At 39.4% G+C, this 72,089-nt stretch overlaps 1 protein-coding gene and 1 long non-coding RNA gene across 2 annotated transcripts in view; both read right to left on the bottom strand.

Annotated features, from left to right (window-relative positions):
• Positions 1-3,850, bottom strand: part of LOC104100654 (uncharacterized) — a 10,987-nt gene extending 7,137 nt beyond the window's left edge. Inside the window, exons 1-2 of the mRNA XM_009607931.4 lie at positions 3,689-3,850; positions 3,506-3,610 (exon numbers count right to left, since the gene is read on the bottom strand). Coding sequence (XP_009606226.1) covers positions 3,506-3,610; positions 3,689-3,712 — 129 coding nt within the window. The 5' untranslated portion in view covers positions 3,713-3,850. The remainder of the gene's footprint in view (positions 1-3,505; positions 3,611-3,688) is intronic.
• A 30,182-nt stretch (positions 3,851-34,032) lies between these two features.
• LOC138891785 (uncharacterized) lies at positions 34,033-45,553 on the bottom strand. Its single transcript, XR_011408107.1, has 2 exons — positions 45,416-45,553; positions 34,033-34,130 (listed from the first exon to the last, which is right to left on the bottom strand). It is a non-coding gene; the product is annotated as an uncharacterized lncRNA (long non-coding RNA).
• Between the last annotated feature and the right edge of the window lie 26,536 nt (positions 45,554-72,089).

The raw sequence follows: 72,089 nt of genomic DNA on the forward strand, positions 1-72,089 counted from the left end.
TACGATCTCCGAAATTTCAGTAAAATCATGGAATATTCATTAAGAGATCAAAGGCATGTCAAATATGTTTTGCTTAAAGTTCTAGCAACATTCAAGATCCAAATGGAGTGTTGCTACATACTTCTTGATCATCAAATACATCAAGGAGATGCATATCATGCATCCTACGTTCGAGAAATATGCCACTTAAGCCCTCGAATTACGGATAAAAAATCGGAGAGAAGAATCAAGCAGTGTTTAAAAAAGCGCACGCTTCCTCGCTTTAAGCGAGAAGCTGCACGCTTCACCCTGCTGAAGCGACTCAGGTGTAGAAAAGCGACCGCTTCCCACTAAAAAGCGAGAAGCGGGAAAGCGATGCGATGCGAAGAAGCGACCGCTTCTGTGTTTTAAAACAGATCCAGCCCTATTTTATTAAAAACGAGGTCTGGTCCTTCATTAAACGAACAAATGCAATGAGACTAGGGTTTTAAAGACACTGGTCCACTTCTTCTTCTTCATCGACTGAAAGCATCAACTTCAAGTTCAAACAATAGGTATGTTCTAATTTTTCTCCTCCTTCTTCTTCTCCTTCTTCTTCTTCTTTTTCTTTTTCTTTCACTGTTTAAACGTCCAAAAAGCAGCGAAATGCTGGTGAATTTTTTTTTTTACCTTCAGTTCTTTCTCAGAATCGATGCAAATTTTTAACAGTGAAAGAAAAAATTGCCCAGTTTACTGTCCATGCTTAAGCCCTCGAATTACAGATAACAAATCGGAGAGAAGAATCAAGGGATAAACACAATTGTGACCCGCAATGTTTATCAATAAAATCCTTTTTTTCTTTATAGTTGTTTGTGATTGCAGTTTTATTTTTCTGCATAAAATTTATTGCAAACAAATTGGCACGCCCAGTGGGACCAGCTCTACCCTTCATCTCTTCCTCCTGCAAATCGAAAACTACAAGTTTCAAAATTATCTATTGTGATGGTCGGGTACTTCAAGTTTCAGCAAGCCTACACCTCGACAAACCTTGAAGTAGGGGGCATTTGTAAACACTGAAATTTTAACAGATCAAGATAAACTTAAATTTAAGACACTACAAGACGACTCTTGAAATATTAGGAGTCTATTACGGTTACTTGGTGGCTACTCCACCCAAACCCTAATTCATGCCTATAAATAAGGCTACATATGTACTTCAAAGACGATCTCGGCAATTCCATAAACTCCCGAAATATGCATAAAGAGATCAAATATACGATCTCCGAAATTTCAATAAAATCATAGAATATTCATTAAGAGATCAAAGGCATGTCAAATATGTCTTGCTTAAAGTTCTAGCAACATTCAAGATCCAAATGGAGTGTTGCTACATGCTTCTTGATCATCAAATACATCAAGGAGATGCATATCATGCATCATACGTTCGAGATATATGCCTCTTAAGCCCTCGAATTACGGATAACAAATCGGAGAGAAGAATCAAGGGATAAACACAATTGTGACCCGCAATGTTTATCAATAAAATCCTTTTTTTCTTTATAGTTGTTTGTGATTGCAGTTTTATTTTTCTGCATAAAATTTATTGCAAACACACCAATCAATTATACTTTTCATTAGAAAATCCTTTTTAGACAATATGGAGGACTAAAATGATTTGGAGATATATATCGTCCCTATAGAACAAAGTATACTACACAACCAAAAGAAAAAGTGAAACTCCACAAATCTTGGGAACAATTAACATTTTTCCGGAAGTTTTATAATTTTATTCTAGTTTAGGGAAAAGAAACTTTTAGGATTTTTGGAACTAACTCATCACACTTTAAGCAAATAAACATTAGGAAGTAGAGGTGGACTTTCTAAATTTTAGCATGTATATACTTCTTTAATGTCATGTGCTAATATTATATTTATAGCATGATAGTTTTTTGTTGAAAAGTCAACAATTTCATTGAGGACACACCAATCAGTATATAATGTGAGTTCACATGACACCTCCAAAAGATTCATCCAATGATCTAAAAACTATAGGATATCTTGTTGTCCCACAAAATAATGAAAGAAAAAGCTCTTAATTCTCTACGACAAACTTTTAACCGCTTCAAAAAGTTTTCTATTTCTTTTTTCTATAAATCAGCTAGAAGGTGCATCTAGGCAAATTTCCATAACTCTATCTTCCTAGCATCTCGTTTTCTCAATGTCTGACCAGGCAGTGCTTCCTCCACAGTCATATCCTTATATGTAACGTCCATTCCACATCAAACATGGAATAAATTAGAGATCATATTTCTACTAGAAGCAGCAGATGGTCCACATCCTTATCCAAAAACAAACCCAATTAACTACTATCCGCTCCTCATCAAATTGTCTATTATGAGTATAGTGTTCCTATCTATACACCAAGTAAAGAAAGCCACTTTCTTTTTCTTAGGAGAATTCATCTTCCATATAGATCTTCATATGAGCCTTGAGTCATTGTTGTTATTTAGATGAACAAAATATGATTCCCTTGAAACTCTTCATAGACAATCCCCTTCATAACACAATCTTCTTCTCCAAATTTTTTGTAATTGTAGATCATTCACCATATTCATCACATCATCCAATTCCTACTCTTGAATGGATCTTCTATACATGTCCAAAGACACTTGGCTTCTATCTCTTTTAAGGACATCAACTATTTATCTTTTCAAAAACAAACGAGAACATCAACCATAGTAGCATCCTTATTTGTTCTGGTCATAAATATAAATGTATGAACTCATCTTTCATAGTTGAAATCCCATTCGCACCGTCTAAGTAGCATCGATTAGATTTTCCATTCTCAGAGTGTAATGCCAATGTATCTTGAGAACTCATTCCATTCCTTCATAGTTCCAAACTTCCAATACATAAGCTAGTCTTGTACGAGGTTATTGCTCTCCAGGAAGCATCCATGTTTTACTAGTATCACCTTAACCTTCCTAATAGCTCCTCACAAACAAATCTTAATAACAATTTCTTTAATGAAGATATACAAAAGGTGCTTAAAGTGTTGCAATCAAGCATGTTGCAACACTTTCCAGAAAACACTTGCCGAAAAATATAAAGAATACATTTTTAATCACATTTAATAACGCCTAACTTGCAATTACAAAATCTTCATCAAAATACCATCATGGACTTACTTTTTAAAATTAAATTACACGAAAGGCTGATTTTGTGGTCGAGGAATCAGCTCACTAGTCACTATAATCTTTCCTCAACACAGTCCAATTGGCAAACTCTTTTAAGTTATGCATTAGTGTTCCAGCATAACTGAGCAGTTCATAACCAGTATCGGAATTAAAAGAAAATTCAGATTACGCCATTGACCCACATGATCTGAATCTTGTAAATCACACATTAAACAACATAAAAAAGGTTAAATGATACCAAATACAAATTTCCTCTATATCCCTTTTGCTCTATCAATGATTTACCTTTTAAGACAAATTACCAATACTTAGAAGAGGGGGAAAAAAAAGGACAAATGATTATGGCTTACAGTCTCAGATCGTTTGAGAAGTGGGCCCTGTAGTAAATTCCGGCCAGAACCAGAAGCCAATTGCCGTTTGATCTTCTCTAAACTTGTCTTTGTATCTGCATCTCCCTTTTATGAAAAACCCCATTTTAGGAAAGTGATTTGTATGGGTATTAAATTAGGGTATACGAAAAATTGGGCACTTACCAGAGGAGCTCCATTAGAAGCCATGGGTGGAAGATTGGTAGAGAAATCGCAGTGATTGTTGAGAAAGGGTTTAGTTATTAAGAAGAAAAGGCCGAGCTGGAGCTGGTAGGTTTCATTTGGACCTGTTGGTGAATGTTGTTATTTCGCGACTTCATCCAATAGTATACGTGGTTAAAATATGCTTTTAAAGTTTATATATAAACTGAAAATGTAATGATTTTTATACCATTAGCGGTCATTTGGTTAACGGAGCCTCATTTGTTTTTTTTAAGATTAACAACTTGAATCTGAATACAAAATTTTTAACATATGAATGTGTAAGATTTATTTTTATTTGAAAATTAATAAATATAAAATTTAAATAAAATATTAATTAATCTAATATTCTATTAATAAAATATATAATTTTTTAAAATATGATAGTTGTTGGTGGTGATGGCTAATGGGTGAATGCCGACTAGAGGCGGTGGTTGGTGGTAGTTTTAGTTGATGATGGTGGTTCAGGGTAATAGCTAGTGGTGATTGGTAATGATGGCGATTATGATTGAAGATGGTGGTGGTGGGTGGTGATAGTTAACAATGGCGGGTGGTGATGGTAGTTGTGATTGAGGAAGATGGTGGTGGCGGTGGTGGTAGGTTATAATGATGGGTAGTGCCGGCTCTGGTTGTTGATGTTGATGGGGTAGTTAGTTGTGGTAGTTGAGGTGAATGAGTATTAATTGTGGTTGAGAATGATGGTGGCGGACAGTGGTGGAGATGGTGGATAGTGATAGTCGATAATGGTGGCGGCTATGTAATGATTATGTTGGTGGTGTGGTGGTGGTGGTGGCGGTATGGTGGTAGTTGATAATGGTAGGGTAGCGGCAGTTAATAATAAATATGGATGATAGCATCTTAATAAAATTAAGTATCTCTTATAGATCTTAATCATACAGACCTATTCATACCCATTAATTGGTTGTGGAGTAAAAAAAAAATATTTAATGATTAAGATCTGAATAATTAAGATTCAGACTTTAAAAACAAACACACTTAACGTCTGAGATCTGAATGATTAAGATTCAGGCCTCCATTAAGTGCAAACAAATGAGGCCACGATACTAATCTCGAAACAAAATATAAGATTATATTTAATTATCTATGCCATATTTGATTATGGGTATAAGTTTTGTACCAAATTATTCATATTAGCAATCCCGCATTGGATGTGGGATAAAGATCACATTATTATAATTTCGAAACTATTGATCCCCGGATATCGAGTTTGGAACCAAACGCCCCTTAGAGTTATTATATCATGTAATTTCTGAATTAAATACATAAGAACTTCTTATTTGTAATTTTAATTTGCCTTTTAGTAATTTTAGTTAAAATATATCTCACATTCTCAAAACGGTATCCTTTGTCCCAATTTGTATCGTATATTTTTTCTTTTAGTTCGTCCCAAAAAGAATATCATATTTCTATATTTAGAAAAAATTTAACTTTAAAATTTTTCTTTTACTTTTAATGAGATAATTTACAGTCACACAAACATCTAAGATTTATTTTAGACTACAAGTTCTAAATTTTTTTATCATTGCCCGGTCAAATGGTGTCACATAAATTGGGACGGGGGAGTAAAAATATAACACCCTAGTAAAATAAAAATATTATTCAAGCTAATATTTGTGTAGGATTCTCATGGTATATAGGGTGTAACTGATTTTGAAATACATGGGATATATTTGCAATTGAGTTATATATAGATGTTTAGTATAATGTATCCTTTATTCTATTGATGGTATGCTAGAAATAGGGGCTTTTGGTTGATTTAGCTTTTAATTACTACACTTAAATTGTGTTTGAATTAAAATATGAGTATTTTATAAGTTTATGTATTTTATTATGTAAGACTGATTCCGAGCAAAAAAATAATTTTGGAGCTAGAACGGATAATTTTGAGCTTCCAAGTTTGAGCAGAAGTCTAAAAAATTCGATCGAGATGAGTTTGAGGTTCAATGACCAAGTTCCCATGGGAAAATTGAAGAAAAAAAAGCTTAAGGTTGAAAATTGGCCTATCGTGATGCGGTAAGGCAACTAGGCAGCAAAAGTTAAAACCAAGTTCTCTAAAAATTTGGCTTACCACGAGGCGGAGCCCGTAGCGGCATGCTAATTTCGGGCCTAAATTCCGATTTCACCTCATCAAGGATAGTTTTTTCTAGGTTATTTCTACACAGTATAAATACATGAGAAATACTATTTTAAAAGAACTTTTGACCTACAGAGCATTGGGAGAACGAAAAAGGGTTGAAGACACATTCATCGATATTACAACCATCAATCGATTTAATACATAAGTTTGGGTTGGAAGTTGGTTGTCTTATTTTCATACCTTTATGACAATGTATTTTTATCCATATAGGGAATAGTTCATTCGAGTTTTTGATACACATGGTATTTTAAGCATCATTTGAGGATTTAACTTATGTTTATTTATATAATGACCCAATCGGTTATTTTGAGTCCTAACATCCTATTCTTTGATTTGAGACTTCCTATAGGTTTATCTTGTGATTTATGACTAACGGTGTAATGATCCGGCCGATCATTTCGTGTATTTGAGCCTCAGTTCCCTATTTGATGCTTCCTATATATTTGTTTGTTATTTGGTGATTTACAGGGGTGGTTGGTTGAGTTTCGGTAAGGCCTGTGAGTGAATTGAAATATTTAGTTCCAATGTTGGAAGCTTAAGTTGTAGTTGACCAAGGTTTGACTTTTGTATAAACGATCTTGGATTGGTGATTTGATGGCTCCAATAGGTTTGTATGGTGATTTTGAACTTAGGCGTATGCCCAGATTTAGATTTGGAGGTTCCTAGGATATTTTGGCTCTATTTGCTGAAAGTTAGCAATTTGAAGATTTGGAGAGTTCATTGGTTCGATCGGGAATTGACGTTAATGATATCGGATTCAGATTGTTGTTCTGGAACTTGGAATATGTTCATTATGTCATTTGGGACTTGTGTGCAAAGTTTGGTGGTGATTCAAAGTGGTTAGGCATGAATCAGACGCGTTGTTGGAAGTTTATAAGCTTATGAGCTTAAGAGAAGTTCAATTTATGGTTTGATCGTTGATTGGTGGATGTGATGATCCTGTATATGTTTGGACGCTATGGATAGGTCCTGAAGTATTTGAGGACTTGTCGGTATGATTGGACGAGGTCTCTAGTGGCTTGGCTGAGTTTTGTACCACCCGAAGTGTCACGCCCCAAAAACCGAGGAGCGCGACCGGCGCTCAACCGAGTGAACCCGACCGAGCAAGCCTATTAGATTCCTTCTACCCAAACTCATTCATGAATAAAGAGAATATATGTTTTCCTTAATTAAATAATTAAGTGGTCATGTCTGCAATTACCAATTTCTTACCAATAGTTTCATCATTTTTTTAAAGTCTCAAATGGACAAGTAATACAACCACAACATAACATAGTTTGTCTTTCCCCAACACTAATACACAACCCACACTATGTCTACGGAGCCTCTATAGATAAAGATGAATACAATGATAATGCCGGCAACAAGGCCCTGGCTATACCTCAAACGGAATACACAAAGAACAAAAGATACATGACCCCGGGATGAAGTGGGGCTCACCAAGTCAGCTGGGAAGAAGGTGTACTGCAATCACTGATCAATATCTCCTACTGTGAAACCACCTGCATCCATTTAAAGATGTAGCGCCCCCGGCAAAAGGGACGTTAGTACTGTCGAATAGTACTAGTATGAAAACTAAACACCAATTTAAGAATTTAAAAATATAAGATAATTATGATGAACCAGTGCGGCAATAGAATAATATAGATAACTGTCTCAACCATAGCAAGCTTATTAAAAGCTATCAACAACATTTATAGGATTTAAGATGAGATCCTATGTAACAATGTTCACACAAAGCGGCCCCGCCGCCTCACCCGATGAATGCAGATGGATGTGTACGTACAATACCATAACTCTAATCAAGCGGTCATGCCGCCTCACCCCAATGTATGTGGGTGGATATATATAACCACAGTACTAAGAACTTACATAAAGCGGCTATGTCGCCTCACTCCAATGTATGCGGGTGGTGGTGCCACAACAATACCAAAACTATACACAAAGCAGTCATGCCGCCTCACCCCAATGTAAGCGGGTGGAGGTGCAGTCCCACAATATCATAATTCTTACACAAAGCGGTCATGCCGCCTCACCCCAATATATATGCGGGTGGAGGTGTATCACAATCACGGTCTCTCTACCATAATTCCCACATAAAGATGTCATGCCGCCTTACCCCAATGTATGCGGGTGGAGGTGTATCACAATCACAATCTCTACACAATTTGGCATAATACCTTTCACATAAATCACGACTAGAAATTATAACATGTGGATACGTAATCCATAGTTTGGGACACATCCTCAATTTATAATGCAATATGATAAGAGCATTTGAAATACGAGTTGAACATATATCTTCATCACAAAGCTGATTGGAATACTCGATTTATAATCAACATCTCGGAACTCACAAGGGTAATGAGAATTCCAACTCTTAAAGAAGAGTTTAGCCAACATACCTCACTTGAGCTTCCTTACACTCTAAATATTCCGAAATTCTTAGCAACTTCAATCTATTTTAGAAATATAACAAATTAAACCAAAATTAGGAAGATGATCATGGTTCTAGCTCATTTGAGCATTTTATCAAACACTAGATGTGCATTAAGGTTTTAATATCCTTTTATGGAGGATTCCATCATCCCACAACCCAACCTTTACCATTTTTAGCTCAACAATCTTTCTACACCCCTTGATAACACATGCATGTACAATAACCAATCCTCTTGCCCAGAAATTATCTTGCTTATTATCCATTTCTACACAAAATTTAAAATTGAGGGTTATGGTGTAGAATCTTACTTCTAGGATGAAGACCTAGTGAGTTTCCCTTCTCAATCTTCCAAAACTTGGGCAAGAATTGAAGAACAATTATTAGAGAACACCTTCTCACTCTAGGGCACCCTTCTCACTCTAAAATGTCAGATTATCTCTCAAAAATGGCCCAAAATGTGTATTTAACGAAGTAGGGTCGGGTTTTAAAAACCTAAAAATGAAGCTCCGGAACAGGTTATACGGTCACATATGCGACCGCATAATGGTTATGCGGACTGCATATCGGTCGCATATTGGTGTCCAAAGTTGGCCAAAATCTGTCTGTGTATGCGGTCCGCATAACTGTTATGCGATCGCATAATGCACTGCAAAACAGTTATGCGGTCGCATAATCGACCGCATAATTTCCCCGGACTGGCCCTTCTCCTGCTCACTTCTGCGGCCATTATGCGGCCCGCAGAGTGATTCTGCGATCGCATAATGGACCCCAGAATTATATTTTTCTGCCAAAAATTTTCCTTTTCATTCTCGTGCATTGTTCAACCCAATAACCCTTAAACACGTAAGCCTAGTCTGGCACCATAAAATATTATTTTCTTTACAAATTTTACCAGGCCTTACACTTAAGTACTTTAATTTTTTTTTCCGGGGTGTTACACGAAGCTTGTTGAGGTTGCCAATTTTCTGCTAGTATTCGGTGTGCTCCGCAATCGCAGAGCAGGTCTCGCGGTCGTGGAGGGTAATTTAGAGGCGTCTAATTTTTGTTCTTCGCGTTCGTGAATAGGAGGTCATGTTTGCGTTAGTTATGGCATTTGGTCTTCGCGTTCGCGCCTTGTGGGTCACGTTCACATAGAGGTAAAACCTGCTGGGAGTTGGCTGGAGGTTAGACTGTGGGTGGGGGCCTCACGTTCGCGTAGTTCTGGGGCATTTGTGCATCGTGTTTACGAGGTCAATGTCGTGTTCAGGAAGGAGGTTTTAAGGCAGCAACATATTTGTGCTTCGCGAACGCAAGGCTTGGGCCGTGTTTTCAAAGAGTAGTGCTGGGCAAACTATATTAAGTTCCTATTTCAGGATTTTAGCCTATTCTTTCATATTCTGAACCCTAGACTTGGAAAGAGGCTTTTTACACAAGGCAAGAGGGCAAGTGATTTCTACTGATTTTGATATTATATAATGTTTCCCCATGGATTATTACACATAAATTATGGAATTTGAAAAAGAAATTTGGGTTTTTTTGTGCTAGATTTTGAAAAGTGAATAATTAAAATTTGAACCCCGATTTGGAGTCAATTTGGATGAAACTTGTATGTCTGGACTCGTATTTGATTAGGTAGTCGAGTTTTGTGAGTTTTGTCATGTTCCGAGGCGCGGGCTCGGGTTAAAATTTTGGTTAACTTTGTATAATTGAATAAATATTGAAGCTTTATTATTTGGAATCGGTTCCTATAGCCTTGTTTGGTGCTATTAAGTTGTTTTTGGCTAGATTTGACTCATTTAGAGGCCGATTCAAGAGGTAAGAAATTTTTGGAGTATTGATTCTCACGCATTGAGGTAAGTATCTTGCCTAGGCTTGGCTCGAAGGTATTTCCCCATTAGATATGATGTTTGTTATATGTTGGAGGTGACGCATATGCGAGGTGACGAACACACATGCATGCACCATGATTATTCATGATTCGGGCAGATTTTAGGCAACTACATGCCTTTTTTTGCTATCATGCTTTCTTTGATGTCGTGTTTTCTACACTTGTTGACTACATGAGCTATTATGCATGCTAGAAATCATGTCTAGGTTATTTACATATCTGTCGAGACATGAAGGAGCTATTTTTGCTATGTTGAGCTATTTGCCTTTACCGTAGTCATATTTTTCAGTCATGATATTATATCTGTGTATTGTATCTCTGTCTTTATGCACTTTTTATATGTTATCTTACATGTTGATAGTGTCCTTGTGTGTGTAACACTGGTTTGAGCTGAGGTGTAACACATCGGTATATTTCGTACGGTATTTTAATTATGGTACTGTGAGATGTTGGCATATTGAGACTTGAGGGGATTGATAAATGAACTTGGACCATAGAGCCGTATTGATATAGGTTGTAAGGTGACGCTTGTGTCAAGCCCTCATAGTGGACTGAGTGATATAGATTATTGACTTTTGATCCGATCAGCACTTGGACTAGGATCTGCCCCTCCGAAGTCGGGTATAATCGTGTGAGTACATGCACTTGATATGTACTTAGTGAGGCGCTTATGCCCGACACTATATAGTGTTGATTGTGTGTGTGTGATTATTTAGGGGCTTTGATCCAAGCACCGTGAATGTGCCGAGAGTATGATTGAAGGGTATTTGTGCTAGGCACTATGTATGTGTTAAGATTGTGTTTAGTTGATGATTAAACTGTGATGTTGTTAATTTTGGCATGAATACTTGTCATGAAGGCATAAAGTTGTATTTTTCTCATGCTATTTGATACTTGATGTCTTTAAAGTCGATGCTTTGACTGATATATTTGGAAAGCATGATTATTTTCCTCTTAATATGATAGAGTTGAACCTGCTATTATTGAGCTTCTTTTCCTTTTGCTTTATTATGATGTTATTGTTGTCGTTGGCTATTAAAAGTGATTATTGGACCTTGCTAACCTCGTCACTACTTTCGGACCGAGGTTAGGCTTGCTACTTACTGAGTAAATAGGGTCGGTTGTGCTCATACTACACTCTGCACTTTATGTGCAAATTCAAGTGTTACTGGTAGTGGTGATTACTAGAGAGTTGTTACCCATACCGGCATGGAGATTTCGAGATAGCATTGTTGTTCTGTTTGCAGACCATAAAATCCCTTTCCTTATTTCATGTTATTATTGTTTAGTCTTTCGAATAGTATTATATTTTGTTCAGACCTTATATTTACTTATTCTATAGAGCTCATGTACTCTATGACACCAGATTTTGGGATGATTTTCAGTTGTATTGTTATTTCTTATCATTGTTGAAGTTTAATATTGCATATTTATTGTTGGCTCGGCTCCGGTGGGATTTTGGATCTCGATAAGTTGGTATAAGAGCAGTAGGCTTCAAGGTCTCACAAGTTATGAGCAAGTCTATTAGAGTCTTGCAGATTGGTTCGGAGACATCTGTACTTATTTTTGAGAGGCTACAGGGATGTTAGGAAAAATTCGCTTTCTTTCAATCTCTATCGTGCATATTTGTTTATCCAAGTCTGAATCTTTGCTCATATATTTTCCCACATATGATGAGGAAACATTCTTCTGGCATAGCTGAGCAGGCGCTAGTGCCTAGGCTAGGGCCGCGAGAGGTCGGGGCCAAGGTAGAGGCGTGGGTAGAGCACGCACCTCCATTAGGGTCCTTGCTCGAGCAACTATAGTGGAGCCACCAGTAGCTCCCGTTGAGGGGCAGATTCCTTACTATGTTGAGCCGGTGGGACCAGCTTAGTGTCCCAGGGCTTATTTGATATACCAGTTGTTTAGGACACTTTGGTCTATATGGTTGGTTTGTTCGAGAGTATGGTTCAGGATGGGGTGTTTCATACTGCACCAGCTACTTCTCAAGCAGGGGGCGAAGCGCAGACTCTAGCTACTCGTACCCCCGAGTAGATTAATCCGGGTTTTTAGACGTCGGGAGTGGTTCCAGTTATTGCACTGCAACTAATAGTTGCCGTCAGACCAATTATTAAGCATGCTTTGTCCGTGGATGAGCACAAGAGGTTGGAGAGGTTCTGGAGGATGTATCCTTCGTATTTTGATGGTTCTCCTACAGTAAATCCCAGGATTTTCTTGATGGTTGCTAGAAATCTCGGGCTCGTGGAATCCAATAGAGTGTATTTCATCGTGTTTCAACTTAGAGATCCAGCCAAGAGGTGGTGGCAGTCATACGATCAAGGTAGAGCAGTTAGTTCCCCTCCACTTACTTGGGCTCAGTCTACCAGGGTCTTTTTGGAGAAGTTTGTGCCCCGCACCAGGAGAGAAGAGTTGAGGAGGCAGTTTGTGCATCTTCAGTAGGGTCAGATGTTAATAACTAATTATGAGATGAGGTTTACAGAGTTGTAACCTCATGTTATTGTTTTGATTCCCTCTGAGGAGGATAGACTAAGGAGATTCATTGATGGTCTTCACCATAGTATTCGCCTTGCTATGGTTAGAGAGGTAGAGACTGAGACTTTATTTTACCATGTTGTGGAGATTGCGCATCCTATTGAGCGCATCCGCAGTGAGACTAGAGAGATGATGCAGGGTAGGAACAAGAGGTCCCAACATTTAAGTAGCTTTAATGGTGCCTCATCCGAAGGTCGAGGTTGATTTGGGAGAGGCCATTCTAGCAGGCCAGTTTATCATACACCACCACCTAGTCGAGGAACTTCTATGTAGTCTTTATTCAGTGCACTTCCAACGCAATGTTCTCATCGCGCTTCATCTATTAAGGGTTCATCAGTACCAGGTTCTTCTGGTGGATATTCTAGCTCATGGGGTCCAATTCAGCCCCCCGCCCCAATCAGTTCCGGTGTGGAGACTTGGGGCATGTCAGGAAATAGTGCCCCCGTCTTCACAGAGGTTCAGAGCAACATGGATGTCAGACTATGATTCCTGTGCAGGTTGCTACATCACCCATTCATCCAGCTCGGGGTGGAGGTCATCTAGGACGTGCTCGTCCTAGAGGGGGAGCTCAGCCTAGTAGATGCTAGGCTAGATGCTATGTGTTCCCAAGGAGGACCGAGGTTGTCGCTTATGATATAGTGATAACATGTACTGTTTCTATGTGTCATAGAGATGCTTTGATATTATTTGATCCTGGCTCTACTTATTCATATGTATCATCATACTATACTTCTTTTCTGGATATGCCACGTGACTTGCTTATTACTCCTATTTATATATCTATACTGGCTGGGGATTCAATTATGGTGGATCAAGTTTATCGGGCCTGTGTGGTCACTATATGTGGTTCTGAGGCGAGGGCAAACTTTCTATTGCTAAATATGGTAGACTTTGATGTGATCTTGGGTATAAATTGGTTCTCTTTGTACCATGTTATTCTTGATTGTCACGCTAAACCATGACGTTGTCTATGTCGGGGTTACCGAGGTTGGAATGGAGGGGTTCTGCCGGTCATGCTTCTAGTAGAGTGATCTTATCTTTGAAGGCTCAACGAATGGTTGAGAGGGATGTTTGGCGTATCTAGCTCTTGTCAGAGATGTTAGTATTGATACTCCTACTGTTGAGTCAGTTTTAGTACTGAGGGAGTATCCAGATGTGTTTCCTATAGACCTACCGGGCATGCCACCCGATAGGGATATTGATTTGGCGCCGGACACTCAACCCATATCTATTCCACCATATCACATGGCTCCTGCCGAGTTGAAATAATTGAAGGAGTAGTGGCAAAAATTGTTGGATAAGGGTTTCATGAAGCCTAGTCTTTCACCTTGGGGTGTGTTGGTGTTGTATTGACTACCGGTAGTTAAACATGATTATCATCAAGAATAAGTATCCACTGCCATGCATTGATGATTTATATGATCAGCTTCAGGGTTCTAGGGTGTTCTCAAAGATTAACTTAAGGTCGGGGTATTGCCAGTTGAATATTAGATCTTCAGACATCCCTAAGATGGCTTTCAGGACTCGTTATGGGCATTATGTGTTTTTTATGATGCTGTTTGGGTTGACTAATTCCCCAGCAACTTTTATGCATTTGATGAATAATGTGTTCTAGCCTTATTTGGATTCCTTTGTCATTGTGCTCATTAATTATATATTGGTGTATTCCTGTAGTAGGGAGGAGCACAAGTAGCATTTGAGGATTGTGCTCCAGACTTTGAGGGAGAAGAAGTTGTATGCTAAGTTCTCCAAGTGTGAGTTTTGGTTGGACTCGGTGGAATTCTTGGGCCACGCTGCGTCGATGATGAGATCAAAGTGGATCCGAAGAAGATTGAGGCAGTTCAGAGTTAGCCCAGACCTTCTACCGCTACAGAGATAAGGAGTTTCCTAAGTTTGGTTGGTTACTATTGTCACTTTGTGGAAGGGTTTTCATCTATAATAGCTCTATTTACCAAGTTGAGTCAGAATGGTGCTTTATTCAGATGGTCTGATGAGTGTGAGGAGAGCTTTTAGAAGCTCAAGATTGCTTCGACCACAACTCCAATTTGGGTATTGCCCTCAGGATCGAGGATGTACACTATTTGTCTTGGTTGCGTGTTGATGCGGGACGGTAGGATGATTGCCTATGTGCCGTGCCAGTTGAATCCCCATGAGAAGAACTATCCAGTAAATAATTTAGAGTTATCACCTATTATACACGCGCTCAAGATGTGGAGGCATTATTTATATGGCATGTCTTGTGAAGTGCATAAGGATCATCAGAGTCTTCAGCTTCTATTCAAGAAAAAAGATTTGAACTTGAGTCAGTGGATGTGCTTGGAGTTATTGAAGGATTATGATATCACTATCTTGTGTCACCCGGGGAAGGTGAAGATGGTAGCAGATGCCTTGAGTAGAAAAAGCGGAGAGTGTGGGGAGTTTGGCAATTATTCCAGCCATAGAGTGACCTTTGGCTATGGATGTTCAGGCTTTGGCTAACAAATTTGTGAGATTGAATATTTCTGAGCCTAGCAGGGTTCTCGCTTGTGTTGTATCATGACCCGAAATCCCAACAGCGGGGTCGTGATGGCGTCTAATGTCCACTTGCTAAGCAAGACAACATTAGTACAAAGCTAATCATTTTTAGACATTTGAAAGCAATATAATAAGAATTAAAGTTGTACAAAAAAGATATAATAACTCCAACACTGACTAGCCAAAACCTAAAATCTGGTGTCATAAGTACATGAGCATACTAAAAGTGCTACAACCAATGTATGAATAAAAATTCAACCATTCGGAACAAAATAAACATTAAAACTAGATAAGGAAGGGGACTTCAGGTACTGCGATCATAATGCAGGTCTACCTCAAGTCTCCAGATATAGATATGATCCGAGCAGAAACTTTTCTAGACACCGCTGTGATAACCACCAGAATCTGCATAAGAAGTGCATAAGTGTAGTATTAGTACAACCAACCCAATGCACTTTGTAAATGCCGAGCCTAACCTTGACGAGGTAGTGACGAGGCTATGATAAGACACCTACTAAAAATCATGTGCAAATATATACATAAAGCAACATAAATAACAAGTAAAGCATTTAGGATAATGGAGGGAAGGTGTAAAAAGGGAGTAAGGTCATAACAGTAAGTACAAAATCACCAAGTAGACTTTTTTCGAAATAAACAACCATGCAGGCAAGTAAATTCACAAATCCGTAAATCAAGTAAAGCATTGAAATCATCAAATGGCACGACATCACCCTTCATGCTTTTACTATCATCCTCACCATGTAATATGATGAATGAAATGGCATGACATCACCCTTCGTGCTTTTACCATCATTCTCACCATATGATATGATAAACGAAATGGCACGATATCACCCTTCGTGCTTTTACTTCCATCCTCACATGATATAATAAATGATAATAAAGCAATCATGTGCACGACATCACCTTCGTGCTTCAATACTCACATTCGCTTGTTCAATGATAACAATATACAAATATAGCACAACAACACCCTTCGTACTTTTCACTCTTCCTCACCAAGCAACAATAATATTCCAAAGTACCAAGCAAGGTGGGAACCCAATTTCAACTTCAAGCGTGGTGTTATGATAAGCAAATTCAAATTTCGACATCCCAACAACTTCAAATTAATCAATAAACACGAAGTGAACAATATAAGAATAACAATCTAACTAAAGCATAGAAGACATGGTAAAAGAAGCAACATGGCACAATATTTCAATTTGCACCCGCATGCTTTAACCTATGATGATGCATATATACTCGTCATCTTGTATATACGTCGTCCCCACACATAATTCACATAGCAAATAAACCACCAATTTCTAATTCACTCAAGTCAAAGTTAAACACGCCACTTACCTCACTCCACAACCAAATCAATCAATCAACCACGACTTTGCCTTTCGAACAAGCCTCTGAACCAAACGAATCTAGCAAACTATCGATCAAACAATTCAAAATAAGCTTTAGAAATTACCCACAAATGAAAAAGGTTCAATTTTGATCATTTTTGAAAATGTCAACCCCGCGCCTGCTTGGTAAAAATTCGAGATTCGGACCAAAACCCCGATTACCCATTCACCTCTGAGCCGGATACGTGATTTGTTTCGAAATCCGACCTCAATTCGAGGTCTAAATCTCAATTTTATAAAATCTCTAAATTCTACCCAAAACTCCTAAGTTCTACCATAAAATCCAAAGATTTGAAGTTAAAAACTCATGAAACGTAATGGGGAATTGATATAAAATAAATTAAAATTGCTTACCAATGAATTTGGGAAGAACGAGTTCTTCAAAAATTGCCTCTAGAATGTTTAGGGTTGAGAAATGGTGTAAAATGAGCAAAGTCCCATTTTTTCACTCTTTTACCCAGTTGTAGACGTCACATTTGTGAAAACTTGTTTGCATTTGCAATGTATGCAATTGTGAGACATTGATTGCAAAAGAGATCACTACATCAGACCACCAAACGTCACAAATGCGAAAATTCCTTGCAAATGCGATTTGCCCGCCAATCACAAATGGGAGTTGAGCTTCGCATTTGCGAAGCTGTGAAAAATAACCAATGTCGCAAAAGCGGATAAATGTATGCAAATGCGAACCTCACCAGTGCACAAATGCGAAGTTTCCTTCACAAATGCGATGCCCAGCCCCTAGTGCCTATTTCGCAAATGCGGTCTAGTGATCGCAAAAGCGGGCTCGCATTTGCAAGCCAGACCTTGCAAATTCGAGATCTACAGACCTGAAGTACCAACAGATTTGAACCGGCAATCTAAAACCAACCAAACTAATCTGATACTTACCTGAAACTCACCCTAGACTCTTGGGATCCAAACCGAATATGCACATGACAAGCACAAAACACAACATGAAATTAATACTCGCTCACCAAAGGTAGTATAGTTTAATTATCGTCTCCACATGGATTGAATTTAAACAATATTCAAGTAATTTCTAGCTTAAACGCTATTAAGGATGATTAACACTTTGATTGGGATGATTATGAACTAAAATTAACTATTAAAACAAAAGTAATTAATAATTGATCACTTAAAGACAAGAGTTGAGCAACACAAAAATAATCAATGGGAGAAATAAGAGTCTTGACAGGATAGGTGTAAGATAGCTAATCGGGGTCTAACTCTGGTTCAATTAACTCTAATGTTCTAATAATTTTCACGAATTCATTCGATGATTAGTTCAATCGTATAGCCAAGACTCCTCTCTTAATTAAATCTGAACTCTATGAGGTGAACTGATAAAAAAAAATAGCGAAGGTATGCAAGAGCACGTTAATGGACTAGTCTTTTAGGAAAACATCTCTTGAATATTCTCCTAACATGATTTAATCAACAATTCAACAAGATCTTTTGATTACTTAAAAGAATCACTGAATTAAACCAAACGAAATAATGCAAAGATACACCCAAAATATTCCTCTTTCGATTAAATAGTTCGGTGAATAAAATTGCAATCAATTCAAATATCCATAAATGAATTCATGAAAAATAACTAGAGTTAGAATCCACAAATATCAATAAAAATACCATATCCGTTAAATCCTAAAGTAAACTACTCCATAATCATGGAGAAAGTTATCATAATTAGAGTTAAAGAATAAGAAAATATGAATTCAGTCAAAACTTGGGTGTTGTGTTGAGGAAAGAATGATGAATCCTTGTGCCTTAGAGTCTCCAATGCTCTCCAAATCTTTAATAGGTCAAAAGTCCTCTCAAAAACGTGTTTCTAGTATATTTATACCAAGTCGAAATGTGCCTGGACCAAACTACCCTCTTTGAGCCGAAGTGGAAAAAACTGAATTTTTTTACACTTCCTGCGTTGCATAGTGCTATGCATGGCGCGTCGCATTAGTGTATTTTTCTCGGTTGTAAACTCTCTGAACTTAGCTTGGCTGACAAACTTTTGTACTAATGCGTCGCACACTGCTATGCCACCCTGCGTCGCATTAGTGTATTTTCCTGTCAGACCCAAACACTCCAAGTCTCTGAACTTCTCAAATTTCTGACGAACATATGTACTAATGTGATGCTGAATGCCACGCCTTATGCGACACACTAGTACATTTTGATCTAGCCCATTCGCTTTCTTCCAACGTTCGTATGTAACACCAATCCACGAACCCCGGATATGGTCCCAGATGAACAATTGAAGCTTTTACTCAAACTTTGAAGCTCTATGATTCATTATGGCTTTGATTTAAGTCCTAAACACACAAACCACGTCATAAGTACAAATTACTCATAAGTAATCTCAAAACACGATTGAAATGCAATCAACAATAGGTGAAATTGAGACTACAATCCATGCTTCTAGCCTACCATCAACACCCCACACCTAAACCATTGCTCGTCCTCGAGAAATAAAATGACACTCATATAGAGACGACTTTATCATCGAATAAATTCCCTAACTCATCATACCAAGAATAATTAAAGCAGACTAAGCACCATACCGTAACCCATCAGCCTCAAGACTCAACTCACAAGCACCATGTATATTTTTCAAAACCTAGTCACTTACTCTGACAAAGAGGACAAATACTTTACCTTTCCTTTGCAAATCATGTGCCCTCACACAAAATATAGAGAGTAGTTCCACACACAATAAAATTCAAGAACAATTAGGAACTCAAGACAAAAAGAATTCACTCACTCTCAGAAATAAAATTCATGTGCCACAAAAGACGTACCATAAGCTTGCCCGTAGTGTAGTACTCTACTAATTTGAGATGGCGAAGTCTGTAAGTTGAGGAGACCACATGGAGGGGCAAAAGTGTTAAGGAAATAAAATGTTCCCACTTGAGTGTATAGTTAAATGATTGTGATTTGCAAGGTACTTCTGTGCGTTATGATTTAAATATGTGCAGCTCACGTCTAGATACCACTCTTGATAGTATAATGCCTGTAATGATGAGATTAGTGACGTTGTTATACATGGTGATGTTTTGTCAAGTTGTGGATGTGTTGTTAGGAATAGTTTTGGTGTTACTCTGACAGGTGAATAGGCCTAAATACAAAGGAAACTCTGGCTAAATTTTCAGAAAGTTAGGAATTTAGGCAAATCTGCGGCTGATGTTATGTGGTACAAATGAAACTGTGTTAAGCAAACCTTGATCCTCATTCGAGGATGAATGATCTTAAGTGGGGGAAGATGTAAGGACCCGTAAAAAATTAAACCAAAAACTCGGGGTTTCATGGTGCCGAGATAGATCCATGTGTTATATTAGTAGAAATTCTTCGTGGCGAGCTTGCGAGCCGCTGTTCGGACTTTTTGGATTGAACAGTACCCTACGGACTGAGAGGAAAATGTTTCGTAGAAGAACACATTTTTGCGGCCCATTATGCGGCCGCATAATCACTCTGCGGGCCGCATAATGGCCGCAGAGTGAAGCAGTAATTTTGGCCAACTTGAGGTCAGTTTTGCCATCGATTATGCGACCGCATAATCGATATATGGACCGCATATCGATCTCATAATCCCTCTTGAGTTTTTGCGGAGGGAGTTCTGCAGTGCATTATGCGACCGCAGAACGAGTATGCGGACCGTATACTGGTTGCATACCTGGGCCGCAAGTTCAGGCCCCTGAGGGCCATTTTTTCGGTCACTTTGCGGACCGCATAACCATTATGCAGTCGCATATGCGACCGCAGACCTGTGTCGGGGCACCATTTTTCTTAATTTAAAACCCGACCCCCATTCCGTTAAAACACACATTTAGCCCATTTTGAAGCTCATTTCTCATATTTCTAGTGAGAGAGAGAGAGAGAGAGTTCTAGAGGGAGGGCCTAATTCCCACCAATTAATCTTCAACCATCATCCAAAGCTTGGAAATATTCAAGTAGAGTACCAAATTCTTCATCCAAAAAGGTAAGACTTCATCACCCCAGCTCTTAATTTCAAACATAACTATAATGGGGTATTAATAAGATGGTCCATGGGTGTGAGGGTTGTTTATCTTGCATGCATGGGATAAAGAGTGCGGGAAAAATAAGAAGTGAACTAGAACCATGAACGTTTTCCTACTTTTAGGTTCAATTTGTATATTGCTAAAATAGATTGAGGTTGCTAAGGGTTCCGGAAAATTGTAGAGTCTAAAGAAGCGCAATTGAGGTATGTTGGGTAAAATTTCTCTCTTGGAATTGAATTCCATAATGTTTTTGTAAGTTTCAAAGTGTGGGTTACGTATTAAAAGGTTATGGCTTTGAGTAGTGTTTCAATGAAAGATAGAATTGTCTAAAAGCTTTTGTACTAAATTCATGCCCATTAGTGGTTGCTTTAACTAATGCTTTGATTTATAAATATATCCAGTGTGATTTGAGTTCTATATACTCATGTGTTGAAATTGTACATTGTCATTTCTGGGGGAGAGTATCGCAAGAATAAATGGTGTATTGAATGTTTATGATTTTTCATGTGTGTTTCTATTGTTGATTGGTATGCTTTCTTCTTTGGGAAGAAACTATTTGTGTTTGAAGTTTCCATTTTAAATGCATTTGAAGTATATAATTTTTAAAATATCCTATATGTTGATACTTGATGGTGATCTTTGAAATTGAAAGAGGTGAAAGTGTGAAATATGAAATATAGCCATTGTGCCAGGAATAAAGAATCTTGTGAATGGCCTAACGAGCCAAGGAAATATTGTCGTTGTGAATGACTAGAAATACTAATGAGAATTCATACAATGTGAAAGATTTTGAGGTAAGCACAATTCTTTTTATGATATTTCAGTTTGCAAATCAAATCAAAACTATTTTTGGGAGCATCATTGGCAATACCGAGGAAGGGTGGGTCATAAGGCCCACACCTGAAACTACACGTGCCGGTGTAGGGGTGGATTGTGATTTTATTCCCCTTAATTGGGATGAAACTGGAACCTTTGTGGATTGGAAAAGTCAACCTGCACGGCATATGTGGGAAGGCGGCCTAGCTGATCGGGTGGAGATCAGACGCCATATTGCGCATATGGTGGTACTACTCTTGGTAACAACTTTCTTTCGCATCACATGTCAAACCACATTGTTCGTGGGGAGATGGCCTAGCCGATCGGGCGTGATCGGACTCCGTGCTAACAAAGACGGTGGTATATCGGTGCTAATGATCTCCCAACCAAAATTATATATGAAGTTTGTATTTTGGAAATTATTATGTTTTAACTGGACGTTTGGATATTGTTGATTGTGACTTGCTGTTTCTATGTTTTGCCTTTTCTTATATGGGCGTTCTATTTTGAAAGAGGATTTTTAGCTATACATACTAGTGCTATTCGACAGTACTAACGTCCTTTTTGCCGGGGGCGCTGCATCTTTAATGGATGCAGGTGGTTCATTAGCAGGCGACATTGATCAGTGATAGTAGTATACTTTTTTCAACTGATTTGGTGTGCCCCACTTCATTTCGGGATCATGTATCTTTTGTTTCTCATGTACAATGTTTTGAGGTATAGCCGGGGCCTTGTTGTCGGCATTTCCATATTACTCTTCTATTGTATTTAGAGGCTCCGTAGACAGGTTATGGGTTATGGTTGATGTTGGGAATTGAACTAGAAATGTTGGTACTTGGAAATTATGTTTTTCATTAACTCTATAAACTCGTAATGTTTTGGAAATTATGAATGAAGCTACTAATGGAAATGAAAAGGAAGTTGTTAATAAAATCTTTTCAATGATTGATTAATGGAGTGCATCTCCTCTTTATTCATGGATGAGTTTGGGTAGAAGTGAGTCTAATAGGCTTGCTCGGCCGGGTTCTCTCGGTTGAGCGCCAGTCGCGCTCCCTGAGTTTGGGGCGTGACATTGATATAGACATCCAAGACCAGAATAAAAATTAAGTGGCATACCACTTGTCTCGTTTGGAGGAGGAGGGGAGGTCACATGATGGTCTTTAAATCAATGACTCTTTCCCCGATGAGCAACTCTTGGCTATTTCAATGAAAGAGGTGCCATGGTTCGCGGATCTAGCAAATTTTCTTATAAGAGGAATCATCCCGAATGAGTTCTCTTCAAACCAAAGGAAGAAGCTCAAACGGGATTGTCAAGACTATTATTGGGACGAACCTTACCTCTTCCGGATTTGCACAGATGGGGTAATTAGAAGATGTGTACCGGATGATGAGCAAAATGTTATTCTTAAGGCTTGTCACTCTTTGCCTTATGGTGGTTACCATGGCGGAGCAAGAGCTGCGGCTAAAGTACTAAGTTGAGGTATCTTTTGGCCCACTCTCTACAAACATGCAAGTGATATGGTGAAAAGATGTGATGAATGCCAACGGGCCGGTGGAATCTCGAAGAAGAATGAAATGCCTCTCACTACCATTTTGGAGATTGATATCTTTGATGTGTGGGGTATTGATTTCCTGGGTTCCTTCGTGAGTTCTTGTGGAAACACCTACATTTTGGTTGCGGTTGATTATGTGTCTAAATGGGTTGAGGCCATTGCTCTACCCAACAATGAAGCGAGAAGTATGGTGACATTTTTGAAGAAGAATATATTCACAAGATTTGGTACTCCGCGAGCTATCATAAGCGATGGAGGGTCGCATTTTTGCAACAAATCTTTCGATACCTTACTCACCAAGTATGGTTTCACTCATAAAGTCATGACTCCCTATCATCCACAAGCAAGTGGTCAAGTAGAAGTCTCCAACCGGGAGATAAAGAGTATCTTGTCCAAAACAGTGAATGATAACAGAACGGATTGGTCAAAGAAGCTTGATGATGCACTATAGGCTTATCAGACTACTTTCAAAACTCTATCGGGATGTCTCTATACCGGTTGGTGTTTGGCAAAGCTTGTCATCTTAGTGGAACTCGAGCACAAAGCCATGTGGGCTTTAAAGAAGTTAAATCTTGATTGGGATGCAGCCGCTAACTTGCACGTTGCACAATTGAATGAATTAGATGAGTTCCGGTTGTACAAAGAGAGAATGAAGTACTTTCATGACAAATACATTCGAAACAGGGAGTTCAAGTTGGGCGATCTTGTTTTGTTGTTCAACTCACGATTGAAGATATTTCCCGGAAAACTAAAATCCAAATGGAGTGGTCCCTTTGAAATTGTGGGTGTGACACCTTTTGGTGCATTGGACTTGAAGAACAAAAATGATGAGGTATTCCGAGTCAATGGTCACCAGGTGAAGCATTATTTGGTACAAGCTAATGATGGCCATGTGGTGGCAGTGATTCATTTGAAGTGATGGTAATCTGCGTCGTGCCGCGACGTTAAATCAGGCGCTTCTTGGGAGGCAACCCATGTTGCTTTTTCTTTTATTTTATATTCTTCTTCTTTAAATAGGTCTTATTTTGAGCTAACTGGATTTGAAGTGTGTTGCAGGAATGAATGTGCTTTACAGGAACTGTGCTCAAAAGAGTTGGCATGTGCAGATTGCACAATTTTGAATGCTACAGCAGAAAGCAATTGGGGCTGCTTAATTCTTGTGCGGACCGCACAAATTGTGATGGAAAGATGCAAACTCTCTGAAGTTTGTTTGTCAGAGAAACAACCAAAGTGCGGTCGCACAGCTAAATCAGCTGACCGGAGATCATTAAAGGAAAGTGAACCTCCAGGTAGCAAAGTGCGGACTGTAGAAGGAATTTTGTGGCCGCACTCGTCTCGTTGTTCATTAGCCAGATCCTTTTTGTATAAATAGTAATGCTAAGGCTACTGTACAAACTTTTCATTCTCTGAGCACTCAAAAAAGGGCCAAAACTTTGCACACATCTGTTCACTCATCTACCGTCTAGATACGCATCTGTGATCATTTCTTAGCACTGCTTCATCACTGGTATGTTCAAATAATTTCTAGGATTCTTTAATTTTCTTAGTTTGGTTTACAATTTGTTAGTTATTTTGGACCATTTGTCATTAGAAGTCAATTTTCTATCCATGTGGGGTTTAAATTGTGTGGGATAACTCCTAATTGCTATTTGGGGGAATGGGTATCATGATTATCATGTTTAATTGCTATTACCATGTCCAATTTGTGCATAAATCGAAACCCTTAAGGAATCTGCCCGACCTAATTTTGAAATCTCCGGCCACACAAGAAATTGTGCAATCCGCAGAAGTGTTGACTAGGGCAGTTGGTAAGGCAATAATGTGCGGACCGCAGTAATCTCATCGCGGCCGCAGATAAGACCAATCTCTATCTTTAGAGAGTTGTCATTTTGAGGTACTCATAGTGCGGCCGCACTAACAATTGTGTGCTCGCACTCAAAATTGTGCGGACCACAGTTTCATATCTGCGGTCGCAAGTCCAAATTGTGCGGTCCACATAACCCAGGTTGCGGCCGCACTTGCAATTGTGCGTACCGCACTTTCCTTCCCTGCAAATGTATTTTGTTATGTGAATGTCTGTTTATCTGCACATGAAGTAGAACTGACTCCTGCTACTATTTGTTACAGAAAATGGTTACATCACGAAGTCGTGGTGATACATCAAAGGGGAGGGGTAAACCTTCTAGAGGCATAGGCAAAATCAATTTACCCCTCTCCCCCAAAGGGTAATCAGTAAGAAAGACACAGTAGGCCAAGGAAGATAGCCCGAGCCTTCCGAGTCTAGTTCATATGTGCCATGTCGGGAAGCGTCGAAGGGTGACCCAATGCAAGAGCAGCCCGCTGTTCAATCATAGCCACAACAGCCACAGGGCAGATACCAACTTAGAGACGAGCCTTCCTCCTTTGAGAGCACTTCTGAGGGTTCGGAAAGTGAAAGTCAGGCTTGAGAGCCCTCATCCACACATGCCCCCGACATAGCTTCTACTACAGTAGATGTTGATGATATTCTGTATGATGGTCGAGGGGGTGATACCAGAGTTTCCGGCCTTGAGAGGTCGAAGAAGAAAGAGATTTGGGAAGATAGGTTTGTTAGTCTAGATGCTTTCACAAGCTTCCGAGAGTGGTGGCCAATGAGATAGCTCACTTTTGAGTATTAGTTCATGATAATAGACCTTGAAAAATACAACCCAACAGTGTTGAGACAGTTCTGGGAGCGGAAGGGGTTTATGTGGTTCACCAAAAGTGTGGTAGAAGCCAAGGAATACCTGGTCCGGGAATTTTATGCCAATGTGGCGTATATAAAGAAAGGGACCAAGGTAACAAAAGTGAGAAATCTAAAGGTGAGATTCGATCAGAGCACCCTGAACACGTATTTAAGGTTTGAGGATGTGGAGCCTGTGCAATACCTGGAAAAGTTATCAATGGGAGATGCAGTTCGACCACGGCTAGTTGAGATTCTTGCAACTCTGGGGCCGCCTCCAGCATGGATCACAACAGGGGTTCCCATTCAACGAAACACCCTAAATTTTGAGGCAAAGGGAAGGCAAACATTCGTGTGTAGCAGACTAGACCCGTGCCAAAATAAAACAAATCTTCCAATTCAGCGGGCAGTACTAGTCGCTTCTATCATGACCGAGTACCCAATCAACATGGGTGCGGTGATGTCGGCCAACATGTCTGTGGTCGCCAGGCAAGGTGACACCTCTTATCTATATCCCAACACTATCACTGAGTACCTTACGGATGTGGGTGTGGAGCTGAGGGATTTTGATACCAAGGTGCGGGCCAGTCTGATGAGCCCGCCGGGGTAGCTGTTGAGATAGTTGACATGCCATTTACTTCAGTAGAGCCTTCTGATGGTGCAACAGCTATTCCTCCACCTCCTTTTTCAGGTCCTTCAACATCAGTGACTTCCACATCGGCTTTAAAGCCGATGCCCATGCCCGCTCAACCACTATCTGCATTACGAGTCTCCTAAACACTGGCGAGCCTCAACAACTGGATACAGACAACCACTGCAAAGCTGTCTGACATATCCAGTGTTGTTGCAGCACAGTCATCCACTCTGGCACCCCACATTCCTCCGACAATGGAGGATACATTGAATAAGATCTTGGAGAACCATACCACCATCATGGACACCTTGGTAGCACATGGAGCAGTGATTGAGGAGCTGGGGAAGCAAGTAAAGAAAATGAAGAAATCCCAGGCATCTACGAAATCAGTTGACAGGCTGAGGAGAGAGGTGACCAAGATAGCATAAGCTGGTGATCTTTCATTTGATATGCTCATAGGGTCAGACCCACCAGCACCAGCAGATCCAACAGCACCATCCTCTCTAGTGGCACCGGCTGGCCAGTCTAAGGAGCCAGACCTGTCTACCGACACTGCTGAGGCAGTGCGCTAGATGTTCACCAACCCAGTTACTCCCAGAGCCTATGATGATGAGATCTAGTTAGAGGAGACTGAGAGCGGTGACGCTGCTATGGACACGGAGGTGTCATGCCACATAGGGAATCTTTTTCACTCTTACCCTTCTTTAGTCTTGTTTTGATTAAGCATTGGGGACAATGCTTATTTTTATTCGGGGAGTGGAGTTATTTGCTATTTGGATGACTTTTAGACATTTGGTTTGTAATAACTGATAATATTTTCTTTTTTCTCTTTATTCTGTATATATATATTCTCTCAATTCTCTCTTGATGTATATATTCTCTCTTTTCCTCTCTCATTATGTATATTCATTATGCTTTCAGTAGTTTGCTTTTTAACTTCTTTATTCTGTTTTCTTATTAGTGTATGTTTAATCTAGTAGCTTCTTTTTAATTTTGTAGCTTCTTTTTATGTTTTAGTGAACAATAAGCCTTTGGTTTTCTTAATGTCACGGTTCTTTCCAAAGGTAATTTTTGTGTGAACCGGGCGACTCTTCCCAACGATGGATGGCGTGACAACCTTCTTAAGGGATTGAGTCCGTTTTTGGTATTTAGCTAAGAATAGTAGTAATAATGAATAAAAATACCTAATTGAGTTAGGCTCGAAGAGTCAAACATGCTTCACTTGGTACCAACACACTTAACTACGTGCTTATGGTTAGAACCAAGTTTTTTGGAAAGAAATATCTCTAGTTAGTGACCTTGTGTTGACTTAGGCAATCATCGAGTGGTTTAGTCGAACCATAGTAATTTTCAATCTTGAATATGGTCGTTGTGGGCCCTCAACTCTATCCTCTTTAACAATCCAACTGCGTGAGAGGTGGGATGTTGTTAGTGCAAGTCCAAGTACTCATGCAAATGGTCTAGAACTTATTTGCTTGGATTGAGAAGTGATTGCAGGCTCTCCTTGACCCGTTTGAAATTTTCCATGGCCTACCAAAGTTGTTATCCCTAGTCAACCCAATTGAGCCTAAAACCGTTCTCATTTGATCACCACATTACAACCTGTACCCGTTTTGTTGTGACCCTCTCTTGGCACCCGAGCTTTCCTTAACACTCTTATAAAATAATTGGCTAAAAACGTATATTTAGGGTAGAGATGAGGATTTTGAAAAAAACATATCACGGCAAAAGAAAAAGAAATGAAGAGAAGGAAAAGCAAGAAAAAGAAAGAACAAAAAGAAAAATGCAAAAAAAGTGAATAAGTTGAAGGGATTCAAAGAAAAGTAATGATGCAAAGCATGGAAAAAGTGAAGAAGAAGAAAATGAATAACATGGCCAAGAAAGAGTGATGTTAAGTCTCTCTAGTTCCCCTAAGAAAAAGAAAATGCTTTAAAGAGTTGGCAAAAGCATGAGCCGATAAAAGAAAATGGAGTGCTTAAGGAAAGATGAACATGTTCTATCATAGCTTATCTAACCTTATTCCAAAAGCCTTCATTTCATTTCGAAAAAGCCCTACGTGATTTCAAGCAGAGTAAGCTTACATCAATGGTGATTCACATGAGGGGCAAGCCTATGGTATTTAAAGCCGTACTTGCGACATTCTTTTGAGAGAAATGAGTGAACCTTTCACAAACCTATGAATTGAGTGCTATATTCTTAAGTGAGATAGGCAAAAGGAGACTAGAGGAAGAGGAGTTTGGGATCCACAATGACCTACATGAAAGAGAGAGTTTCCTTAATGAATAAAGTCAACTCTTGATGCTCAAGTGTCACATTAGAACTATTCGTGCTTAAACGTTTAACTTGTTGCCTTGTTGATAATTCATAAGTGTTGTGGGTAATTGTTGGTTCCAATTGATGTGTGATTGATTCACCTTTGACTAGCTGGAATGACTCTTAACTTGTGGAGGTAGGAATTACCTTATTTACTTGAGGACAAGTAAAAGCTTAAGTTTGGGGAAGTTGATAAGTGGGGATTTTGACTACTTATTAGCGCCTTTTCGCTTTCGTTTTATTCCAAAAGCGCTTAATTGTGTTACCGAAAACTGATAAAATATGCTTAATTGCAGGAATATTGGAAGATGAGCTCCAAAAATGAAATCCACTTCAAGGAGTAATCTGAACTTAAGGACAAAAAACAACACAAAAGCTCTAAGTGCGGTCCGCATAATACCATCTGCGGTCTTAGGTCATGAAGCAATTCCATCAGAGAGGGTTGCAAGATGCGGACCGCACATGAAATTGTGCGGTCACAGAAACTGGGTAAAAGCCAAAGTTCAGAGAACCTGCATCTCAAGTTCAATAAGAGTGCGGACCGCACAATTATTGTGCGGCCGCAGCAGAGCATGATGCAGACGCAACCACATTTATGTGGACCGCAGAAGAGCATGGTGCGGCCCCAGACATATTTGTGCTATCCGCAGAAAGAGAGAAGTGCGGCCGCAGTTCAGAATTATGCGGCCACAGGTTTCCAATCCTGTCAGGCTGAAGCAAAGTGCGGACCGCACATGGAATTGTGCGGCTGCAGAACCTCCGAAAGGGCATTTTTGTCTGAAAATTCCAGCACTGTATAAATAGAAGAGTTTCACTTTTTTAGGTTAACGTTTGACATCAGCAACCACACTAGACGGTTGCTTTTGTGCTTTTTAGTAGTTTTTGCTATTTTGAGTTTTTTGAATATCTATTTCATCACTTTAATTATTAATATGGGTTTAATTATCACTTCTTCTTCTTTTTCTTCCAATTTGAGCATGAGTAGCTAGATTTTCACTAGGGTTGTGACGCAACCCTAGTGTGTAAACTTAATGGGTGTTTGATTTCTTGCTTGTTTATGGTTGGGTGTTGATAATCTAGCCTAGTTCTTGCTTTTATGTGAAGAATTAATGGTTGCAAATATTATTTCATGTCTATTTGACTTGGTCTCTACTTGAGAAAGAGAGACTTAGTCTAGGAAAACTTGGCTATCAAGAAATTGGTTCAATCGAGAGATTGATAAGCCCAATTAAAGGGTTGAACATAGAGATAGTAAAAACCGACTTGAGCTTATTATCAACTGTTTTGTTCAATACCCATTTGGACTTGAGAAAGCCAAATTGGGCAAAATCACTCTCTGCCCGAGAGGTAGTGAGTGGTTACTTGAGTGTTGATAGCTATAATACACCCCGACCAATAAAATAAGCTTTAAAGTTTACAACCCATTAGGCAAACACCTAGGTGAAGGTCATAGCCCTAGGCCTTTTATATCATTTGAAAAACAACCAAAAACAATTTCCTAGTTTCACTTTTTTAAATCGCAATCGTAGTTTAATTTAGATTTTCAAACAAAACCAATTATTGCGGAAGTGCAAATTTAGATATACAAACTCACGTGCTAAGATATATACCACTAGCACCCATTCACATAGCTCCCTGCGGAATTCGACCTCGACTCTTGCTGGGTATTACTATTTCATCGACCGTTTTCATATTCTCAAATAGAGGAGTGAAATGGGACGAGACCAACGAGCTCGGAAGATGGTCAATGTTCAACTCCAATAGCCAATAACAACTCGTAGTAATATAATGAGGACAATAAAGGTAAATAACTCACGAGATATATGCTCAACTCATTCACGGTTACGGGAAAATAGACATACTTTTCAAGTGTAACAGTCAAAGTCCAAGTCTTACCACAGAAAATCAACTAAACATGAGTTTTTCAAAAGAACTGTGTTATTCCAATTTCCCATCCTCAGATAAGAGTTTTCATTTACCAGTTAGCATGAGGAAAGTACATCTCTATGCCTACATGTCATATATACATGTCAAAAAAATGGTTTTCACAGTGATATGATCAAGTACCCTCACTCTTAGCCCACTCAAGATGCCTGGCTTAATGTCCTCACTCCATCACGCACACAAAATTACTCAGCACCATACGTGTGCCTGGCTCAAAAGCCCCTTACTAAAGCACGTGTATATATCACTGTGCCTGCGCCCACTGCTGGTATGTCAGAATCTAGAGGGGCGGATCCTGCCCAAGCACTAATCAAAATCCAATAAGGCCTGTTGCAGCATGCAGCCCGATCCAAATATCAATAAAGCCATTACGTCCTGCTGCGACGTGCAGCCTGATCCAAATAACACTCTCTCAACATGGCTCTAAGACCCAACTCAGTCACCAACCTCTCAAGTCTCAAGGGCTAGCAATCTCATATCACTCAGCCAAACAGTGCCATATATGGAAAGTAACAACAACATGTGATGTAATAATGAGTAATGAACTGGGACTGAGATATGATATACAAATAAAGAATCATGACTGAGTATATAATTACAGTTAAATCAGATATCCCAAAATAATAGAAATAGTCTCATTAGGTATGAACCAAATAATCACATAGACATAACATGATTTCTAATATGAACCATATCTCAAACAATCATACAAGTAGGGAAAATACGGATATAACAAGGAATGATAGCAAACAAGTCCGGTTCCCAAAAATACTTACCCCAATCCATGTGGTGAAAATCCTCTCCAAAATCGCCCAAATCCGAGCTCCATAACTCAAAATGTGATAAAATAACACAAAGGTCTGAAATAGAGTACTTATAGATCTACTCCAGTTATACCTTTCGCGAACGCGGAAGAATCCTGGCGTTTGCAGTTAATAAAAATGCACTGCCACAAATAACCCTACGCATTCGTTTCCCAGACCTCACGAACGCGATGCACAACTTAGACTACTCTTCGCGAATGCGAACGCCCTACAACGAACACGATGCACAAAGCACCTGGACCATCAATTGCCTATGCAAACGCGATAACACACTGCGACCACGATGCCCAACCTCACAAAGCTATGCAAACGTGTACCACACGTCACAAACACGAAGCAGCAAAATGCTCAACTCCATTATACTCTACGCGATTGTAGTCAGTCCTTCGCAATCGCGGTCAGTCCTTTGCGATCGTGAAGGACACCAGTAACAGCAGAAAACCAACATTATCATGGAGAAAAATGGTCCGAAAACAATTTGAAACACGCTCGAGCCCCTAGGGACCCCGTGAAAACATACCAACAAGTTTCAAAACACAACACGAACCTACTCGAGGCCTCAAATCAAATATAACAACATCAAAACCACGAATTGCACCTCAAATCAAACTTAATGAACTTTTGAACTTTCAACTTCCAAATTAGTGCCAAATCATATCAAATCACCTCGGAATGACCTCAAATTTTACACACAAGTTCCAAATGACATAAAAATCCTATTACAATTCCCGGAATAACAATCCGAATCCGATATCATCAAAATCAACTCCCAGTCAAACTTATGAACCTTCCAAACCTTCAAATTGCCAACTTTTGCCAGATAGTGCTGAAACCTTTTAGAAATATCCAAATACAAATTTGGGCATATGCCTAAGTCCAAAATCACCATCCGGACTTAACGGAACCATCAAAAATTCCGATCCAAGTTCAAATACACAAAAGTCAAACTTGGTTCCAATCTTAAAGCTTTCTAGTTGAGAATCATTCTTCCAAATCAATCTCGAATAACCTGAAAACCAAAACCGACGATGTCACACCCCTTTTTCTACCCCCCAAAAAGATAATGTATGTTATTTTATGGATTGTGGGTTAAAGAGTTTTTCCAATTGAAGTGACAAATTTGAATAAGGATTATTTTATTTACAGAGTCACTACTTGGCATTGATTTTTTGGTGTTCCAAGTCACCTTTTATTTGAATCCCTAATCAAAGGAAGGTTTGACTCTATTATTAATTGGTCTGCAAAAATAAAGTCCGAGTAAGAAATTTTGTTGACCGGGGAGAAGGTGTAAGTCATTCCCCGAGTCCCGTGGTTCTAGCACGGTCGCTTTATTGACTTAAACTTGGCTTGAAATTATTTTGGATAAACTGTGTTTTATTTGGACTTTCATGTTTTACCTATCCACTTTTAATTATTAAAATTATTAAAGAAAAGATTTGAATAAAATTTTCCTAACCGCACAACGCAAACGAATGTGTGACCTAGATGAATTTTATTGATTTTTGTTATAACCGCGCTACGCAAGCGAATCCGCAGTCATGACGAGGATTATTAGTACGTTATTACTTTTGAAGAAAATTACTACATTCGAAGAAAATAATTTTGAAATTTATTAAAGGTTAACTATCGCGCTACGCAAACGAATCCGCGAGTTTAGCAATGGATTTATTAAATTAAAAATTAACTAAAACTAACGAGTATGGTATAACATTATTGAATTAAATTATTGAATGTTAAACATTACGTTACGCAAGCGATTTCATGAAGTTAAAGCACGCCTACTAATTACCTAGCGTCTAAATTAATTAAAAAGCGCTTCTTTTTTATTTATTACTTGTTCGACCGAAAAAAATAATATTATTATTAAAAACAATTTCTACCTAATGCAAGACATTAAACCCGGGTAAGCTTATGTTAAACTTCCATGGTATTGGGCCACTTATTTTATTTAACAAAAGATAATTTATTAATTTTAAAGAAAATGCCCATCTTACTTTCTATTGCCATTGGGCCTATAGATTTTACCTTATTTGGCCCATGTTGCTTAAGAGCCTCGATGACCAAGACAACACAAAATAACAAGTATTCTTCTAAGCCCAAATTGCTTCTTATATTGATGTCCAAACTAAAATTATTTTTCATAAAAGAAACTTACATGCTAATTATTATCTTTTATCTTCTTAACCAACTATTTCTAAAGGACTACCATAATAATTTACTCATCTACACCAACATGGCACTAATCAAACTACACCCAATAGCAACATAAAAAACCAGGACTAAATATAAAAACTACCAAAAACGGTAATACTTTAATGCTAAAGAGAAGAACTATATTATAACATTATGTTGACTATAATTCAAAGTATCAAAACATTTGAAGCTAGAAGTCTTTCTTACATAATTATACATGAACCATGAAAGTAACTCACACAAAAGATCCCAAACTAAACAAACATGGTTAAAGGTGGGGTCTTTATCTTTTTCTTAAACTAATTAAACTTAACAGAATACAATTTCAATCACATATATAAAGAAGAAAATGATAATTTAACTAATTTTCAATAGATTTACATGATGATAACACTAATATAACATTCATCTTGAAACAAAATCATATCTAACATGTTCCATCAACCAAACCGGGATCAAATCCTTCTTATTATCATCAAGAATCTACAATATAAGAATTTGAAAGTTACCTGGTTTGTAGAATAATAAAATACAACAGTGCAACAACAAAAAATTTAGCAGCAAATACAGTAGAAACAACAGCAAATCAAGTGTTAAGACAACCCAGAAAACTCCACAAATATGCTTGAAACTGGTAGCTATCAATTTCACAAATTGCCTAAGGGATCTTTCTATTTTTCTCAAACTTTTTGTACTCAAATAATACTCACAAAGCTCTGAAATTTCAGCTTGCTATATGTATTAAGCTACTAATTTTTTTCTCAAAGATATGTCTTTAAGCAACTCTCCAAGATGTGTGTAAGATAGAGTGTCTGCCCCTTTTTATAGGAGAAGAGCAACCCTTTAAATAGGCAAATAAAGTCAGATTTTTTGGACAGATTTTAGTTCACCAAAAGTCTGACTTTGTGTGCTAAACACTGTTCAAAACCTGTCAAAAAGTATTGTATTTGTCACCATACAATAACTTTTGAGTTTTATACTCTAAAGTCTTTGCACAGTAAAAACAACCAAACTTGTACTATTCCTTCTTTAATTTTAGCTTTTATCAACACAAAATTCAAATACTCAAATCCAATAAAAACAAATTCACTAAGCACTTGAAACTTTTATCATAAACTATCATGACTAAGAGAATAGCTATTTCAAAAATAATGAATAACTAATTATCAGTGATTAATAACTATGAACGACTAAGCTAACATAGATTAAATACAACTAATAATAAAAATATAAATAATATAAATAATAATAATAAAAAAAATCATAAATTATGCTAGACATAAACTAAATACAATACAATTAGAAAAAATAAACAAAAGAAATGAGAATAGGGGTATACCAAACGAGGGCGTTCGGGGTGGTCGCCAAAATTTAGCCGGATTTTTAGTTGCCTTCGGGATGGAATTGACATCAATAGGTAGGTCTTGATGAGCTCTATCTGTTGATGCAGGTATTGTGGGGGTGGTAGTGGCCGGAACTTCAAGGTTTTGGGCAAAAAAGTGGAGGCTAAAGTTTCCTAGATCTAAAATTGAAGGAGTTTGAGGGGTTTTTGAAGGATTTGGTTTGGAGATATGGAAAGAGGAGGTTGTGAAGATTACATGGTGTGAATTTGGGGGTGTTTGGAGGTTGGCCGCCGTCGGTGGGCGATTTCCGGCGGCGGTGGCGGCGGCAGAGAGAAGAGAGAGAGAGAAGAGAGAAAGAGTTATGGGGAAATGAGGGAATTTTTCAGATTTTTGAGGCTTTAAATACCTCTTGAGAGATCAAATATAGACCATTAGATCAAAGGGTGATCAATGGGTGAGATTTGATCTTGGGTCACTTAATGAAACGACGCAGTTTTGAGGCAAAACTACGTCGTTTCAGACCCTTTCAAGGGCAACCCCTTATCTTGAACTTTTGGCCACTTTCACTTTCAAATTTGACCCAATTTCTTCCTTAATCGTACTTATTAAACTAAATTTACACAAAATAAATAAATAAATTAAGTAACTTATTCAAATGATCAATTAACTAGATTAATTCACCAATTGAAATAGTTAGTTAATTCCTAAAATGCACAAATAAAGAAAGAACCACTTTTTGGTATTTTTATGATAGGAGATATGAAATCAAAGACACAAAAATTGGAAAAAATAATTAAAGTAACAAAACACTAATGACTTTAGGAGGTGTTAAAATAGTGCAAAAATTAGTTATTCATAGCTGCCCCTCTTTGCTCGAGAACATGAAGAGTTTTCGAGCAAAGAAAAGTGAATGCCATGGCTAATTTTTGCTTACATATCACTCCAATGAAAGCATTTTTTGAAAAATGGTGACCGAACCCTCCTTCCGAGGTTGCCTACATATCCTTGTTTAGAGGAATCAGGTCAGTGTAGTTCTGGAAAAATTTGGTAGCTGGGACTACCGGACACTAGATTTAAGACTGATGTTGCTACTGTTGTTATTGTTGTTACTGTTACTTGCTGCTTACATCAAAAGGAAAAGAGAAGAGAACTACATATGTCTACAAACTAAGAGTTACAAAATTCCTAATCTATGTGTCTTGTGGAGTCAAATCTTGATTCTTGACTCGCTCACTTGTGTTGGCCTTAGACTAGATCTTGATACTCTTTGAAGAAAATATTATGGCTTATTCTCGGTCACTCGCCTTCCTGATTCGAAATTGAGAAGATGAATCTTGAGATGCCGGGTCGGTGACACATTATCAAAATTAACTCCAACTATCTTGTGATCGAAAGATTTCTTTCTTCTGATAAGAAAAATTGAAACTTCAAGATTTAATCGTCACAACATGTGCTCGACGACAGGGCCTGTAAAGCCATCAAAGACAAACAAAACGAACAAAATTTTCTGTCCCAGTTTGGTACTGAGAAAATTTTGCGAGTTATTGGGTAAAGCTGCAGATCAGCTTATTTTATTTGAAAGATGCAAAAATTAAACTAAAGGCTCCGAAAATTATGTTCTTATCTTAGGTATAAAATTGATATAACTTGGACTTAGGAGGTGCGTGGCCCATGGGTAGCATTGGAATGACTCTGAGATTGAAGGACTCGGATTAGGAATTGCGTCTCCTTGGAATAATGACTCATATTAGGGAGTGCATCTCCTATTAGAATGAACACAGTTGACTCAAGCTAGGAAGTGCGTCTCCTATGAGTGAGGTTGAAGGACTTGGACTCGGAAGTGCATCTCCTAGGATTGGTGGTTGGATTATGAAGTGCGTCTCCTATTGGAATGACTCAAAACTAGGAAGTGTATCTCCTACAAATGAGGTTGAAAGACTCGGACTAGGAAGTGCGTCTCCTAGGATTAATGGTTCAGATTAGGAAGTGTGTCTCCTATTGGAATGACTCAAACTAGGAAGTGCGTCTCCTACGAGTGAGGTTGAAAGACTTGGACTAGGAAGTGCGTCTCCTACGAGTGAGGTTGAAAGACTTGGACTAGGAAGTGCGTCTCCTAGGATTGGTGGTACAGATTAGGAAGTGAGTCTCCTATTGGAAAGGCTCAAACTAGGAAGTGTGTCTCCTACGAGTGAGGTTAAAAGACTCGGACTAGGAAATACGTCTCCTAGGATAGATAGTTCAGAGTAGGAAGTGCGTCTCCTACTGGAATGACTCAAACTAGGAAATGCGTCTCCTACGAGTAAGGTTACAAAACTTGGAGGGATTGTAACCAGGGGTTGGAGCCCTACATCACTGAGAAAGAATGTAACCAGGGGTTGGCACCCTGTATCGCTAAGGGGGAATATTATCAAGGGTAGGCGCCCAAACTAGGAAGTGCGTCTCCTACGAATGAGGTGGAATGGCTTGGAGGGAATGTAACCAGGGGTTGGTACCCTGTATCACTGAGAATGAATGTAACCAGGGGTTGGTGCCCTGTATCACTAACAAAGAATATAACCAGGGGTTGGTGCCCTATATCACTAAGGGGGAATATAATCAAGGGTTTGCACTCAAACTAAGAAGTGCGTCTCCTACGAGTGAGGTTGAAATACTTAGAGGGAATGTAACCAGGGATTGGTGCCCTGTATCACTAAGAACGAATGTAACCAGGGGTTGGCGCCCTGTATCACTAACAAAGAATGTAACCAGGGGTTGGCGCCCTGTATCACTGAGAAAGAATGTAACCAGGGGTTGGTGCCCTGTATCACTAAGAAAGAATGTAACCAGGGGTTGGCGCCCTGTATCACTAAGGGGGAATATAATCAAGGGTTGGTGCCCAAACTAGGAAGTGCATCTCCTACGAGTGAGGTTGAATGGCTTGGACTAGGAAGTGCGTCTCCTAGGATTGATAGTCCTGATCAGGAAGTGCGTCTCCTATTGGAATAACTCAAACTAGGAAGTGTGTCTCCTACGGATGAGGTTGAAGTACTTGGAGGGAGTGTAACCAGGGGTTGGCGCCCTGTATCATTGAGAAAGAATGTAACCAGGGGTTGGCGCCCTGTATCACTAAGGGAGAATATTATCAAGGGTTGGCGCCCAAACTAGGAAGTGCGTCTCCTACGAGTGAGGTTGAAAGACTTGGAGGGAATGTAACCAAGGGTTGACGCCCTGTATCACTGATAATGAATGTAACCAGGGGTTGGCTCCCTGTATCACTAACAAAGAATGTAACCAGGGGTTGGCGCCCTGTATCACTAAGGGGGAATATAATTAAGGGTTGGCACCCTGTATCAGTGAGAAAGAATATAACCAGGGGTTGGCACCCTGTATTACTAAGAGAGAATATGGCCAGGGATTGGCACCCTGTATCGCTGAGAGAATATAACCAAGGGATGGCGCTTTGTATCACTTAGAGAGAAAGTAACCAGGGATAGGATACCTTGTATTAAAGTGGAACCTCACTAAGGATTAGTGTACCTTAGGTTGGAAAATACAGCTAGGAATTGGTGTACCCTATACTGAACATGCGAATAGGGTGTGGTGTGCCCTATATCAAAATGGGATCTCAACTAAGGACTGATGTACCTTATGCTGGAAAATGCAGTGGTTGATGATGTAATTATGGGCATGCCTAGAAAGAAGAAGTAGAGTCTTTGAAGAACTTACCTTTGGTGACATTCGTACTTTGAGAACTGCATTTATACGCTACTGTGTTTCTTGCTTCAAACAAAGAAAGATTTGTGAGTTTAACAGTGGTGGTCAGTTTGTGGCCTTGATGCCCTGATTAGTTTGAATTTGCGACCACCTTGCTGAAAAAGAACTGATTCTTTCAGGCTCCCGACTACTTTCGTACCCGAATGTCTAAGGTGATGTTGAACCTTGTCTATAAATTAAGTCTTTAGTTTGGCAGTTTTTTCCTTTAAAAATCAAACTTGATTAACTTGCACCCGATATCAGTTTGTGTCTGTGGTGCTATAAGCTTTGCCCATGAAGCAAGTCTTGCTTAGTGACCTTTTCGGTTTCTTTGAAACACTTTGTCCGGCTTATCAGAGGAAATCACAGTTGGATTTATTCCTTTGTCAATGACGTGTATTCCCCACATGATTTATTTTGCATTTCCGAGAAATGGTGACCAATTTTGTGGCCCTTTCTTTGTTGGATTTCTAAGCAAATAGAGACCAGCAAAGTCTTCTCTTTGGAACTTCCGTTTGCATGAACCCTCAGATCATGTTTAACTTCAACAATTTATTGTGCATGTTGCTCCCTCGGTATGTCCTTTTTGATGTGCTAGGATAGACAGTTAGAAAGCTGGTAACAGATTTTGAAATCATTTCTTGTTTGTTTTAACAAAGACTCACTCAAAATAATAATGGAAATGGACACAATGACACAATTTAAAAGTGAGAAGGAATAGTATTTAACTGAAAATGCCACTTTAGGGGGGAAAGGAAGAAAGAAAAAGGAATTAAGAAAAATAATAAAATAAAAGGGGCTCCTTTGATTATGGTAGCCAACTTTAATGATCATGACATGCATTTTGGACTGAGCGGCCGAATCTATCCAAAAAATCTACCCTTTTATCTTGTTGTTCCTTTTCGTCTTTTGAAGCTTGCCTCTTTGTGCCAATCATTTGCATAAAATCATAGGTCATGTTCTACCAGTAGTGCCCCGAAAGGTTTTCATCAACCAACCTCTCTCATTTATTTATCTTTACTTACCATCACCTTACAGTGCCCATGAGGGTTTTTACTAGTAAGACTCTCATTTTTTAAATTATTTTTATTTATTTGTTTTTTGCTTTCTTGTGTGAGCAACTTGACATTGTTCTATGTCGTGTGACAACTGTTGCTTATTACGTGCTTCGCTTTGCATTCTTAGAGATTAATTGGGAAGTTTTTATTTGGATGGCTTTTGGATAGGATTAGAAAGAAAAGGTTGTATGAAGGCTCAAAATAGACCCAAGATGATGGGGTTGTATACTTACAACTCTTGGAATCGACTTTTTATAAAAACATTAAAAAACAAAAAAACTCTTGCCCTAGTTTCAGATACTGAAAATTTTTTATTTTTGATTTGGTTGGACTGAACCCTAGTATAGAGCTGCCTACATATCCTTTAAAGGAATCAAGTCAAATGTAGTTCAAACTAACATGAAAGATTTCTTTGTTGTTTTTCTTTTCATTTTTCATTTTTTTTCTTTTCCTTTTCTTCTCTTTTTTTAATCAAATTGTCCTAGCTCCTATTTTCTGGTGGCATGGATATTTAATTTTTTTTTGACTCTATGCTTGATTCCAAAAGAGGGAGGTTAAAGAAAAAGAAAACAAGCTCAAAAGGGGTGACGAAGGATATAAAGTGTTTGGGTAGCAGAAAAAAGGGCCTCCCAGCCTCAAGCATGTCAAACATTCTATCTCTTCTCAGGTTCGGCATTGATGGACATGACTGTCTTCCTGGTTTTGTCAGTTGTATAGCCCCATTGTCAATATCTTGTTTGCAACAAATGACCTTTTGACAATTTGGAGCCACCTTTTCTTAATCTTTGCCTTGATGTGAAATGATACATTTCAGTACCAACTAATCCATTTTAAATTCCCTGGAATGCACCTTCTTTGGAGATTTGGTTCATCTTCCATGATATGATTAGATTATGGCAGGACGTGGCAAAGATCTTTTTCATTGATTAGTCCAATAAAACTTCAACCCATTCAAATATCCTTAAGCCGGATTTTCATGATAGATTGAGATGAAGATCTTTAACCTCTATGAATATAACTATTTTGGTTCCTCGTGAACTTGACACAGGCTTTTCATCAAAGTGTTTTAGCCTTTTCCTTATCTTCATAGTGTTTTTCCTCGATTTAATTCAAGACCGGACAGACTTTCTAAAATCTAGCCGAAAACTCCGCATGCATGTCATGTCACTGAAATTGACGAGAAAAGAACTATATATACAAGAAGAATTAAACATAATGGATAAAATAACACAAAGCGAAAAGTTGCATTTTATTGATTAAAGGATAGAGAGGTTTGATGGCGTGACAAACAAACAACATCTGGATCACAACCTCGAAGCAATCCAGATGATAGAAATTATGACAAAATAAGTTACCAAGACTCCTTTCCGGCAAGGAGAGGAGTGGATTTCCAATTACCAAGCTTCATATCTTAGCTACACATTTGTACATCAACATTACTACTGAATTCAATAAGATTTCTTCGGAATCAACATTCAAATTTTGACTTTTTGGTCAAACCGTTCCCCAATATTGGCTATCGGATTTTAGGACTGGCGGCATGAGAAATTTCATAGCAACCAATTTGCCAAAAGACTTGGAAGTATTCTCATGTTCCTAACATCACAGATCGTCTCACACAAAACATGCCCAATTGCTCAAACTTGGTAAAAGTTAACCAACATTTTCCTCTTCTTTTCACCACCAAACTGTATACTTGCCTTTTCGTGATCTTAGTTGAATCAATAATAGCGATTCTTATTCCCTTGGTTGAGAATATGATAAAGTGATCCTGGATTGTTTTCGTGATTCACCAATGCAAACCAACAAACCGACCACCTTTAACTAGCTTTTATTTCAAAACAACAAGCATGTTAGAATGAACACACTTTTTTGCTCCTTTTTTTTCATTTTTTTTTCAAAATCATTTGATTGAACCTGATGTGGGTTGCCTACGTATCATGTGAGAACATGAATCAGATCTTGCATAGTTCATGGAGGATCAGTAATAAAGTAAATAAACTCACTCTTTTTATTCATATATAAATAACCCCATGAAACCTCCTAGCAAGGAAAATATTTTGGATTATTTTTTGTTGAAAGAAGACTCCTAAAAAAAGATTTTTTTTATTTCGCCTTTTTTTTTTGTTATTGTTTTTGGAATCTTCGAAAGAAAGACTTTTAAAAAAATATTTTGGATTTTCATTTTTGTTTTTGTAAATTTAAAAAGACAGAAAGTATTTTTTGGATTTTGATTTTTCTTTTTTTTGAATTTTGGGAGAAAGACTCTTTTTTTTTTTAAAAAGAAGAAAATATTTTTGGATTTTTGGATTTGATGTCTCAAAGAAAGACTTCCAAAGAAGGAATTAAAGGAAAATATGTTTTTGTATTTTTGAAAATTGGGGGTCGGAACCGATGAGGTTTGCCTACGTATCTCACATCCGGTGAGAATCAGACCAGCGTAGTTCGGTTAAAACCGACTATGTTTTTTTTTTGATTTTTATGGAAATTAATCTTTAAAAACCATATGCACTAGACCACATCATTTTTTCTCTGTTCGTTCAACTGATTTATGCTAAAGTCGGTCGACATGCAAGCCTCCCAAATAATGCAATAAGTAGCACATAACATGACATAATGGTCTCAACAAGGTACCTGTCCTAAAACAGAACTCGGCCCCTGTGTCGAGCGTTGCTAAGTTAAATGCACATGATGCAAATAAAGTGTAGCCTACTAGGGATATTCATTGCTTGTGGCTTGTTCTTCTAAGTTTTCAAATCCTAAAAGAGATAGTATCTAGACCTGACTTACCCGGACGGATAACCCGAGCCGAGGAGCGTCAAACGTCACCAGTAGTAGAACACCACTGGCTAGCTAACGGCTGTCCCGCCTAAGCTTGTGTGACTAAATCCTTCACCAGAAGCTGGTAGGCTAACTGGCTTTATCTCAAGACAGAAATTTTGTGATGCTGGTTGGCAAACACAACATAACTAACTATAAGAAGACTTAGAGGGGTGCGAGAGAGGATACAATTTATATGTACTGTTCAACAATATCAAAACGGTAAAAAGTGGATAAGTAACACATTAAGCCCAAATAAATCACAATATATACAAAAAATTAATTAAACCAAATAAAGTCAATGTACAAGCTCGAATTCTTGAGAGTCCCCAGCAGAGTTGCCAGAGCTGTCACACCCCTTTTTCTACCCCCCAAAAAGATAATGTATGTTATTTTATGGATTGTGGGTTAAAGAGTTTTTCCAATTGAAGTGACAAATTTGAATAAGGATTATTTTATTTACAGAGTCGCCACTTGAAATTAATTTTTCGGTGTTCCAAGTCACTTTTTATTTGAATCCCTAATCAAAGGAAGGTTTGACTCTATTATTAATTGATCTGCGAAAATAAAGTCCGAGTAAGGAATTGTGTTGACCGGGGAGAAGGTGTAAGGCATTCCACGAGTCCCGTGGTTCTAGCACGGTCGCTTTATTGACTTAAACTTGGCTTGAAATTATTTTGGATAAACTATGTTTTATTTGGACTTTCATGTTTTACCTATCCACTTTTAATTATTAAAATTATTAAAGAAAAGATTTGAGTAAAATTGTCCTAACCGCACCACGCAAACGAATGTGTGACCGAAATGAATTTTATTGATTTTTTGTCATAAACGCACTACGCAAGAGAATCCACAGTCATGACGAGGATTATTAGTACATTATTACTTTTGGAGAAAATTACTACATTCGAAGAAAATAATTTTAAAATTTATTAAAAGTTAACTATCGCGCTACGCAAACGAATCCGCGAGTTTAGCAATGGATTTATTAAATTAAAAATTAACTAAAACTAACGATTATGATATAACATTATTGAATTAAATTATTGAATGTTAAACATTACGTTACGCAAGCGATTTCATGAAGTTAAAGCATGCCTACTAATTGCCTAGCGTCTAAATTAATTAAAAAGCGCATCTTTTTTATTGATTACTTGTTTGACCGAAAAAATGATATTATTATTAAAAACAATTTCTAATTAATGCAAGACATTAAACCCGGGTAAGCTTATGTTAAACTTTCATGGTATCGGGCCACTTATTTTATTTAACAAAAGACAATTTATTGATTTTAAAGAAACTGCCCATCTTACTTTCTACTGCCATTGGACCTACAGATTTTAGCTTATTTGGCCCATGTTGCTTAAGAGCCTCGATGACCAAGACAACACAAAATAACAAGTATTCTTCTAAGCCCAAATTGCTTCTTACATTGATGTCCAAGCTAAAATTATTTTTCATAAAAGAAACTTACATGCTAATTATTATCTTTTATCTTCTTAACTAATTATTTCTAAAGGACTAACATAATATTTCTACTTATCTACACCAACATGGCACTAATCAAACTACACCCAATAGCAAAATAAAAAACCACGGCTAAATATAAAAACTATAAAAAACGGTAATACTTTAATGCTATAGAGAAGAACTATATTATAACATTATGTTGACTATATACATGAACCATGAAAGTAACTCACACAAAAGATCCCAAACTAAACAAACATGGTTAAAAGTGGGGTCTTTATCTTTTCCTTCAACTAAGTAAACTTAACAGAATGCAATTTCAATCACATATATAAAGAAGAAAACGATAATTTAGCTAATTGTCAACATATTTACATGATGATAACACTAATATAACATTCATCTTAAAACAAAATCATATCTAACATGTTCCATCAACCAAACCGGGATAAAATCTTTCTTATTATCATCAAGAATCTGCAATATAAGAATTTGAAAGTTACCTAGTTTGTAGAATAATAAAATACAGCAGTGCAACAACAAAAAATTCAGCAGCAAATACAGTAAAAACAACAGCAACTCAAGTGTAAAAGACAACCCAGAAAACTCCACAAAGATGCTTGAAACTGGTAGCTATCAACTTCACAAATTGCCTAAGGGATCTTTCTATTTTTCTCAAACTTTTTGCACTCAAATAATACTCACAAAGCTCTGAAATTTCAGCTTGCTATATATATTAAGCTGCTGATTTTTCTCAAAGATATGTCTTTAAGCAACTCTCCAAGATGTGTGTAAGATAGAGTGTCTGCCTCTTTTTATAGGAGAAGAGCAGCCCTTTAAATAGGCAAATAAAGTCATATTTTTTGGACAGATTTTGGTTCACCAAAAGTCTGACTTTGTGTGCTAAACACTGTTCAAAACCTGTCAAAAAGTATTGTATTTGTCACCACACAATGACTTTTAAGTTTTGTACTCCAAAGTCTTTGCACAGTAAAAACAACCAAACTTGTACTATTCCTTCTTTAATTTCAGCTTTTATCAACACAAAATTCAAATACTCAAATCCAATAAAAACAAATTACTAAGCACTTGAAACTTTTATCATAAACTATCAGGACTAAGAGAACAGCTATTTCAAAACTAATGAATAACTAATTATCAGTGATTAATAACTATGAACGACTAAGCTAACATAGATTAAATACAACTAATAATAAAAATATAAATAATATAAATAATAATAATAAAAATAAATAAATAAAAAAAATCATAAATTATGCTAGACATAAATTAATACAATACAATTAGAAAAAAATAGACAAAGGAAATGAGAATAGGGGTATACCAAACGAGGGCGTTCGGGGTGGTCGCCGGAATTTGGCCGGATTTTTAGTTGCCGGATTTTCGGGATGGAATTGACATCAATAGGTAGGTCTTGATGAGCTCTATCCGTTGATGTAGGTATTGTGGGGGTGGTAGTGGCCGGAACTGGCAAAAAAGTGGAGGCTAAAGTTTCCTAGATTTAAAATTCAAGGAGTTTGAGTGAGTTTTAAAGGATTTGATTTGGAGATATGGATAGAGGAGGTTGTGGAGATTACATGGTATGAATTTGGGGGTGTTTGGAGGTTGGCCGCCGCTGGTGGGCGATTTCCGACAGTGGTGGCAGCGGCGGAGAGAAGAGAGAGAGATAAGAGAGAAAGAGTTGTGGGGGAAGTGAGGGAATTTTTCATATTTTTGAGGCTTTAAATACCTCTTGAGAGATCAAATATGGACCATTAGATCAAAGGGTGATCAATTGGTGAGATTTGATCTTGGGTCACTTAATGAAACAACGTAGTTTTGAGGCAAAACTACGTTGCTTCAGACCCTTTCAAGGGCAGTGTCACGACCTGAGATTTCCCACCGACGAGACCGTGATGGCGCCTAACATTTCACTTGCTAGGCAAGCCAGCGTTAGAGAATCATTAACCAATTCCTTATTTTCATTCAGTAATTAACAATAATTAACTAAGATGAATTATAAAAAGTGTGAAATATCATAAATCTGTATTAACTACTACCACCCGGATCTGGAGTCACAATTCACGAGCATTCTAGAATTTACTACAAGTAATAGTCTGAAAGAAATACAACTGTCTGAATGAAAGAAAACAGTAGGACATAAAATATAGACGGGGACTTCAAGGTCTGTGAACGTCGACAGATCTACCTTGAGTCTCCGGACAGCAGACCAGTAGTAAATCTCGATCAACCTGAGCCGGTATCAAAATCTGCACAGAAAGTGCAGAGTGCAGCATCAGTACAATCGACCCCATGTACTGGTAAGTGTCGAGCCTACCTCGACAAAGTAGTGAGGAGGCTAAGGCAAGGCACCTACAAATCAACCTGTACAATTTAATAGTGTATATGCAAATAACAAAAATGAAGAACTAAACAGGAAATGTCGGGAGGGGAACATACTGAGGGGAATAAGAGATAAAGAACTATAACAAAGTGATCACTGGAGCACTCAATATACCATGAATAAACAGGAATAGTGAATACAGTAAGGAAAAATGCATGGCATCACCCTTCGTGCTTTTACTCTCAATCTCACCATAAAATAAATAGAAACGGCACGACATCAATCTTCGTGCATTAACTCTCATATTATGGCACGATATCACCCTTCGTGCATTAACACTCACAATATGGCACGGCATCATCCTTCGTGCATTAACACTCACAATATGGCACGGCATCACCCTTCGTGCATTAACACTCTCCCTTACCATAATGCAATGCATAAATATCAACAGGGAGATAGAATAACAAGTACAAACCTTACCTCAACATTTGGTTCCATAACATCAATCTCAATTTTGAAATAAAAACTCAATTATCATCTGAAAATCCGTAAACATGATAAGAACGATAAATTGAACAACACTAGTATAACACATCACAATTAGGCATAGGAATGAGACAATATAAGAAAAACTGAGAAACATGGAAAACAGGTAAATTTGGCGGTGCATAAGTACTCGTCACCTCACATATACGCCGCTCACATGAATTTCACTTAGCAAGTAATCTAAGGTTCCTAATTCCCTCAAGTCAGGGTTAGACACAACACTTACCTTGCTCTGAAGGCCACTTAATTCTCAATCACAGCTTTTTCTTTGGAATTCACCTCCAAACCACTCGTATCTATTGAAAAATGACTCAATAATATCAAATTTTGCTAAAGGAATCAATTACATTGCATGAGTTTAGATTTCCTAAATTTTCCTCCAACAAGTCGAAAATCGACCCCGGGACCCGCTTGGTCAAAACCCGAGGTTCGGACCAAATTCTATTTACTCATTCACCCCCGAGCCCGAATATATAATTGGTTTTGGAATCCAACCTCAAATTGAGGTCTAAATCCCCAAATTTCCGAAATCCCTACTTTCTACCCAAAACCCCTAATTCTACCATGAAAACCTTAGATTTTAGGTTGAAATCTTGTAAAATGTAGTGAAAGATTGAAAGAAACCAGTTTAGAATCACTTACCTATCATCTGGGGAAGAGATGGTCTTTGGAAAATCGCCTCTTGTGTTTTAGGTCTTAAAAATTTGGGAAATGAATGAAAATTCCCGTCCAAAAGTCATTTTTTAAGCTACAGACGTCGCGTCTCGCAAATGCGAAGGAGTCATCGCAAATGCGAAGCCTTTCACACTTCTGCTGCCTTCGCAAATGCAAAGATAAGTTCACAAATGCGAACCTTGAATCTTCGCAAATGTGACTAAATGATCGCATTTGCGATCACTGCCCTTCCCCGACTCCCTTCGCAAATGCGAAAGTTATTGGCCCAGCTTCTCTTCCTATTTGCGATGAGAGGCTCACAAATGCGAACCTCTCAGAGGTCGCAATTGCGATGCCTGATCTCGCAAATGCGAGATCAGAGGCCTATAATATCAGATGCACGAGCAGTGTTTTCCAAGCCAAATCTCACTCCGTAGCCTATCCGAAACCCACCCTAGCCCCTGGGCTCCAAACCAAACATGCACGCAAGTCTGAAAACATCACATGAACTTTCTCGCGCGATCAAATCGCCAAAATAACACCTAGAACTACGAATTTAGTACCAAATCAAATGAAATTCTCAAGAACACTTTAAAATTTCTATTTTCTCAACTGGACGTCCGAATCATGTCAAATCAACTCCGTTTCTCACCAAATCTCACAGACAAGTCTTAAATATCATAATGAACCTGTACCGGGCTCTGGAACCAAAATATGGACCCGATACTAACAATGCCAAATATCAATCAATTCTTAAAAATAAATAACTTCCAAACTTTTAATTTTCATCAAAAATTCATAACTCAAGCTAGGGACCTCCGAATTCAATCCCAGGCATACGTCCAGGTTCCATAATTTGATACGGACCTACCGGGACCGTCAAAATACAGATCTGGGCCTATTTACCAAAAATGTTGACTGAAGTCAACTAAAATTAACTTTTAAGGCAAAAATTCTTATTTTCATTAATTTTCAACATAAAAGTTTTCCGAAAACCTGCCCGGACTGCGCACGCAAATAGAGGAGGGTAAAAATTAGAATTTTAAGGCTTAAGAGCGTAGATTCGAGTTCTAAAACATAAGATGACCCTTTTGGGTCATCACAACCTCCACCTCTAAAACAACCGTTCGTCCTCGAACGGACATAGAAAAGTACCTGGGCTGGTTAAAAGGTGGGGATATCTACTCCGCATATCGGATTCGGACTCCCAAGTAGCTGCCTCAATAGGCTGACCTCTCCACTGCACTCGAACTGAAGGGTAACTCTTTGATCTCAACTGGCGAACCTGCCGGGCTAGAATAGCCACCGGCTCCTCCTCGTAAGTCAAATCCTTGTCCAATTGGACAGAGCTGAAATCTAACACGTGGGACGGACCATGATATTTCCGGAGCATAGACACATGGAACACCGGATGAACCGCTGATAAACTAGGTGGTAATGCAAGCATGTAGGCTACTTCACCCACCCTTTCAAGAATTTCAAAGGGTCCGATATACCTAGGGCTCAACTTGCCCTTCTTTCCGAACCTCATTACACCTTTCATCGGTGAAACCCGGAGCAATATTCTTTCTCCAACCATGAATGCAATATCACAAACTTTACGGTCGGTATAACTCTTTTGTCTAGATTGAGCTGTGCGAAGTCGATCCTGAATAATCTTGACCTTATCCAAGGCATCCTATACCAAATCGGTACCCAACAACCGAGCCTCTCCCGGTTCAACCAACCAACTAGCGATCGTCATCGCCTTCCGTATAATGCCTCATATGGAGCCATCTGAATGCTCGACTAGTAGCTATTATTATAAGCAAACTCCGCAGGTGGCAAGAAATGATCCCAAGAACCTCCAAAGTCTATAACACAAGCGCGGAGAATATCTTCCAATATTTGAATAGTGCGCTCTGACTGTCCGTCTGTCTGTGGATGAAATGCTGTACTCAACTTCACCTGCGTTCCTAGCTCACGCTGTACAGCCCTCCAGAAATTTGAGGTAAACTACGTACCTCAGTCAGATATAATGGACACGTGCACACCGTGAAGACAGATGATCTCACGAATATAAATCTCTGCTAACCACTCCGAGGAATAGGTAACTGCCACAAGAATGAAGTGCGCTAACTTAGTCAACCTATCCATAATAACCCATACGGCGTCGAACTTCCTCTGAGTCCGTGGGAGTCCAACAATAAAGTCCATAGTGATACGCTCCCACTTCCACTCAGGGATATCTAACCTCTGAGGTAAACCACCAGGTCTCTGATGCTCACACTTTACCTGTTGGCAATTTAGGCACCGAGCTACATAGGCAACTATGTCCTTCTTCATTTGCCTCCACCAATAATACTGCCTCAAGTCCTAATACATCTTGGCGGTGCCCGGATGAATAGAATACAAGGAACTGTGGGACTCCTCAAGGATCAACTCACGAAGTCTATCCACATTAGGCACAAAAATACGACCCTGCATCCTCAAAACTCTGTCATCTCCAGCAGTAACCTGCTTGGCACCACCGTGCCACACTGTGTCTCTAAGGACAAGTAAATGAGGATCGTCATCCTACCAATCTCTGATGCACTAAAATAAAGAAGACCAAGCAACTATACAAGCTAGAACACAGCTAGGCTCAGAAACATCTAACCTCACGAACTGGTTGGCCAAGGCCTGAACATCCAATGCAAGCGGTCTCTCACCAACTGGAATATATGTAAGGCTACCCATACTGACTGACTTTCTACTCAAAGAATCGGCCACCACATTGGCCTTCCTAGGATGATACAATATGGTGATATCATAGTCTTTCAATAGCTCCAGCCATCTCCTCTACCTCAAATTGAGTTCCTTCTGCTTGAACAAATACTGCAAGCTCCGATGATTAATGAATACCTCACATGGCATGCCGTAAAGGTAGTGCCTCCAAATCTTCAGCACGTTAACAATGGCTTCCATCTCTAGATCATGAACATGATAATTCTTCTCGTGAACCTTCAGCTGCCGTGAAGCATATGCAATAACCTTGCCACCCTGCATCAATACCGCACCCAGACCAATACAAGATGCGTCACAATATACTGTATAAGATCTTGAACCTGTGGGTAACACCAATACCGGTGCCGTAGTCAAAGTTGTCTTGAGCTTCTGAAAGCTCACTTCACACTCGTCTGACCATGAAAACCCCTCAACAAATTGACGGTAATAGCCCGCCAAACCCAGGAAACTACAGATCTCTATAGCGGATGTGGGTCTAGGCCAGTTCTGAACTGCCTCAATCTTCTTAGGATCCACCTGAATACACTCTGCTGATACAGCGTGACCCAAGAAAGCAATTGAGCTCAACCAAAACTCACATTTTGAGAACTTAGCATATAACTGGTTGTCCTTCAAAGTCTGAAGAACAATCCGAAGGTGCTGCTCATGCTCCTCTCGACTGTGGGAGTAGATCAAGATATCATCAATAAACACAACCACAAAGGAATCCGAGTAGGGTTTGAACACCCGGTTCATCAAATCCATGAATGCTGCTAGGGCATTTGTCAGCCCAAATGACATCACTAGAAACTTATAATGCCCATACCGAGTCCGAAAAGCTGTCTTAGGAACATCGGATGCCCTAATCCTCAACTGATGGTAGCCAGATCTCAAATCAATCTTTGAAAACACCTTGGCACCCTGAAGCTGATCAAATAAATCATCAATCCTTGGCAATGGATATTTGTTCTTGATGGTGACTTTGTTCAACTGCCGATAATCTATACACATCCTCATCGATCCATCTTTCTTCTTCACAAACAACACAGGTGCACCCAGGGTGAGACACTAGGTCTAATGAAGCCCTTATCAAGCAAATCTTACAACTCCTCCTTCAATTCTTTCAACTCTGGTGGGGCCATGCAATATGGCGAAATGGAAATAGGCTGAGTGCTCGGAGCCAAATCAATGTAGAAATCAATATCCCTGTCGGGTGGCATCCCCGGCAGGTCTACAGGAAACACCTCTGAAAACTCACGAACAACCGGCACCAAATCTATGGAAGGAACCTCCGCACTAGAATCGCGGACATAAGACAAATAAGCTAGACACCCCTTCTCGACCATATGCCGAGCCTTCACATAAGAGATAACCCTGCTGGCAGAATGGACAAGATTCCCTCTTTACTCTAATTGAGGCAACCCCTGCAAGGCTAAGGTCACCGTCTTGGCTTGACAATCTAATATAGCATGATAAGGTGACAGCCAATCCATACCTAGTATGACATCAAAATCAACCATGTCAAGAAGTAGAAGATCTACACGAGTGTCAAGACTCCCAATGGTGACCACACTAGCATCTCCCACTGGTGTGGACACATACACAGGAGCACTCAAAGAATCACGGGGCACAACCAAATAGGAAGCAAAATAGGATGACACATATGAGTAAGTAGATCCCGGATCAAATAGAACTGAAGCATCTCTACTGCAAACTGAAATAGTACCTGTGATAACAGCCTCAGATGACTCGGCCTCGGGCCTGGCTGGGAAAGCATAACACCGGGCCTGGGCCCCACCACCCTGAACTACATCCCTGGGATGGCCTCTAGCTGGCTGGTCTCCACCTTTAACTGCCTGACCTCCACCTTTAACAGTCTGGCCTCTACCTCTGGCTGCCTGACCCCTGCCTCTGGCTGGCTGAGCAGGTGGTGTAGCAACTGCTGCCGGAACTATGGCACGAGAACTCTGATGTTGTGAGCTGCCCGTTGCTCGAGGGCAAAATCTAGCAATATGCCTCGGATCACCACAAGTGTAACATAACCTCGGCTGCTGTGACTACTGACCCTGAAACTGACCCTGTCGACCTGAATAACCACCCTGATAACTCTGGAGTGGAGGTGCACTAATAGGAGCTGGTGGTGCACTGTAGGCTAGCTGGTCAGAATAATGCATCTGAGGGACACGACCACCTGAGCCACCATGGGATGCCTGGAGCGCTGAATGAAACGGCCTGGGAGGATGGCCTCTACCAAAAGTACTCCTGCCTCTAGATGAGGCACCGCTGAACTCACCGGAATGACGAGACCTCTTGTCAGACCCCTGACCTCCCTGAGTAAGAACCATTTCGACCCGCCTGGCGACATTAGCAGCCGCCTAAAAAAAAATCTCACTCCCCGTCTCCTTAGCCATCTACAATTTGATAGGCTGAGCAAGTCCATCAATAAACCTCCTCACCCTCTCTCTCTCGGTGGGAAGCAGAAGAATGGCATGATGGGCCAAATCCACAAAATGGGTCTAACACTGAGTAACAGTCATACTGCCCTGCTGGAGACGCTCAAACTGACGGCGACGCTCCTTTCTCAATGTGATAGGCAGAAACTTCTCTATGAAGCTGAGAGAACTGGTCCCAAGTAAGAGCAGGCGACCCAGCTGGTCTGGTCAACAAGTAATCTCTCCACCATTTCTTGGCGGAACTAGTGATCTGAAATGCAGCAAAATCGACCCCATTGGTCTCCACTATACCCATGTTTCGTAGAACCTCGTGACAACTGTCAAGATACTCCTGGGGGTCCTATGAAGGAGCACCACTGAAGTGAACAGGAAAGAGCTTGGTAAACCATTCCAATCTCCATAAAGCCTCAGAAGACATGGCTGGCCCATTTCCGACCTGTGCCGCAATAACCAGTAGAACTAATCCGACTGGCTGAGCTGTTGGAGCCTGATACTGGGGAGCTATCTGCTCCGGAGCAGGAGTGGTAGGAGTCTGGGCTCCTCCTCCAGCCTGAGAGACTGCTGGTGCCATGGGAAATGCGCCAGTCTGGGCCACACTTTCTATAAAGCCCACCAAACGGACCAAAGCGTCCTGAAGTACTGGGGTAGCAATGAACCCCTCCGGAACCTGAGCTGGTCCGGCAGGAACAGTCTGGGCTAGAACCTCCTCGTCAAGCTCTATCTGAGGCTCCACTGCTGGGGCTGCTGCTCGGGCTCTAGGCTGAGCCCTGCCCCTGCCTTGGCCTCTAGCACGGCCTCGGCCTCGACCTCTGCCCCGCGTAGGAGCTGTCACTAGAGGCTCTGGCTGCTGCTCAGCTGAGGAAGGGATACGTGTTCTCTCCATCTGCGAGAGAATAAGAGTAAAAGAGTTCAATCAGTATTGAGGAAGCAAAATCGCACGACAGAGAATAAAGAAGTGAAACTTGTTCCTACCTTCATAGCCTCTGGAAGATAAGCACAAACGTCTCCGTACCGATCCTCTAGACTCTACTAAATGTGCTCGCGAATCATGAGACCTAGGCAACTTGGTGCTCTGATACTAACTGTCATGACTCGAGATTTCCCACCGACGGGACCGTGATGCCGCCTAACATTTCACTTGCTAGGCAAGCCAATGTTAGAGAATCATTAACCAATTCCTTATTTCCATTCAGTAATTAACAATAATTAACTAAGATAAAATATAATAAGTGCGGAATATCATAAATCTGTATTAACTACTACCACCCGAATCTGGAGTCACAATTCACGAACATTCTAGAATTTACTACAAGTAATAGTCTGAAAGAAATACAACTATCTGAATGAAAGAAAAAAGTAGGACATAAAATATAGACGGGGACTTCAAGGTTTGTGAACGCCGAGAGATCTACCTTGAGTCTCCGGACAGCGGACCAGTAGCAAATCTCGATCAACCTGAGCCGGTATCAAAATCTGCACAGAAAGTGCAGAGTGCAACATCAGTACAACCGACCCCATGTACTGGTAAGTGTCGAGCCTAACCTCGACAAAGTAGTGAGGAGGCTAAGGCAAGGCACCTACAAATCAACCTGTACAATTTAACAGTGTATATGCAAATAACAAAAATGAAGAACTAAACAGGAAATGCCGGGAGGGGAACATACTGAGGGGAATAAGAGATAAAGAACTATAACAAAGTGATCACTGGAGCAGTCAATATACCATGAATCAACAGGAATAGTGAATACAGTAAGGAAAAATGCACGGCATCACCCTTCGTGCTTTTACTCTCAATCTCACCATAAAATAAATAGAAACGGCATGACATCACCCTTCGTGCATTAACTCTCATATCATGGAACGACATTACCCTTCGTGCATTAACACTCACAATATGGCACGAAATCACCTTTCGTGCATTAATACTCACAATATGACACGGCATCACCCTTCGTGCACTAACACTCACAATATGGCACGGCATCACCCTTCGTGCATTAACACTCTCCTTTACCATAATGCAATGCATAAATATCAACAGGGAGGTAGAATAACAAGTACAAAACTTACCTCAACATTTGGTTCCATAACATCAATCTCAATTTTGAAATAAAAACTCAATTATCACCAGAAAATCCGTAAACATGATAAGAACGATAAATTGAACAACACTAGTATAACACATCGCAATTAGGCATAGGAATGAAACAATATAAGCAAAACTGAGAAACATGGAAAACAGGAAAATTTGGCGGCGCATAAGTACTCGTCACCTCACATATACGCCGCTCACATGAATTTCACTTAGCAAGTAATCTAAAGTTCCTAATTCCCTCAAGTCAGGGTTAGACACAACACTTACCTTGCTCTTAAGGCCACTTAATTCTCAATCACAGCTTTTCCTTTGGAATTCACCTCCAAACCACTCGTATGTATTCAAAAATGACTCAATAATATCAAATTTTGCTAAAGGAATCAATTACATAGCATGAATTTAGATTTCCTAAATTTTCCTCCAAAAAATCGAAAATTGACCCCGGGACCAGGTTGGTCAAAACCCGAGGTTCGGACCTAATTTCATTTACCCATTCACCCCGAGCCCAAATATATAATTGTTTTTGGAATCCAACCTCAAATTAAGGTCTAAATCCCCAAATTTTCGAAATCCCTACTTTCTACCCAAAACCCCTAATTCTACCATGAAAACCTTAGATTTTAGGTTAAAATCTTGTAAAATGTAGTGAAAGATTGAAAGAAACCAGTTTAGAATCACTTACCTATCATTTGGGGAAGAGATGGTCTTTAGAAAATCGCCTCTTGTGTTTTAGGTCTTGAAAATTTGGGAAATGAATGAAAATTCCCATCCAAAAGTCATTTTGTTCAGCTGCAGATGTCGCATTTGCGACCTGAGCTTCGCAATTGCGAAGGTCGCAAATGCGAAGGAGTCATGGCAAATGCGAAGCCCTTCATACTTCTGCTGCCTTCGCAAATGCGAAGATAAGTTCGCAAATGCGAACCTTGAATCTTCACAAATGCGACTAAATGATCGCATTTGCGATCACTGCCCTTCCCCGACTCCCTTTGCTAATGCGAAAGAAGACTCGCAAATGCGAAAGTTATTGGCCCAGCTTCTCTTCACATTTGCGATGAGAGGCTCGCAAATGCGAACCTCTCAGAGGTCGCAATTGTGATGCCTGATCTCGCAAATGCGAGATCTGAGGCCTGCAATATCAGATGCACCAGCAGTGTTTTCGGGGCCTCGGGGCTCCAAACCACTGAAATCTCATTCCGTAGCCTATTCGAAACCCACCCGAGCCTTCAGGGCTCCAAACCAAACATGCACGCAAGTCTAAAAATATCACATGAACTTATTCGCGCGATCAAATCGCCAAAATAACACCTAGAACTACGAATTTAGTACCAAATCAAATGAAATTCTCAAGAACACTTTAAAATTTCTATTTTCTCAACTGGACTTTCGAATCATGTCAAATCAACTCCGTTTCTCATCAAATTTCACAAACAAGTCTTAAATATCATAATGAACCTGTACCGGGCTCTGGAACCAAAATATGGACCCGATACTAACAATGCCAAATATCAATCAATTCTTAAAATAAAATAATTTCCAAACTTTTAATTTTCATAAAAAATTCATAACTCAAGCTAGGAACCTCCGAATTCAATCCCGGGCATACGCTCAGGTCCCATAATTCGATACGGACCTACCGGGACCGTCAAAATACGGATCCGGGCCCGTTTACCAAAAATATTGACCGAAGTCAACTAAAATCAACTTTTAAGGCAACAATTCTTATTTTCATTAATTTTTAACATAAAAGCTTTCTGGAAACCTGCATGGACTGCGCACGCAAATCGAGGAGGGTAAAAATGAGATTTTTAAGGCTTAAGAGCGCAGATTCGAGTTCTAAAACATAAGATGACCCTTTTGGGTCATCACAGGCAACCCTTTATCTTGCACTTTTGGCTACTTTCTCTTTCAAATTTGACCCAATTTCTTCCTTAATCCTACTTATTAAACTAAATTTACACAAACAAATAAATTAAGTAAGTAACTTATTCAAATGATCAATTAACTAGATTAATTCACCAATTGAAATAGTTAGTTAATTCCTAAAATGCACAAATAAAGAAAGAACCATTTTTTGGTATTTTTATGATAGGAAATATGCAATTAAAGACAAAAAAATTGGGAAAAATAATTAAAGTAACAAAACACTAATGACTTTAGGAGGTGTTAAAATAATGCAAAAATTAGGTATTCACAAACGATACACTTAGTCATAATACATCATACAAAGCTAATCATACCCTCACACCATCGAACAGAATGCAAATGCTCAAAATAACCGGCCGGGGCATTACATTCGCCCCTACATAAACATATGTTCGTCCTCGAACGTGCCAAGAGTCATTCCAAAGCCATCAAACCGCAGTATAAGCTCATCATGCACATACCCACGGGTGATCCCACATTACCCCAATCCATATAAGCCCGACAACATAACCTAACTGAATATCCTTACTTCAACCTTAATCCATAAGCCTTAGAATCAAATCTCCAACATCTGGATTCCATTACAAGACCCGATTCTCGCATCTGAACACTGCGCAAGTCTGAATAAGCTATCAATCCATAACTATACCCCAAGGTGTAATCACATGATTTACTTCATAATTCAGGTACTCATAGCAATAGCTTCCGACCATAATAGTTGCTCAATAACAAACCCGGTACGGGTAATAAACCTCATATCAAATATAACTTTGTTCTAACCCTTCATACACTTCCAATGATGAAAGAAACATGAAAAAACTCATAACCACTCATAAGATCAACAAGTCATGGAGCGCTTTTGCCCGACAAGAATCATAGCTAAATTCTAAGCTGATTAGTAACATTATTCTTCCAAACATACCGTAATTAAATCTGATAGCACCCATTCTAGGTCCAATGACCTCATCTCATCAAATACAAGCTGCTCTACTGACATGTTACACCAATACAACCCAAAGCCACAAATCGTGCAATCCGTGCACCAATAAGCAACAACTCAAATGTACTCAAAAATGAAAAATAACTCAAGTGAGAGAACCGTCCCACAAGCTCAACAGATACCACCACAAGCACAATGCTATAAACCCATCACATAAAGGAGAACCAAGACACACGAAATCTACCCAAAGGATCATGTCCCAACATAACTCTGTTGCTATGCGTGACCCCATCCAAACCCGGTCCACATGAAATACCTCAAGCCACAATGCTCAAAATCAACAACTATACTTAAATCAACAACGTACACATGAAGTGCATGACCATAACCATAACCATGGAGAAACAGGTAGCACGATATGCCAGAAATTGGAAAAGATGATAACCAATGCGCAATCAACCATTCAACACCCCATGAACCATCTTGCTTGAATTTTTTCCATAAGGCCCAAACATATCCGCATTATATGTGTAAATAGTCAACAATCTCACAACCCATTGTAGAATAGAAAAGTAATACATGGAACCCAACATACACGAATAAGATCAACTCTAATCGATGACACATCCTTCAACATAACTGTGCTGAGTAAACAATCCGACCCGATATAGAATACACATCCTTATTAGGCCTACCAATGGGCCCCCAAATCAACTCCGACCATCCATTAATAGATAAAATAACCCTCCAAAAGTCCACAATAACCTAACCATAACGCATACCATTAGCTGTCTAACTTTGGCCATACCTTCACAGTCCGCAACTAAGGAGCAATCTGCCTCTAAGAACCCTCATAGTCTCTAAAACCCTAGAATACACGAATCACCATATCCGATCGCAACTCCACCACTCGAATGACTAACACATCCCTCATACACAATCATCTCACGAGAAATACTTCTATAATTCTTCTATACTACATAGCAAAATCATAACATCAGTAGTTGATCACCCAGGCGAGTATCGCCATACAAGGAAGCATCCGTAAGCCAAAATACAATGCGCTCTCCGAAATGCACACTCTTCTCACGTGATACCATATAGTGACAACATATTTCTAAACATCAGAAGCTATCCATACTATATAGAACTCATGACCTTCACCTCGAAACTAAACTGCAAATTTGTACTTGCAAATCTTAATCCCACACGACGCACTGCCTCTATCATACCATCATATGAAAACACAAAAATCCCATTATCAACTCTGAGTCACCAGCAAAATACATACTCAATCAGCCAGAAACCTTCCACTTGATCCCATCTAGGAGAAAATTAGCACGCATATCAAACTCCCTATGCTTGTAGAGAATATCCATCTAAAGTAGTGGTCGACACCATCGAGAAACCTTCGAAACCCATTAGCTCCAGATCAAGACATCAGAACTAAATCCCTCTAAATCTAACAAGTCACGCAGGTCACCAAACCTGAGACTATTATCGTAAAACATCGGTAAAGCCTCACCATATCATAATAGCCAAAAGAACCGATCATACCATTACTATATTGATCCAGCCTACTACCAAGTGGTCCTATTTCTCCGATTTCCTTCTGAATTGCCTTCAAGTTAACTCTTCTCATTGCCAGCACACCATGATCCTTAACCAAAACTCACCACAAGAGATTCTAAAGCACATAAGCCATTGTATTCTCTCTTGAGCACCCAAAAATACCACATCCGAGATACCCACTCTGAAGAGACCTTATGTAAATTTAAAGTTGTTTCCTTAACCTCTATGATACTGAAATATAGAATCCATAATGATACAGAAATACCGTAGGTTCCGACACCATCCAATACAATCTCATATTTTAGCCATTTATAAATCCGAAAATTCGTCAAATACCACATATGAATCTTGAACCCATTAGAACCTACTCGAGAGTTAACCACTCTATTCTAACCTCAAATGCGCCGCTGAAACGGGAGGACGAGATCTGCTCTAATAGCACACCAACGCCCAAAGAAGTACTCCACATTTCTAAAAAACCGAGTAAATACGTACTTCCTACACACTCACTCCACCATGAACAATAAACCTGACTTATTCCAAGATTTCCAATATGCCCATAAGTTGTAATACATCATGTATCTAGAAATTTCTTTGCTCAGGTCATCCTCAAACCAACCTCTTCGAGTCATAACTAATCCGGTTACATGCCTTAAGAAAAAACTAATGTAACACATAATCATGCAACCTAATCATAGATAGCAGACTCCCCCACTTGGCTCAAAGCCATAGAACACAACATCCGATAACCAAAAATTCCCTTACTCCATTACTGCCAAAATTCCGCATTATAATTCAACTAAATCCTTCATGAACTCATGTAGCCCTAATCATAAGATACATCAATTCACCCGCTAAGCGCATACCCATCCTCGTGACAGTCAAGCCAACTTCCTCAAGCGGTCCCAACATGCAACACATATAACCCACAGATAGAAAGAAAATTCTTCACATACCACCATAGGGATCACACAACCTCAAAACATCCCGCGGGAGATAACCACCTGCTTAGCCTTAAACTGGCATTTCTGTATGCCCTTTCAAGGTCACAACTACTATGCAATCGCTAAATCCTCCAGAGTCTAAACTCGTCAACAAGGCACAAGAATCTACTTTGTTCCATAATTATACATTTGAAAGATCCCCCAACACACCCATAACTCATCCGTACAACACATCAAGACACAAATCAAGCACCCAATAGTCCTTTTCATATCCCAAGAAAACTCTTCTCATCATATCCAACCTATCTGAACACATCCCGTAGTCATATCATACTCATCATATAGCCATCCATCCACTCACTGAGCCATAATTCCTATTCCTCGGAACACTACTAGACATATAAGTCCAAAAACACATACTTACACAACTGAAACTACTGATCCCAAGCTACAGTCTAAACCTGGCCTCAAGTCCTCCAGACCGGCCTATCCACACAACATAGAGAATGCATCTCGCACCTCATCCATAGAGTCACAAGCCGTTGATGCACAGTTGATACTGAACGCTCAACATAACGTATGAGTGAGTGGAAAGATTCAAAGAGATTTGCTTCAAGCTGAATCAATGCCACACGATAAGGAAATAAAGATGGGAAGTTTATCCTAAATGCCATGTAACCTCTCGAAGATAGGTATGGACGTCATCATACCGATCCGCAAGACTCTACTAGACACTTGATCATGACTCGTAGAACCTATGAATCTAGAGCTCTGATACCAACTTGTCACAATCCAAAATTCATCTAGTCGTGATGGCACCTAACCCAACCCGCTAGGTAAGCCAAGTAATAGCCAACACAACTCAAACGAGAAAAATAAGAGTAAGTGAATAAAATAGCTGAATTTCTATACAAACTCCAAAGGATTGGTAGTACAAATCATGAGCTTCTAAGACTTAGAATTTACAAAGAAGGTATGAAATAAATACATCATATGTTCGAAATATACATAAACAGATTTGCAAATCTAAAGCTCCCAAGGAGAAGTGGCAGTTATAACTAGAACGCAGGTACATCATCAATGCCAATTCCCGCCATACATACATCCAAGTTCAAAATCACAATACGAACCTAGCAGAATCGTCAAAATACCGTCTTTTACCCAAAATATTGATCGTGGTCAACTTTAGCCTCTTTTTAGTCAAAATTTTTATTATTATAAAAATTTCATATAAAAGCTTTTCGAAAAGAGATACGGACCACAAACGCAAACCAAGAAACATCAAATGAAGCTAATAGGGTTCTCGAAATACAGAAATAAGGGCTAGTACACAAAACGACCTATAACCTCTAATTTATTCCCAAATTCCTAATTTCTACCATAAAAATCCTAGATTTGATGTTGAAAACACATGAAAAGTATTGGGTAATTTAAATAAAATGGATTAAAGTTGCTTACCAATGATTTTGGGAAGAAGAAACTCTTGGAAAATCGCATCTAGAGTATTTAGGGTTGAGAAATGGTGTAAAATAAGCTAACTCCCAATTTGTTCCCTATTTTACCCAGCTGCGGATGTCGCAATTGCGAAATCTTGTTCGCAATTGCGACCATCGCAAATGCAAAACACAAGTCGCAAATACGAACTGCGTGTCAGAAGCCCAGAAGTCGCAAATGCGATAATTTGTTCGCAAATGAGAACTGTCTCCCCCTTCGCAAATGTAGACAACTACTTCGCAACTGTGAAGCCATCCAACATAACACAGCATAGCAATTGCGTTGCCAGAGTCTCAAAAGCGAACACAACACCCATCGCAACAACGACTCCTTCTTTGCAATTGCGAAGACCCAGCCCCCAACCCATGCTTGCAAATGCAAACTATTGTTCACAAAAGTGAGGCTCGCAAATACGAGCCATACCTCGTAATTGCGAGATCTGCAGCAGACACAAGAAACAAGAACTGCACCAATAGTCCTCAAACTATCCAAACTTATCTGAACCGTGTATGAAATGCACTTGAGCCCCTCGTACTCCAAACCAAACATGCACACAAGTGTAATGACATCATATAAACTCGCTCGCATGATCAAAATACCAAAATAATGTCTAGAACCATGAATCGGACATCAAAACGCATGAAACGAAAACTCAAGCACCTCTAGAATCACAACTAAGCGTCCCAATCCTATCAAGCCAATTTCAAATTTAACCAAATCTTACAGACAAGTTTCAAATAGCAAAACGGACCTATTCTAAGTCCCAAAATCAAAATCCGAACCCTATAACCATAAAGTCAACCTACGGTCAAACCTACCAAATTTCCAAATATTCAAATTGTAAACTGTGAGCCTCCTCAAGGATCACCTCTCTCAAACCTTCAACATTTGGAACACAAATTCGGCCCTGAAGCCACATAACACCATCATCACCAATCATAACCTCCTTGGCACTACACCGCTGCATCGTGTCCTTCAATACCAACAAGTGATGATCATCAAACTGGCGAGCCTTGATACACTCCCACAATGAGTATTGTGCCACAACACAAGCTAGAACCCTGCTAGGCTTCGAAACACAATCTCACAAATCGGTTGGCCAAAGTTTGAACATCCATGACTAGTGGCCTCTCTGCTATAGGTAAATATGGCAAACTGCCCATGCTCTTAGCCTTCCTACTCAATGCATCGACCACTATATTGGCCTTCCCCGGATGATATAGTATGATGATATCATAGTCTTTCAACCACTCTATCCATCTCCGTTGCCGCAAACTAAGGTCTTTATGCTTGATTAGGTGCTTGAGACTCCGATAGTCAGTATAGACCTCACATGGAACACCATATAGATAGTGCCTCCGAATTTTCAACGCATGAACAATGACTTCCAAGTCTAAATCATGCACATAGTAATTCTTCTCATGAACCTTTAACTGACAAGACGCGTAAGTAATCATCCTACCGTCCTACATCAACACCTCACTAAGTATAATACACGATATATCACAATACATGGTGTAAGATCCCGAACCTGTAAGCAATACCAACACTGGGGCTGTAATCAATATAGTCTTAAGCTTCTAAAAGCTTGCCTTACACTCGTCAGACCATATGAAAAGAGCATCCTTCTAGGTCAACTTAGTCAATGGGGTTAAGATAGATGAAAACCTCTCCACGAACAGGCGATAATGACCTACCAAACCCAAAAAACTCCGAGTCTCTGTAGCTGAAGTAAGTCTAGGCCAGTTCTAAACTGCTTCAATCTTCTTAATTAGGATCTACCTTAATGCCCTCAGAAGATACAACATGTCCCAAGAAGGCAACCGAATCTAACCAAAATTCACACTTTGAAAACGTGGCATATAACTAACGATCCCTCAAAGTCTGAAGTACGATCCAAAGATGCTTCTCATGCTCCTCTCTACTGCGGGATTAAACCAAAATATCATCTATGAAGACAATCACAAAGAAATCCAGATAGGGCTTGAACACCCGGTTCATCAATTCCATAAAGCATGCTGGGGCATTAGTTAAGCCAAATGACATCACTAGAAACTCATAGTGATCGTACCGAATCCGAAAAGTTGTTTTAGGGACATCCGATGCACTGATTTTCAATTTATGGTAGCTAGATCTCAATTGTTTTACTGCGAAATACCTTGGCACCCTAAGATTGATCAAATAAGTCATCAATCCTCTGCAACAGATACTTATTCTTGATAATGACCCTGTTTATTTGCCGATAATCTATACACATCCTCATTGTTTCATCCTTCTTCTTCACAAACAATATCGGTGCACCTCAAGAAAAGACACTAGATCTAATGTATCCCTTATCAAGCAAATCCTACAACTGCTCCTTCAATTCTTTCAACTCAACAGGGGACATACGATATGGTGGGGTAGAAATGGGCTGAGTTCCCGAAGCCAAGTCAATGTAGAAGTCGATATCTCTATCGGGTGGCATCTCCAGCAATCTGTAGGAAACACCTCTGGAAACTCGCGCACATTTGGTACCGAATTTATGGAAGGAACCTCTGCACTGGAGTCACGCATATAGGCCAAATACGCCAGACACCATTTCTCGACCATATGCCAAGCCTTCACATAAGAAATGACCATAGTAGTGGAATGACCAGGATTTACCATTCCACTCCAATTGATGCAACCCTGGCATAACTAATGTCGCAGTCTTGGCATGACAATCCAAGATAGCATGATATGGTGACAACCAGTACATGCCCAATTTAACATCAAAGTCCACCATGCTGAGTAAAAGGAGATCTACCCTAGTCTCATAACTCCCGATAGAGACTACACATGAATGATAAATACGGTCTACCACAACAGAATCTCCCATAGGTGTAGACACATAAAGAAGAGCACTCAGAGAATGACAAGACACATCCAGATATGAAGTAAAATAGGATGACACATATGAATAAGTGGAACCCAGAACAAATAAAAATGGGGCATTTCTATATCAAACTGTAACAATACCTGTGATGACCGCATCAGATGATTCTACCTCAGATCAAGTTAGAAATGCATATAAACGAGGCTGGGCCCGACCAGACTAACCACTGCCTCTCGTACGATCGCGCATTGCCTGACCTCCACCATTAATGGCCTGACCACCACCTCGGGCTGTCTGAACCTTGCCTCTAGCTGGCTGAGCGAGCGGTGGAGCTATCGGTGTCGGAACCATGGCACGAGTACCCTGCTGTGACATGCTGCACTGTGATCTAGGGCAAAACCTTACGACGTGCCTCAGATCTCCACAAGTATAACAAGTCCTCAACTGCTGTGACTTCTAACCCTAGAATTGACCCTATCAACCTAAATAACCACCTTGATAACTCTGAATCGGAGGTGTACTGACATGAGTTGAAGGTGCATTGTACGCTAGCTACTCAAGATGAGACCCATAAGAACCGCGACTACTTGAAGCACTATGAGATATATGAAGCGCTGAGTGAATCGGACTGGGAGGATGATCTCTACCAAATAAACCCCTGCCTTCATATGAGGCACCACCAAAACCACCAAAGTGACGAGTCCTCTTCTCAGATATCGCCTCTCTACCCTGACTACGAATCCTCTCGATCCGCCTAGAAATCTATACAACCCAAGTAAAGGAAATATCATCCTCAGTCTCTTTGGCCATATGTAGCCTGATACCGTAAATAAGGCCATCTATGACTCTCCTCACCCTCTTCGTCTCACAGAGATCAATATAACTCCATGGCAAGATAAATCCACGAATCTGGTCTTGTACTGTAACAGTCATGCTACCTTGCTGGGGGTGTTCAAACTGGCTGCAATAGTCTTCTCTCATAGTAAAAGGGATGGACTTCTCTAAGAATAGCTGTGAGAACTGATCCCAACTAAGTGAAGGTGAACTTGCTGGTCTACCTCGAACATAATCCTGCTACCACCTCTTGGCGGATCCATGCATCTGAAATACCACGAACTCGACCCCACTATACCCATGTTGCATAATACCTTGTGGCAATGGTCTATTAAATTCGGTGCGTCCTCAGAAGGTGTACCACCAAATCGAATAGGAAATAGCTTAGTGAACTTATCCAACCTCTTCAGCCCCTCGGACAACGTAGCAGGTCCCTCCCTAGGTTGTGTAGCAATGACAAGCTAAACTACTCCAACTGCTGGGACCTCCAGAGTTTGATATCCGTAGGAAATTCTCCGGTTTCGGCCACTCTCCATAAGGACCACTAAGCAGATTAGGACGTCCTAAAGTACCGAGGTAGTAATAAACCCCTCTAGGACCTGAGCTGGTCCAACTGGCACAGTCTGAGTAGGGATCTCCTCCACTTGCTCGATCTGAGGCTCTGCAATAGGTGTTGCTGTGCGTTACCTCTGGCTCTACCTCGGCCCCGGCCTCTACTTCTAGTAGTGGCAACAACCTGAGGCTCCAGCTCTTGATCAAATGTGGATGCAGTGCGTGTCCTCACCATCTATGAGAGATCAAAAATAAATGATTCAAACTTCAACGATAGAATAAAGTCGCACGACAGAGTAAGAAAAAGTGAAATTTTCCTAAAGCCTTATACGCACTAGAAGATAAGTACAAACGTCTCCGTACCGATCCTCCAGACTCTATTAAGCTTGATCAAACCTCGTGAGACCTAGGCAACCTAGTTCTCTGATACCAACTTATCACGACCCAAAATCCCAACCTCGGGTCCATGATGGCGCCTAACGTCCATTTTCTACGCAAGCCAACATTAGTACATAAATAATCATTTTTTTGACATTTGAAAGCAATATAATAGGAATTAAATCTATAGAATTTCAAAGTAGATATAATAACTCCAACACTGACTAGCCAAAACCAAGAATCTGGTGTCACAAGTACATTAGCATACTAAAAATGCTACAACTAATGTCTGAATAAAAATACAACTGTTCGAAACCAAATAAAAAGTAAAACTATATAAGGAAGGTGACTTCAGGAACTGCGATCGCCGTGCAAGTCTATCTAAAGTCTCTAGATATAGATATGATCCAAGTAGAAACTTTGCTGGGACCAACACCAGAAATTGCACAAGAAGTGCAGAAGTGTAGTATGAGTACAACCAACCCAATGTACTCCATAAGTGCCGAGCCTAACCTTGACGAGGCTATGACAAGGCACCTACTAAAAACCTGTGCAAATATATTCATAAAACAACAAAAATAAAAAGTAAAACATTTAGAATAATAACGGGGAGGGAACATGTAAAAAGAGAGTAAGGCTAGAACAGTAAGTACAAAATCACCAAGAAACCTCTTTCTGAAATAAACAACGATGCAACCAAGTAAATTCACAAATCCGGAAATCAAGTAAAGCATTGAAATCATCAAATGGCATGACATCACCCTTCGTGATTTTACTCTCATCCTCACCATCTAATATGATAAATGCAATGGCATGGCATCGCCCTTCGTGCTTTTACTCTCATCCTCACCATATGATATGATAAATGAAATGGCACGACATCACTCTTCGTGCTTTTACTCTCATCCTCACATGATATAATAAATGATAATAAAGCAATCAAGTGCACATCATCACCCTTCGTGCTTTAATCCTCACATTTTCTCATTCAATGATAACAATATGCAAAATTGGCAAGGCAACAACCTTCGTGCTTTTCACTCTTCCTCACTAAGCAACAATTGTAATCCAAAGTATCAAGCAAGGTGGGAAACCAATTTCAACTTCAATCGTGGTGTTATGATAAGTAAATTCAACTTCCTATATCCCAACAACTTCAAATTAATCAATATACAAGAAGAAAACAATCAAAGAATAACAATCTAACTAAAGCATAGAAGGCATGGTAAAAGAAGCAACATGGTACAATATATCAATTTCCACCCACATGCTTTAACCCATGATGACACATATATACTCATCGCCTTGCATATACGCCGTCGCCACACATAATTTACATAGAAAATAAACCACCAATTCCTAATTCCTTCAAGTCAAATTTAAACACGACACATACCTCACTCAATCAATCACGACCTTGCCCTTTGAACAGGCCTCCAAACCAACCAAATCTAGCAAATTATCGATCAAACAATTCAAAATAAGCTTCAGAAACTAACCACGAACAAAAAATGTTCAATTTTGATCATTTTTGAAAAGTCAACAAAAGTCAACCCCTAGGCTCGCTTGGTCAAAATTCGAGATTCAGACCAAAATACGATTACCTATTCACCCTCGATCCCCGACATGTGATTTATTTTGAAATCCGACCTCAATTTGAGGTCTAAATCTCAATTTTATAAAATTCCTAAACTCTACCAAACCCCCCTAATTTCTACCATGAAATTCAAAGATTTGATGTTAAAAACTCATGAAATATAACTGGGAATTAATAAAAAATGAATTTGAGTTGTTTACCAATGAATTTGGGAAGAAAACGTTTTTCAAAAATGCCTCTAGAGTGTTTGGGGTTGAGAAATGGTGTAAAAGGAGCTAAGTCCCATTTTCCCACTCTTTTACCCAGCTGCAGACATTGCATTTGCGAACACTTGCGTGTAATTATGATGTCCGCAATTGCAAGACATTGATCGCAAAAGTGATCACTACATCAGACCACCAAACATCGCAAATGTGACAAATTCCTCGCAAATGAATTCTTCCCACCCATCGCAAATGCGAGTTGAGCTTCACATTTGTGAAGCTGTCAGAAATAACTAGAGTTCGCAAAAGCGGCAAAATGTTTGCAAATGCGAACCTCATCAGTCCGCAAATGTGAAGTTTCCTTCGCAAATGCGATGCCCAGCCCCCAATCCCCATTTCGCAAATGCGGTCCAGTGATCACAAAAGTGAGCTCGCATTTGCGAGACAAACCTCGCAAATGCGAGACCTACAGACCTGAAGCACTAGCAGATTTGCATCACCAATCCTAAAACTAGCCAAACTCATTTGATACTCACCCGAAGCTCACCCGAGTGCCTCGGGCTTCAAACCGAATATGTACACAAGTGTAGCAACAATATAAAAATTTTCTTGGTACCTTAAGTCATCAAAAAAACATCAAGTAACAAGAATCGATAATCAAAACTTAAGAATTTTCACAATTTCGCATATAATGCATTGAAATGCATTCGGGTCATCCCGGAACCTAGCCAAACATGCATATAAATCTAAACATCATACGAACCTACTGGAATGGTCAAAACACCGATCCAAGTTGTTTACCCAAAATGTGACCGTGGTCAACTCTAGCCTCATTTTAAGTAAAAAAATCATATTTTCTTCAAAATTTCACATAAAAGCTTTTAAAAAAAGTGACACAGACCATGCAAGAAAATTAAGAAACATCAAATGAAGCTATGGGAGGTCTTGGAATATAGAAATAAAGGATAGTACTCAAAATGACCTATCGAGTTGTCACATATTATTGTGCAGTCTTCTTTGTTTGAGTGCATCAAGGCTCGTTAGTATGATAACCTCAATTTGCTTGTCCTTATGGAAACAGTGCTGCAAGGTGGATCTAAGGAGGTGTCTATTGGTATTGATGGAGTATTATGACTTCAGGGTCGGATTTGTGTTCTTAATGTGGATGGTTTGAGAGAGTTGATTCTTGAGGAAGCTTATAGCTCACGGTATTCCATTCATCCAGGTGCTATGAAGATGTATCATGATTTTAAGCGGTATTATTGGTGGATAAGGATGAAAAAGGACATTGTTAGGCTTGTTTCACATTGTTTAAATTGTCAACAGTCAAGTATTAGCATAAACAATCAGGGGGTTTGCTTCAGAAAATTTATATAGCAGAGTGGAAGTGGGAGCGCATTACTATAGACTTTGTGGTAGGTTTGCCACAGACTTTGAGGAGGTTTGATGTTGTTTCGGTCATTGTGTATAGACTGACAAAGTATATGCATTTTATTCCAGTAATGACTTCCTACACTTTGGAGCAGTTTGTTATGATCTACATCAGAGAGATTGTTCGCTTGTATGGCGTGTCTGTGTCTGTCATCTCGGACCGGCGCACTCAATTTACATCACACTTATAGAGAGCAGTTCAACATGAGTTGAGTATGTAGGTTGAGATGAGTACTTCAATTCATCCTCAGATGGATGGATAGCCCGAGCAGACCATTTAGATTTTGGAGGATATATTGAGGGTCTATGTTATTGATTTTGGAGGCCAGTGGGATCAGTTTCTACCATTAGTAGAGTTTGCATACAACAATAACAACTATCAGTCTAGTATCCAGATGGCTCCGTATGAGGCCTTATATGGGAGGCGATGTAGTTCTCCAGTTAGTTGGTTTAAGACTCATGAGGCTAGATTGTTGGGCACAAATTTGGTTCGTGATACTTTGGAGAAGGTGAAACTAATTCAGTAGCGGCTTAGTACAACGGAGTCCAGGCAAAAGAGTTATGCCGATAGGAAGGTTCGTGATGTGACTTTCTTGAAGGGTAAGAAGGTTCTTCTTCAAGTTTAGCTTTGAAGGGAGATGAGATTTGGGAAGAAGGGTAAGTTAATACCTCGGTATATTGGTCCATTTGAGGTGTTAGAGAGAGTTGGTGAGGTGGACAACAAACTTGCTTTGCCACCCAGCTTGTCGGGAGTTCATCTGGTGCTTCATGTTTTCATGCTTCAGAAGTATTATGAGGATCCGTTACATGTATTGGATTTCAGTACAGTGTAGTTGGATGAGAATCTGGCTTGCGAAGAAGAGTCAGTGGCCAATTTGGATAGGTAGGTTTGGAAGTTAAGATCTAAAGATATTACATTAGTGAAGGTTCAATGGAGGGGTCATTCGGACAAGGAGGCGACTTGGGAGACTGAGCATGATATGTGGAACAGATATCCTCACATTTTTATATTCCAGGTATGATTCTTAAACCGTTCGAGGATGAACGTTTGTTTAAAATAGGGAGAATATAATGACCGACTGGTTGTTTCATGTATTTGAGTCCCATTTTCTTGATGCTTCCTATATATTTGTTTGTTATTTTGTGGCTTGCGGGGATGGTTGGTTGGGGTTTGGGAAGGTTTGGGAGTGAATTCGTACATTTAGTTCCCCTATTGAAAACTTAAGTTATAAAAGTTGATCAAGGATTGACCTTTGTGTAAAGGATCTCGGATTGGTGATTTTATAGTTCTAATAGGTTAGTATGGTTATTTTGGACTTAAGCGTATGTCCAGATTTGAATTTGGAGGTTCCTAGGATGTTTAGGCTCAATTGCCGTAAGTTGGCAATTTGAAGGTTTGTAGAGTTCATAGGTTTGACCAGGAGTTGACTTTGATGATATCGGGTTCGGATTGTTCCGAAACTTGGAATAGGTTCGGTATGTCATTTGGATTTGTGTGCTAAGTTTGGTTATGATCCATAGTGGTTAGGCATGAATCAGACGCTTGGTTGGAAGTTTAGAAGCTTATGAACTTAAGAGAAGTTCAATTTGTAGTTTGATTGTCGATTCATAGATGTGATGATCTCGTACGTGTTTGGAGGCTTTGGATATGCCCGGGTAGTGGTTATGGACTTGTTGATATGATTGGACGAGGTCTTAGATGGCTCGTGTGAGGTTCGAACCACCCAAAGCTTATTGAGATTGCAAATTTTCTACTGGTGTCTGGTGTGCTCTGCAATGTGGAGCAAGTCTCGCGATCGAGGAGGGTTATTTGGAGGCATCTGATTTTTTTTCTTTGCGTTCATAGATAGGAGGTCACGTTTGCATTAGTTATGGCATTTGGTCTTTGCGTTCACGCCTTGTGGGTCATGTTCACGTAGAGGTAAGGCATACTAGGAGTTAGCTGGAGGTTAGCCTTCGCGATCAAGGGAAGGGGCCTGGCTTTCGCATAGGTCTAGGACGTCTTTGCATCGCGTTCGCTAGGTCAATGCTGCATTAACGATGGAGGTTTTGAGGTAGCAGTAGATTTGTGCTTAACGAATGCGAGGCTTGAGCTGCTTTCACGAAGGGTAGTGCTGGGAAGATTAGATTAAGTTCCTATTTTGGTATTTTATCTCATTATCTCATATTTTGTAACCCTAGACCTTGAGAGGGGCAATTTTTGAAGGGGAGTTTCACAAAAGGCAAGAGAATAAGTGTTTTCTACTTGATTTTGATATTGTATCTTGTTTCCCAATGAGTTATTATACATAGATTATGGAATTTGAAAGAGAAATTTAGTGGGGTTTGGTGTTAGATTTTGGAAAGTGAATAATTGAGATTTGAACATGATTTGGAGTTTGATTTAGACGAAACGTATATATTTGGACTCGTAATCGAATGGGTATTCAAGATTGTGAGTTTTATCGGGTTCCA

The sequence above is a fragment of the Nicotiana tomentosiformis genome, chromosome 5 (assembly GCF_000390325.3).
Source record: "Nicotiana tomentosiformis chromosome 5, ASM39032v3, whole genome shotgun sequence".
Lineage (NCBI taxonomy): Eukaryota > Viridiplantae > Streptophyta > Magnoliopsida > Solanales > Solanaceae > Nicotiana > Nicotiana tomentosiformis.